Source organism: Mytilus galloprovincialis, chromosome 6, assembly GCF_965363235.1.
Source record: "Mytilus galloprovincialis chromosome 6, xbMytGall1.hap1.1, whole genome shotgun sequence".
In the NCBI taxonomy this organism is placed as follows: Eukaryota; Metazoa; Mollusca; class Bivalvia; order Mytilida; family Mytilidae; genus Mytilus; species Mytilus galloprovincialis.
The window spans coordinates 24145450-24217538 of record NC_134843.1 but is presented as its reverse complement, the minus strand read 5'-3'; the positions used below and the strand labels follow the sequence as shown (position 1 = coordinate 24217538).

At 32.3% G+C, this 72089-nt stretch overlaps 1 protein-coding gene across 1 annotated transcript; it reads right to left on the bottom strand.

Annotated features, from left to right (window-relative positions):
• Positions 1 to 27460: 27460 nt before the first annotated feature.
• On the bottom strand, positions 27461 to 53387 carry LOC143078547 (uncharacterized). The gene is made up of 5 exons (XM_076253408.1): positions 53315 to 53387; positions 51425 to 51442; positions 48840 to 49106; positions 35123 to 35138; positions 27461 to 29043 (listed from the first exon to the last, which is right to left on the bottom strand). The coding sequence occupies exons 1-5, from the start codon at positions 53385 to 53387 to the stop codon at positions 29019 to 29021; spliced, it is 399 nt and encodes a 132-aa protein (XP_076109523.1). The 3' UTR covers positions 27461 to 29018.
• Positions 53388 to 72089: the final 18702 nt, after the last annotated feature.

Here is a 72089-nt window from a genome sequence, read left to right as displayed (position 1 = left end):
TTCAAACAAGTGTAATTTTCTTATTTCTGGCTTCAAAGATCTGGTTGAAACTTTTACCACCACTTGAAATATATTTCATTTAGTAAATTAAGTCAGGTTTTTACGTTAATTTGTACACTTAGAGGGTAAAAAAATTGTTTTTAGGTTCGCCGACTGATTTTTCTTAGTGATGCACTTGAAAATCTCTTGATTAAGGTAAAGATACGAATAATGAATGTGCGGAATTTAATTCTAAACCATTTGAGAATATCGATGTCGGCTGAATTAATCATTAAGCAATGTACAGATGATCAACTTACCGTTTAATTCAGTATACCCATCAAATTTAAAATGTAATCCAAAAAGTTCTCGCTTCGAAAATCGCGACTTCCGGATAGCGTACAGAATAGTATCTACACTGTGAAATGACATAGTTACAAACCTAATCATGATAAGTATCAAATGTTTTAGAAATTTACCTGTGTCGTTACTTTTGTGGTGTGGATCCAGTCGTGTGAAAGACAGCTCGTGGTTTTGTCGGCTGTTTTGTGCGCTGTGTTATGTTGTTTACGTGCTCGTTTTATTTCGGTTAGCATGTCGAAATGTACTATCATGTTGTTTAATTGTGTATTTCTCTGTCCTGAATGTTTTAGCATTTTTTAATACTATATTCCTGTCATGTAATGGTGTCATTTTAGTGTTATATTTAACATTGCCATAAATGTGCGAGGTTTGGCTAGCCAAAAAACCAAGTTGAACCAAACGTTTTTGAAAATGGCAGTTGTTAACTTGTAGTTAGTTTCTATGCATGTTGCATTGTCTTTTTCTGTTGTTTCATCATTAAGTCGGTCTTAAAGTATTTTGAACTATTGTCATTGTTATATTTTTATCCTACCAGGTCCATGCATTAAACGATATTTTTTTTACATGATGTCTCATACAATTATACCAAACAAGGTATTAAATCTGTTTGGCTACGGTTGTATATTCAAACGCACAAAATTTATAAAGGGTTAATTTCATTTACTAGTGATCAGCGCTTATTTCTTTGTCATTGCCAGCGACCCCATGTGAACTTAAGCAAGATCCCAATCACGATTAAATGTCATCTACCTTTATCTGAAAATTGGTTTAATGGTTTCAGCAAATTATTTTATAACGTTATAATTTAAATAAAACACAAGGATAACCTCGCCAGCTGTTTCAAAAAAATAAACCATAAAAAAAAAGATAAAGCTAGCCCTCCAGTCTATTTATAAGTCTTTTGTCTTGTACATGAAAACAGATCGGGGCATGCAATTGTAGTTAATCATTTTGTTTTTGTTGAGCTATGATAGAAAATACATGTGTATCGGGTAAATTGACAAAATATATATGGTTATGGATGTTTTATTTTGGTCTTTTGGTATCGATACTGAAGCAAACATTATTATATATGTTTGATTTCTGATTATATTAGTCGCAAGCGTTTCTAGAATTGGTCTTACATTACATATGTGCGAGGTGAACTTCAAAACGACATTACTTATTTATTTTTGCAAAATCATTTAAATAGAACTTATTTTGGAAATTGCGACTTTTTCAACCAACGATGTGGAATAACACCTCCAAAAATACGTGCATGGGACAACAAAACGAAATTTATAATCACAAGTTACAGACTCACTTGGTACCTCTATTTTAAATGTTCTTTGGAATAAGTCCGCGTTATTCCCCGTTGAACATTTAAACATATTTAACATGTTTAATCTAATTGATTATACGGAGAAAGGGATCTTATCATCATAATCGTTAATTCATATTATTTCAACCTTACATGATTATTGATCAGGCAGTCTGAAATAATAAAAGTATTTTATAACATAGATTTTTATTCATAGTGTACAATGACACATCAAACTCATTTCAAGCTATTTGCAATATGGTGTAATAATGTGACATAAGAAACTGGAATGTAGAAAAATTATACAGCTGTTGTGTTTTATGTAACACAGTTATATCTTTAAAACTGCTGATCAAACATTTTTTCATCAAACACTAATGATTTTAATTCTTATTTATAATCCTGGTACTTTTGATTACTATTATCAAACAGCAAATCTGGGTACCAATTCAATTTTCACATTGGTATATCATCGCAACAAAATGACTTGGATACCTGATTAATTGTTGTTAACCGGGCAAATTTTATGAATTGATAAAATGTATATTCTAAACAACTGATGGATATTACGACTTGCATGATAAAGTATGTCTATCGTCAAATGTTTGAATAGATTCAATCGCACACTTTTCTTCAAAAAGGGAGAAATGTAACAGAATAAGGTTAAACAGTCGAACAAACAATCAATTCTTCAAGCTGAGTAAACTGATACTCATATGTAAAAAAAACACTAAAATAAAGTCAAGTTAAAAGTATTCATATTTGACAAAAATGACAGCTGTGCAATTTTCTGATAATAATTTTATCTATCAATCTTAAAACTCATGACAAGTACCAAGCTTATAATTTGGTTCGCCAGACTTGCGTTTCGTACTAATCAGACAATCGAATAAAAACATTAAACACTAAATAATTTTAAAAAGCTGTGTCAAATACAACTTAGAAAATCTATGCTTGAGGTAAATCAATATATACTTTGGTACTCCATAGTTATAACTAAGGAGGCCATACGCATGATTCATCTTCTGCAGATTACACAGTGGTAATAAAATCAAAATTAATTGAATGTAAATTAAAAGACGAAGTTGAGGTCATTACAAAGTAAAATTCAGAAAATGCTTAATACTTTGGTAGAAAAAACAGTTAATCATGTTTATAAGATGCCGTTATTATATAGAATGGTTGAGATCTCACAAAACATGTTTAACCCCGTTCCATAATATGGCCTGACCGAGTCATGAGCCTCTGGCCTTTGCTAGTCTATTTTTTGCTATTTTTTTCAATTTTGTTAATGCATATTTTTTTAGGTTAGTGTGACTTCCATGTTCACAGAACTAGTACAATTTGTGGTTTAGGGGCTAGCCGTGAAACCCACATCGAGGTTCGGGAGAATGTCGCTGTGTTGAAGACCAATTGGTGGCCTTGTGCTGTTTTTTGTCCTTCTAACGGGCTGTTGTATAGTTGACACATTCTTCATTTCCATTCTTAATGTTATCATATCTTTAATAATACGTATGCAACCATTGAGATACCGAGGCATTTATGATAACTTAAAATAAAAAAATCATAAAATGACGCATTTGTTTTTGATTTTCAGAGATAAAACAGTTGTTCATGGACCTACTGCTTCTGGTTGTATCTGTAAAATCAAGTTACAAACTATCACCATGATCACATATTGACCACCACTGAACGACGACTTATAATTCAATACGGATGAAGATGGAATTTCGAGGCTATCTAAAATTATGTATAAATTGTTCATTTTTCATATTCTAAATCGATATCATTTACACATTATATCTATCCCATAGATATTCTGTAAGAAACCAATATGCACTGATGTCAACATTGTCATTTTTCTATTCAGATGTATGCTAATAATGTTTATTACACAAAATCGTTATGTATTGAGTAACGACGAACAACAAAGAAATATAAAAATACATACACAGCATTACTTATAAATCAATTGATTGCGTATCAGTGTTTGTGGGTTATAGTATACTATGATTTCAAACCACGGAATATTGGTTAAACTATATTTATCTTCTGCCAGATAAAAAACAACTGAAACTCGATAATTATCTAGACAATGTTACAAAAAGTCAATAAAAGTACAGAATTGAAAAACATATTTCATGTATTTTTTATTGTTTTAATTTTCAGTAGTATTTCTAAGATGAATAATTGCCTTTTTATGTTATGCTAGCAACAAAGCAACATCGTCCGAATCTGTTAACTTCTGTAATTGCATTCAATGCAGATGGGGTTTCTTCCAAATGCCGGGTGAATGATCAGCTATATGAACCACACGAAATAAGATTGAGTTATTCCCCGTTTAACGTTGAAAAATTAATCCTAAAAAGAAAACAATGCCTAATTATGTATATGACATTTTCAAAAACCTTCACAAAATATATTTTGGAAATCTTAAATTATCATTTTTCAGACAATCAGACAAATTTTTACTATGAATCATCGTTTGCTTTATATTGTCCAGTCTCCAGTTTTCTATGTGTTATTTTGTGTTTTACTTTTCGTCTCTTTAGATTTAAATATATGTTGAACGTATTACTTCGACTGATGAATTTTCTATCGTCTAAAACTACAACTTTTCTTCTGAAAAACAAAATAATACTATGCACATAGCTTGTTGAGATCGCATACAACGTATGCTTCACACTAACTGGTGATGTTTCTATGTCTGACATTCGAATACAGCCAATAAAAAAACCTTAATCAATAAAATTGATAACATATACGCTTTTCATTTAACTCTTATTTGAATAGACGTTCAAGCATTATATTTCATAAAAAAACAATAGCATCCCGATAAGTTGATATTAAAATTAAAAGGGCAACAAGGATGATGTACACAGTGTAAAACGGTCAGTAGATATCGAGAGGCAAATTCTCTTGGACTGTTGCACTAGATATGTTACAAGGAAACTTGACAAACTGGCAAAACTATCACCTTTATTGTGTATGAATTGTCTAAAATTACTACCAGATGTATGTATTTTAATTGTCATGAAACCATAATTTTTTGACTTAAGCATTTTTTTTCATCTACATATAATTTTATATTTGTACCAACCCAAATTTATGTTAAAAGATACCAATATTACTTATTTCATATATATAAGAGCGATGCTAGCTTTTGTATCTTAAAGTCCAAAACAGTTAGAAAAAACTGAGTAACATGTCAAGAATTGATAGCATGAAAATCACATGTAATATTCGAGACGTTTATTAATCTTTTAACTGTTCCTGTTATAAATGCTAAAATATAAGTCGCGAAACTCTAGTTTTATGAGCTACACAAAATTTTGAGAAATGTTTTGATATATTTCTGCTGGCCAATTGTACCCCCCCCCCCCCCAAAAAAAAAGAGAAATGAAAATGAAAAGAAGATGATAAATACCTTCCCCCCCCAAAAAAAAAAAATAATATGAATAATTAAAAGACAAAGAAGATCACAAAGGGAATAGATATCAGTGAAAGGTACCGACGGACACACAACAGGTAAAATACCTAAAATTAATAAGTAATGGGAAAGAGCACACAGTCATAAAAAGGCCATACGCAGAAAGACTGTATTTCTCATTAATTGAACACTTAATCGGAACAAGGACTGTTGTGGTACTAACGGTGTTTCATACTTTAGGAAACTATTTTTAATTTTTTTTAAGATAGCCATATATGGCAATCATTTTAATAGGGTGTTTTAAAATTTTTCCACAAGGAAGTTCCTTGACAGAAAATTGGCACAGAACAGAAGGTTAATGCGTTATCTTTAATCACACACTTGAAAGGACATGTTAAAGTCATACGATACTTGAATGCGTTGTAAATTACAATTATCTTTTTTCGTCAAGGTCAAGAGAACTAAATTATACGCAAAGTGGGTACAAAAGGATAAAATACCCATTTATATTCATGAGAAACTTGAGGAAGAAACTTCCTGAGCTAAAAATATGTCTATGTGAAGTGAAGAAACGCCGAACTGAAACTGAAAGACATTTGATATTAAAAAGACGATTTAGAACTTGGAAAATAATATGTAAAACCTTGTCTTTGGGAAGCCAGAGTTGGAACATTTCTTCTGGAACCTTTCTAGCATGTACTTTTTTTTTATTTTTCAAAAATATACGAAGTTCAAACTAAAAGTCCCGTTGCCCTTATCTTCTCATGGATGTGGAAACCCTTACGCACTGTTATCATTCTTTATTTATTTCATTAAAATCCGTTGATAAAGTTGACTAGTGGGTTATTTCGCGCTCATTCTCATTGACTTATTATGATCAATCATATAAATTTTAAGGCTAAATTCAAAAGTTTTTTTAACTTCATTTACAGAGACAAAATCTTTTAAACACACGTACGCATCCAAACCAAACGTATTTATTGAGGAATAATATCCACATTCATCAATAATATTTTTAATAGATCAATTGATACTATAAAACTGTCATTGTCATCTTAATATAGAATTTGTTATATTTCATCAGGAAATTTATTAAGTTGTAGCTATTTTTAACCACAGTAAACCGAAACAAGAAACCATTCTAGTTCGGCAAAATAATTGATATTGACCTTCCTAGTCTAAATTCTATGTTTTTTCAACAAACAGGCTACACAATATTGCATTGATTTGTAGGAATAATTCATCTTTACTATTAAAACAATTCTGTATTCCATTTCCCCCGGGAAACGTATCCTCGAGGCAAAATATCACAAAATAGGTTTTTGGCGGGGAAAAAGTCACTAGTTCGGCATGATGCATTTTCTCTATATTTCATTTACAGTTCGGTATATTCTTATTGAATAAAATTTACACAAAATATTCTAAAACACAAAATGAATCAGGAAGACAGCTGTTAACTTCCTAGATTAATTTGATTGGCTTAAAATAATCTATGCAGTTTTATTCACCTAGTAACAATCAATGTATTGTTTGTTTAGATTATGAGGTATGCAAATCAATAGATGCTCCGTAATCAGATACGTGACTAAACATTAGGTACAAAAACCTGACCGAAAACAGCTATGTCGGTCAAGTATAAAAAGATTTAATTTATGAATAAGCATGTTCATTTACTTCATATTAGGCAGCAACCATTTGATTTTGAAAAAGAAAGTTCGTTTCCAGGTTTTGGTGAAAAAAATAATTTGTTTTGGACCCTGAGAAAAAAAAATGTTTGTTTCACCCTCAGCTGCCACTATATGTAATGCTAAAATTGAAAGAAAAAATTGTTTTCGGTTTGTCGCTAAAAAATAGATTGTTCTTCGCCAAAGGCGAAAAAAAAAGTTTGTACAGAAAAAAAAACCATAGCCCCCCCCCCAGAAAATCAAATGGTTGCTGCCTTATGATTCCTATTTAAGGTCAACAACAATAAAAGGAACAGGGTAAACGTATTTTCATTTTACTAACGTCTCTTTGGTGTAATTTATAACAAATGCAATGATGTGAAAATAGTTAAAAAAAAAGTCTATTACAAGAGATGATTTAAAATATTTATCATCTGCTGTACCAAATGAAAGATTATGGAAATGATGAAAAATTCGGATAAGTGGTCGTCATAGGCGTTGTAAACTTAATTAATCTCAACATTTCCAAAAACTAGCTATTATGATAGCAGGGGCGGATCCAGCCATTTAAAAAAAGGGGGGGGGGGTTCCTAACCCAGGACAAAGGGGGGGTTCCAATTACATGTCCCAATTCAAATGCATTGATCGTCCAAAAAAAAGGGGGGGTTCCAACCCCCGGAACCCCCCCTCTGGATCCGCGCCTGGTATCAAGACTACATAAATGTTCATAAACTATTCTCCTGTTTAACAAAAATGATCTTATAAAAATGTTTATCTTTTCATTGATTTGCATTTATTTAATTTCTATATAAATATACCATGATTGATATTAGTCATAGAATTGATTTTGTTTACACCATTCGATGAAACAAATGGTTGTTATTTATAATTTCTTTTATCATATGTTCTGGTCTTCTGTTGCAACTTACATTGCGCTTCACAGTTTAAGATCGAATAATTTATTTTGTTTCACTTCAAAATGTACTTTATAAACCAATTGGTATCTTATTGCAGTGCTAGCCCTTTAATACATTTCACCACAATTTTAACATTTAACATTTTTTCAAACATTACACAATTATTGTATTAAACAGTTGTCAAGGGTTTCTGCTATCTTAATCAAACAATACTGTTTCTATTTGACGAACCGACATTGTTGTCATGAGTGTAGCCCTTTATGTAGATAATGTATATCTACACAATATACAATGGGGGTTTAACAAACGCAAGATGACTATGCATGATTTGATATATAATATCTACATATTTACAATATCTATATATAATATATATTTTATCTAGTATCGTAAGAAAGGCATAACTGTGTTACTTGTGAAAGTGCATTATAAACAGGAAGATGTAATTCACCTCTCTGTAATTGCCTTTAGTATTAGGTAATTTCCCTAGGTGGAATTTTTGTAAAGTAATCGCTGCATATAATTATTCTTAACAAATGAGACTATTAACAACATAAAAGGGCGGCTCTATTTAAAACTTAATGTACTATTCAACACAAAACTGCATTGAAATTATTCAATATTTAACTGAAGAATGTTTAGGTAAAATATGTATGTTATTGGTAGTCACAATAAACACGCAACTAAACGTATTTTGTCATGTATAACGGATTATTGTTTTGTCAATGTTTACTGCACGGAACGTGTACATAAGTAGGAATTCTTAATTAGTAAACATGTTGTCAGACCTCAGTGTCAGGCTGAATTCATAATTCCTATGCATGTTTATTTTTATTCTGCGCACAAATTTTGACTTTTGAACACAATTGTTTGCTGCGTTTTGCGTTGAAGGATTTTCAATTCCAAAATGTCTTGTACAAGGTTATTTATTTTCAGCTATTAGTATGCCTGGATATTCATTAATCAAATCCAAATGTACCCCTCCACGAAAATCAAATGGTTGTCTAGCTCAGTTATATCGACTGTATACTCAACGGCAATTTGTACTGCTAAATAACATGTTGGTTCTATTATGTATGAAACATTGGTGAATGGCTTCTAATATGAAAATAAGAAGATGTGGCATGATTGACAATGATAAAAGAAATTAACAACTATAGATATATATATAGGGCCTTCATTAGTGAGTAAAGTCATTCCGCAGAATCAGCTACAAAAGACCCCGAAATGACAAATGTAAAACGATTCAAACATTAACTTTAAGAAGGTTTATATCATTTTTTTTTAAATCGTAACCTGTCTGTTGTATTATTATCACATGACTATAAATGATGAATTTTACCGTTAACCATTAATTTGATCATTGAAGTGCGGCAAGTTAGCGCCACAGGGGCGAAGCTAGACATTCAGTGCCATTTGGTCTCTTGTGGAGGGTTGTCACATTGGCAATCATACCACATCGTCTTTTTTTAAATGTAAAATGAACTGTAGGCACAAATTACTGCAGAGGGTGTTGGTCCAGGGAGGTGGTCCATTCGCCCCCTTAAAAAAAGGATTTTAGCATTTTCTAGATGTTATATTTTCGATTTTGTTGTACACAAAACGTAAATTTACTGGCAATCTTATCATGAAAGTAATACATGGAAAAAGGTTAAAGTATAATTAATAATTGCATCTTACTGATGAATGAATGTTAAAAAATGGTTTTTAACATTTACATGAATAGTTATCAAAGGTACCAGGATTATAATTCAGTACGCAAGACGCGAGTTTCGTCTACATAAGACTCATCAGTAACGCTCATATCAAAATATTTGTAAAGCCAAACAAGTACAAAGTTGAAGAGCATTGAGGATTCAAAATTCCAAAAAGTTGTGCCAAATACGGCTAAGGTAATCTATGCCTGGGATAAGAAAATTCTTAGTTTTTTTTCGAAAAATATGCAAGAAATGCAGATAAGACAATGTAAAATATTAACCATCAAAGTAAAACTAATAAAGTACTAAATTTTCAGAGTAAACCATGACAATATCAAATGTCTCAAAACTTTTAAACGAAATCAGGAGTCTGTTTTTTTTCTCACAGAAAATTTTTCAATAATGTCTTGGATGTTTACACTTCTTGATCTGTAAGTGTGCAAAATTGATAAGTTAGATAGTATATCATCTCTCATAGTAGCTCTTAAAATGTTCAAGCGAAATATGCTAAATGAGAGCTCTATAAATGCTGAAGAAACAAGCATTGTAGGCAATACTATTATAATGGAATAAATGTTCGGATATGAGTCCTTATTGGTTGTCCCTAATAGTTTCTGTGGACGCTGACCGTCTACCGCATTCCATCTTGCTTTCCTTTGAGCAACCTCCCCATTAAATGCTTATCTGTTCCCAAGAACTACATCTTAGGTTTCAAAGCTTAAATTGGTTGTCTGATCAGATAAGGTTTTGGCGCTTTAAGGATATAATGTAATCAGCGAAGGATCTTCTTCTATTCTTTATAATCACACGAATTGTCAATTCCATAACTTTGTGATCAAGACAAACCAAGAAAACAAAAACCACTCTCCAATATTCGGAAGGGTAATTAAATGGCCGATTCTGTCGGTGCATCTTACTGATGAATGAATGTTCAAAAATGGTTTTTAACATTTACATGAATAGTTATCAAAGGTACCAGGATTATAATTCAGTACGCAAGACGCGAGTTTCGTCTACATAAGACTCATCAGTAACGCTCATATCAAAATATTTGTAAAGCCAAACAAGTACAAAGTTGAAGAGCATTGAGGATTCAAAATTCCAAAAAGTTGTGCCAAATACGGCTAAGGTAATCTATGCCTGGGATAAGAAAATTCTTAGTTTTTTTTCGAAAAATATGCAAGAAATGCAGATAAGACAATGTAAAATATTAACCATCAAAGTAAAACTAATAAAGTACTAAATTTTCAGAGTAAACCATGACAATATCAAATGTCTCAAAACTTTTAAACGAAATCAGGAGTCTGTTTTTTTCTCACAGAAAATTTTTCAATAATGTCTTGGATGTTTACACTTCTTGATCTGTAAGTGTGCAAAATTGATAAGTTAGATAGTATATCATCTCTCATAGTAGCTCTTAAAATGCTCAAGCGAAATATGCTAAATGAGAGCTCAATAAATGCTGAAGAAACACTATGGTCGGGTTGTTGTCTCTTTGACACATTCCCAATTTCCATTTTCAATTTTATTGTAGGCAATACTATTATAATGGAATAAATGTTCGGATATGAGTCCTTATTGGTTGTCCTTAATAGTTTCTGTGGACGCTGACCGTCTACCGCGTTCCATCTTACTTTCCTTCGAGCAACCTCCTCATTAAATGCGTGTTTGTTCCCAAGAACAACATCTTAGGTTTTAAAGCTTAAATTGGCTGTCTGATCGGATAAGGTTTTGGCGCTTTAAAGGAATAATGTAATCAGCGGAGGATCTTCTTTCATTCTTTATAATCACACGAATTGTCAATTCCATAACTTTGTGATCAAGACAAACCAAGAAAAAAAAACACTCTCCAATAGTCGGAAGGGTAATTAAATGGCCGATTCTGTCGGTGCATCTGACGTCTAGCCTTGGAGGAATCCCGAATTCCTCTTAAATTATCTGCTTTCTCAAAAAGTGCCCGCCCATACATGTGGGTTCGTCCTTTCATTATCCAACCTTTAGACTACTATAATCGAGCTTCCTGTACAGCATCTTACAATTTGAAGAAAATGCTCTTTAAAGAACAATTTGTAGATGCACTAGAAGACTCTGAAATGAGACTTTCAATTCTAACGGGGCAGTCGGGTAGGCTAGATAAGAAAGTCTTCTAACTGACTTGCCTTACCACGGGAAAGAACCGCTTACTTTTTATGGACATTCCTTGAATTGAAGTCGGTATAGTTTAGATTGACTTGATGGAGAAAAGCATTCAGCTAGTGCATCTACTAGGTATGAAAATAGCTGTCTCTTTTCCTTTGGTAAATCACCAAGACTATTTGGGCCTGTCCAATCAATAATACAGCACAATATGAACCTGTTTGATGTTCATAGCACGTATTGACATGGGCACACATCTCAAAGTGTGATCAGTATCCACCGAAGGAATATTGTCATCATATTTTTAAAGGAATGACTTTAACATTATTTGAACCAGAGCAAACAATATGAGCAGTACTCTGATTTTGTTTAAGTTCTGCTTTGGATGGAAATATTGATTTTTATCTTGCCCTATGATTCTTTTATAACTCATGTGATATGTTGATCGAGACGGCTCTGTTGTCACCAAGCCTGAATAAGTTCTTTGTTTTCAACAACCTTTGGGCGTACAAAAATGTACACCCTGATCTCTAGGTGTAGAAGATATGAAAAACCTTGTTTATGTTGTATTGCGCGTTCACGTAGAGACTGTATTTGTCTACTTTTATCAACAACCTGATCGTCAATATTTGACATATGAATTACCGTATAGAGTAATTTGAATAAAACAATTATTATGTTGTAATATTGTATTATATAATACACACGTGTTACAACTCAGCCATGAAGTAAGAACTACACATATTTCTCATGTTGATTTACTTTGAAATAAAATATTCACTAGAACACACCGGCGAAATCGCTGGCATTAGAGCTTGTGAGATTTTAGGTCTGGAGAATTTCAGTAAAAGATTTCATGTCTGGAGAATTTCAAAAAAGGTATCAAAATTCATAGGAACTTGGAAACAATTTAAGTCCTCTCCCTTGTTTCCAAATTCCGTTATTTTTTTCTGTTGAATTCCATTATTTTCGCGTTTCTGTATACTATGAACATACGTATACTATGAATAAAGTGTATTTTCTTCTCCTAGACGATCACTGCTATATTATTTGGGAAGTCTCTATCAACGCAATAATTATTGTCCTGTCCTCGAGTACTCTAATGATTTATGTGCAAGTTTAAAACCGGAAGTCCTGTTTTATACAAATACTATGTACTATATATTGATTGATTGTTGGTTGCCTAGCGTCCAGTGGCATATATTACATGCATTTTCTGGACGAATGTCCTACATATGATATACTTTTTGTCTAAAACAAAATAATGAATTCAGATGGAAAATGCTTATTGAATGATTATTGCACTTCAAAACTTCGACAAAAGGCTGGTCCAGGAGGGGTATGGTATTTCTAGTTCAAACGTCTTGAAAGGCTATTATATATTTTTTTTTGACGAGTCACAGGACGGCGGGCCGCCAAAGCAAAAATTTGAAATACCATTCCTCAACGTCATAATTATTTGGACTACTAGTAGTTTTATCTTATTAACATATTCTGATTCCCAAATTGATGGACAAAAATATTCTGAATACAGATTTTACTGGTATATCCTTACCTTCTAGTGTTTTATTTTGACTAAATGAATTTGATTGACAGCCTTACAGCCGTTTGTGTGTAAAAAATGACTCAAGCAAAACACAATACCTCCCCCCTTGTTGAAGCTAAACGGTTGCTCCCTTATTGTTTTCTGCTGAGAATGAATTTATTGGTGAATTATATTTATAAATTACAATGCTTACATTCATTATCTTACAGTGCCATTTTCATATCCATTTTTCATTCTTTGCAAATTTTACAAAATTTAAAACAATAAGACATTTGTTTTAATTTTAAGACTATGAATACTGTAATGCATTTAGTCAAAAATTAGCTGGATGTTCATATTGTATTCCCATTTTCTTGCATCTCCTATATATATGTACATGCGATCAGCAAGAGGATCAATCTGATTGTCAAAAGAAAAGTGAAAGTTTGAATTTCCAGTGAGAATATTGTTTTGATCAGGTTTTTCATATTCAACTTAGCATAAGAGGAACCATAAATAGGATTGTTAAGTTGATATTCTAAAGATTTTGCTATTTTCTAGGATGCTATTTAAATTTGAGGGAAAACACTGCCATTGACTGCTCAGCAGTATTAATTTATTCCAGATCATCTTCTATTGGTGGGTTTTCTTTATCAATGTCATAGACTGATTCTGAGTCAGTTTTATGTCATACCTTGCGTTCTGTTTTATTAGCTTTTTAAAACGTTTTTATATGACAAAAAAAAAAAAGGAAAATGGAAATTGGGAATATGTCAAAAATTTGCTTTCGAGTAATGCTATCATGTCGCTGTTGTTGTTCACAAACACATTTGGTTTCCTGACAATAACTTAATAATTAAAGTGAATGAATCTATTCTTTATGACAATATATGAAATTGTACCAGAAGGTCCAATACACTAAAGAAAGGTTAAATTTGATTTTGGTGGTTATGGTACCAACAGTTTAGGAGTCAGTGGTCAAATACAACATTTTGGGGTGTTTTTCTCCAAAACTTTACCAATTTTACATTGATTATTTCTCATTTATATATAAATGCAACAAAAACTGATATGGACAGGAGATACACACAAAATCGGTAATTTGTGCATTTTTCCTTTGATGTGTACTCTTCGATAATGTCAACATCAGTATCAGTGAACTGGTCATGATAAAGAAAATATATTTGGTCGGCTCGCAATCGACATTCACGAGTGCACTGCTAGATGATCTTCCTTCCCTTTAATTCACAAAGTTGCACATGATTGTTTCGCAGAAAAGCACGAGTCAATTTGTGAATGAAACACTTGTCTTTGTGTTAAACTTTCATTTAATTGATTGTGTGAAAATTTGAACAGAAAATGTATGTTAAACTTGATAAAATTGTGTTATCCGCAGAATTATGGATAGCTTGTCTTGCTGTTCACAAGGACATATAACTAACATATCTTCCATGCTATTCCAATATGAGCTTTTAATCACACATAGTCTGGCATGGCTGTTTCTGTTCCAAGTTGCCTTTTTTTCTGCATGTTTCTTGAGAAGTATTTGCTTGACCTGGTCAGTCACTATAAAGTGTTACAATTTATATTTAGACGCATAACATAAATAGTGACCAAAAAGGTACCGCTTTCACATGCATGACATGAGAGAATATAAAAAACAATATATATGTGAATTGTACACATTTTCAACATTTTTATGGGACTATCATATACAATTAAGGAGATATGTAGTTGGAGACTGCTGCTGAATAGAAATGTTTGGGCTCATCTGAAACCTGTTTTCAATTAAGTATCTATTTAAGTTTGAAGGGTCCAAAATTAAAATATTTTTGATTTCGACTGACATAAAATATTTGGTGTTGTTTTTTTTAATGCTTAATCTACATCTGTAGTTGTATTAGGCTCTGCTTGCGAAGTATTTTATTGCTTTTTGGTTTGAACTTTTTTTGATTTTTGCCATGGAAACTAATTTATAGTTGTGAAGTTGCTATAACATGAGGGTACCAAAATTGCACCTTTTTTGACATGTTTTTTTTATTTTAACCAGACAATAGTTTCCCTTTTAATTCCACCTGCCTGTCTGTGAGCTACAGGAATAACCGTGATCACATTCAACAGTATAACCAACTTCATTATAACTGTAACTCGATATTGGGAATTTTGTAGCAGAATAAACTGATAATTAGTCATGAATGATTTTACACTAGTAATTTTGGGGCCCTTTATAGCTTGTTGTTCGGTGTGAGCAAAGGCTCCGTGTTGAAGGCCGTACATTGACTTATAATGGTCTACTTTTATAAATTGTTATTTTGATGAAGAGTTGTCTCATTGACACTCATACTACATCTTCCTATATCTATATATGGTCAACCAGAGCACTAGTCCAAATAATTATGACGTCTTAGAAGGCTATTTTAAATTTTTGCTTTGACGAACTCCTGTCGATGTAAGACGTCAAAGAAAAAACGTATTTTGTGCAAATCACTCATCCGGAGGCAGGGTTTAGCTTGTCTTCGGACGGCAATAATGTTAACAATATATTTGTAGGATGTTTTGTCTCATAAAAAATCTTTTATATTCATATATGCTACTGTTTGCTGGGACAACATTGAAATGATTGTAATATATATCTTCTTTTGTAGACAAACCGATGATGATTTCTGGACACAGAATTTATGTGAATGTCAAGTATTAAGAAAATATAATGTTCAGAATATTCGTTGTATCACAGCTTCAATTTTGTAAGAATAAAAATTAAAGAATTTGTTTTTAAACTGGCGTAGCAATCAGCAAATTTTTATTCGCAAAGTCATATGACAGAAAATCGTGATGTGCCTTGAATTAGGGTTCAGATCTTGCTAGTTTTGGTAATTTACTTTATATATGCTCTTTGGTCGGGTTGCTGTCCCTTTAATTTGCAGATTCCTCTTTCCATTCTTAATTCTATAAGAAACATGTTTTAAATATGTCTTTTTTGTAAAACAGATTATATTCAAATATCTGATAATAAAAAGATCCCGAACGGCTGACGTATTGTCTTGTATTTGTACTTTTTAACCATTTAATTGTGACTCTAGATTATCAATGCATCATTGGACACTATGACTATAACATGATTATTCTAACTTACTTACAATACCTTCTTATAAAGAAAGGGCTTTAATTTCGAAAAGAAATAAAAAAAAGTTTAAGTCATAGATAAAATGGATAAGCGTTGATTCATGAAAAAAACATACCATTCGCCCTCCTTATGGATAATCATTGATTCTTATGGATATCATATTTTGCTTTCTCGAACGCACAAGCAAGAACATTGAAAGCTCCATTTTATCGGCTAAGAGGGAGATAGGGATGCCCGTAACAACTTTTCGAAAGAATGCTGATACACTTCAAATTTACTCAGACTAATGAAAGACGATCTTAAGTTAATTATCGATGTTTGAGATAACAAGTCGTGAAGATTAAAACTGCGAGAAGGATAAAGAGTACTCTTATGGTTGCGACTGCAACATGAATTTTAAGGGCTGTAAATAATTCTAAGAATACTTAAAGATACCCTTTTAGCATATAAGATACTCTTTAAATGATCTCAAGCAATAAGATTGCTTCATGACACTGGCCACAGTCTTATGCACTGCACACATAACGCACGTCTAGGGCACTCAATTATAGGCCAATATCTATTTACGCTCAAATGAAATCATTTGCACCACATTTTATTAACATCATCACTACTTCTGCACAATTTCATTTTGGAGCGTTCAACTTTCAATTGCGTCAATAAATCGATCATACAATTTAGCCAATTTTATCAGTGTATCTAATTTATGCACATGTATCTAATGATTGACTTCCTTCCTCCTTTTCCATTTAATTTTTTATTAAACATTTAAATATTTAAATTTATCCGCCTTATATAATAATAGATAAGGTTACATGTACAAATGTATACTATAGGGACACTCGGCTAACCTAGAGATTGGTCGGATAATCTATATTGAGTACTATGCGGCTATATGGGCGGTTGGTCTGTTAATTGGGTTGGTTATACGTCTGTTAAGAGTAAAACGCATAATTTAATGTTAAACTCTGTTAAAAATGCAGATTTTTGGCATATCATAAGAACCAAATCAAAAAAAGAAATGTGTCTGACAAAATGATATCTATCATAGAACATTTTTCAGCTTTAAAAACATGTCATAGTCTGCGCAGTTTTCAGTAAAACTAAAAGGCATGTACATGTATGTAGTATTTATGCGTATATGCATAGCAATTTTTTTAATAAAAGAACAATTTAAGATATCAGTTTTGTGTTATTAAAATTTGCTGTTACAAAATGATAGAAATTATTATAAATTAAGGAATGTATCTCCCTCATGCAAAGCTCTGATTCCTTTCACGGATTTGGCTATACTTTTTGGACCTTTTGGATTATAGCTCTCCATCTTTTATATAAGCTTTGGATTTCAAATATTTTGGCCACGAGCATCACTGAAGAGACATGTATTGTCGAAATGCGCATCTGGTGCAAGAAAATTGATACCGTTGATTTTATTAAAGGATTCGAAATAGTACTGTGGTTCTAAAAAATAAATTGTAAATATTTTATAATTGTAATATAACGTGAATAATACCATGTTTTAGTAAAAATTAGGGGAATAAAGTCTGTTAATGAATTGGACAATTCAAATTGTGTCAGTTAAGAGTTATTTAGCCTGACAATAGTTTTGCTTTTGCATTTATATTTTCCCATTGAAAAAGTTAGGAATGAAATGTTCTTGAGTAAAACAAATGACAATACGATGCAACAGTAGGCTTCTAGTAAGAGCATTTTTATTTTGACTTTCTTTGCATTTTATGGAAGGGTGTGTCATCTCAATATAGCGTGATATGGATTGGCTGCTGGAACATGAATGACTTTATTATTAACATTTTCCATCAGCCTTAAATTGTGTGTCTGTTCAAAGTAGCAAGTTCTAAGATCCGACTGAAAGTGTCTGTCAAATACAACACAGGGTACATATAACGTGTTGTAATCTCATATGCACATGCTATTTGTCACTGGACGTTAAACACTAATTCGTCAGCATCATCCAATTGGTTCTTTTCTTCTATTACTTAATCATATGTTGTTTACAAATCATTCTAAAGAAGTAAATGGAAAAGAGCGAATGCAGCTACATTCGGTTCTCTTAAGTTTTCATTCATTGTATTCTGTTTAGTTCGTTTCTACATAAGTGCAGAGGAGAACTGCAGTTGTCCGCTTGTAAATTTCTAACTTCTAACTTCATTTGTCGCTAATTTGAGTACATCGCAATCCGTTCTCTCTTTCTAACAGTGAATAACTCTCTACTGTCTTTAACTGTCATTCTATATTCTGCATCTCCATCCAGATTCTCGTGTATAACATGAGAGTCCGGAATAGGGGTGTTGTTTATTTCTATATTCTTTAAATCGTTATGTCACTTTTCTCTACATTTTATTAATTTTACTCATAATTCTTTCTCTATTCTTTATATTTTAGTTTCCAAATACATTTGACTTACTGGTGTTAATGTTACATTACGTTTATCTCTAATTTATATACTGGTTACCAATTTAGATGACAAATTGGTTTCATTCATGACAATTAAACAGAATCCACTTGATATATATATGCGACCATTCTTGGATGATTTAATATTACTTTAATATTACACTTTACTAAACCATTTTTATCAATTTTCAATTTCCATTGTCTAAATTGTTCATTGTTCATGTGTTGTTTCCGTATATTTTAGCCACTCGTCTGGAGCCTACCCATTTGATCTGATAACCTCCAATATAGCAATACAAGAGAGCACACGCTGAAATGTTTCGCCTTCTTTATTATGTTGATAAGGACTATCAACATAGTATCAATATTAAGGACAAATTTAAAGCTTCATTTCAACTGTTACATTTACTCAATATAAACCAAGAAAACTAAACATTGACCAATGAACCATGAAAATGAGGTCAAGGTCAGATGAACCATACCAGGCAGACATGTACAGCTAAAAATTCTTCCATACAACAAATATAGTTGACCATTTGCTAATAGTTTAAGAAAAACAGACCAAAACACAAAAAACTTTATACTGCGTAATGAACCATGAAAATGAGGTGAAGGTCAGATGACACCTGCCAGTTGGACATGTACACCTTACAGTCTTTCCATACCCCGAATATATTAGACCTACTGCTCATAGTATCTGAGATATGAATTGACCACCAAAACTTAACCTTTTTCACTGATTCATGAAATGAGGTCGAGGTAAAGTGAAAACTGTTTGACAGTCATGAGGGCCTTGCAAGGTACGCACATAACAAACAAAGTTATCATATCTATACTATTAAACGAGAAGACCTCATTTTGTGTGTCGCTTCTCTTCTTTCCACAATAAATTAGTCAACACACTTCTATGTCCTATAGGTACAGTGAATAGTCGCATTTGTCATCCATTCATATGATTATTCAGATTGAGTTATTTTGGGATACAAACGAGAAAAAAGGCATCCGCATATTGTCCCGTCATTAGACGAAATTTTAAGTCAGATTAGACTTCCGGTTTGCGTTTTTCTGTATACTTTTAACATACATATACTACGAATAAAGTGTATTTTCAGAATTCTATCTGCTATCATTTTCAAGTTTACTATCCACGACGGTCACAGAGTTTATTAAATAGAGAGGGTCTGTATACTATATCAATGACCACCATGGATCGATTAGTAAACTTAGAATTGAAAGTAAATACACTTTATTTATATAGTAATGAATGTTCATAACATACAGATACGCCCTAAAACTATTCATGTGAATTTTTGATACCTTTTCTGAAATTCTCCAGTCATGAAATCTTTTACAAAATTCATTTGATTACAAAAAAAAAGAAGATATGGTATGATTGCCATGTTGAGACAACTCTTCACAAGAGACCAAAATGACACAGAACTTAACAACTATAGGTCACCATATGACCTTCAACAACGAGCAAAGCCCAAACCGCATAATCGGCTTTAAAAGGCCCCGAAATGACGATGTAAAACAATTCAGCAGTCTTATTTATGTACAAAAATGAACGAAAAACAAATATGTAACACATAAACAAACGACAACCACTGAATTACATGCTCCTTTCTTAAATGTTCATAACATACTAAATGTATGTTCATATTGAAATTGTTAGAAAACCAAAATTAGGAATTTTGGAAATAAAGGAGGAGGGATAAAAAAAAACCCCACATTTTCCTGTCCCTAATAAAATATGATACGTTTCTTGAAATTCTCCAGTCATTAAATATTTTACACAATTCCTCCAACAACACTTTACATACTTTAAACTACGCTCTGAATGCCCGCGAGTTCGCGGGTGTGTTCTAGTTACTTATAATAAGAGAAAATTTAACATTGCAAAAAATCTTAACTTCTTTTCAAGTAGTCTGTAAACCATAAAAATGAGGTCAAGGACATTGGATATGTGACTGACGGAAACTTCGTAACATGACACATCTATATACAAAGTATATATATGAAGCATCCATTTCTTCCACCTTCTAAAATATAAAGCTTTTAAGAAATTAGCTAACGCCGCCGGATCACTTCCCCTATGTCGAGCTTTCTGCGACAAAGTCACAGGCTCGACAAATTTACACTTTCATAACTCTTAACTGACCAATTAACAGACCGGGTTTTAAACATCCGACACATTAACAGACCAGGTTTTAAATACAAATTGATTAATGTCACAAAAATACAGATTTTCGTGTAGATTTTTCACACAATGATATTAATTAGGTAAACAAACATAATGCCTGTCTCTTCTCGATGTTCAATATATTGCATGCAAGTAAATTCAACCAACGTGTCATGTTGTGTACATTTTGTGTGTGTAAAATGTGTATAAATTTATTGACGAGTAACCCGCCTTTTCATTTTATTGATCGTTTATCGAAGCTAGAAAAAAAAATTAATCACACCACTGGATTCAGTACATTGAATTCTTTTGTCAGACATGAAATTTTTTTATGATAAAAATATATTTAAAAAGTTATACATTGAAACATGCTGAACTTGCAATGATTTTCTCGATAACACCTGATTAACAGACTTTGGCCAACCCGATTAACAGACCAACCGCCGATATAGCCGTAACTAAATGTGGCGCCAATTGATTCCTGGCGGAATTAATACCATCAGAAAAAATAGAGTGGCGCAATTGACACCTTTTTAAAACTGTAGTTGGCGCAATCTGGTTCAGGCCTTTTAATTGGATTTGATTTTGTAAAGGATATAAGCCGACAACAGTTCATTCTGTAAAATATTGGACAGGTCTGAGACCGCAGGCCGAAGACCAATTCAATATTTTACAGAATGGACTGTTAGAGGCTTATATCTTACTTAAAACACTATTTATCTTATCGACAAAGGTATATAAAAAAAAGAAAAAGCAAGCAAAGATTTATTTTCATCAAGTGTGAAATATTTTTTTGAATACACATTCTAAATTGAAATATATCCTACATGTTGGCCCCTTTTAACAGTAGCTCTAAGAAAACAATAGTCAAAAAGAAAGTACAGCTGAAGGCAAACAACATGTAATGATATACATGATTACATCCCGGATTCTTTGTTCAAACAGGGTTGATCTGAGCCGAATCACCCCTACCAGATCACCCCAGTTTGAGTGTCTTTGTGGTGCATGCTTTCCTTTGTTTTGTAACATTTTGGCGGGAATGTCAAATTCACTATGAAACTTATAATTAATTATACGGAAAAGACTATCTATCAAAATTCACGTAAATAAAAATCCAGTGTATGCTGGAATTCGAACTCAAGACCTTTAGCAAATCAAGCAACGACACATACCACTACACCAGGACGACTGTATACGAACTATCAGTAATTTAACTTACTTAAAGGAAGCAAGATCTTTTTATAAGTGGGGCGAGTTGGCAGACCTTTATTCAGTGGGGTTAAAACCTTTTTCGTTAATAAGTGAGTTGTCAGACTGATTGTTTAATTTGATTTTACCCTTTTTCAAAAGTGGGGCGAGTCGGTAAAAAAGATTGGGGCGATTTTTTTATAAAGTGGCGATTTTGTGTGGGCCGATTGGCAAGTGGGGCGAGTTGACATTGTTGGATATCTACTCATCGTGTTTGGGGGTCATAGAGGGTATATGTGAGCCAAAATTTGTTCCTGTGAAAAAAGTTCCAGTGGAACTAATTTCACAGGAAATATGTTCTGGGAGAACTTTTTTCACAGACAATTTTAATACAATTTGTTCCATCTCTATGAAATAAGTTCTACACTTTACTTAGTGAAATAAGTTCTGGGTTGGTGAAATTTGTTCCTTACCTAGTGAAATGAGTTCCATGTTTGTGAGATTTGTTCCTTACCTGGTGAAATAAGTTCTGGATTTGTGAAATTTGTTCCTCACCTGGTGAAATAAGTTCCTTGTCTGTGAAATATGTTCCACTGGTTAAACAAGTTATCTTATATACTGAGCACTTGTCATCAGTGAGTTTAAAGTGATTATAAAAAAACATGTATTATATTGATAATGTAATAAATAAAAAGTGTAAACATCCAATTGGATCATGTGGAGTAAAGCAAAAGTTTAATAACATGCTCAATTAATAATACTAAAAATGGCACTTATGAGCCAGAAAAGAGTAGAATAAGAAATAATAATAAAAGTCATTCCGAAAAAAAAGTATTATAGTTAAAGATGAACATTTGTACTTTTTTGAAAAGGACAAAGTGACTGGTCAATTATATTAAAAGACATAAAGAAACAAAAGACACACTCTTTTAAAACTGTGCAATGACCATAGCTAAGTACATGTATGATTAGAACACCCATGACAGATCATCAGGAAACAAGGAGGTCGAATATCATATAAACGATAAAACATAGATACATTATCATCGCTTTTATTTCTTATCTTCATCCTACAGTCATGCCTTCAATTGCAAATGTACCCCATGCAAGCACAGAACTTATTTTCTGTGAAATAGGTAAAGCAGAAAATTTTCATTGATTTCTATAAAATACCTTCGTTTAAAACTAGTATAGTATCACAAGAACTTATTTCACTATTTTTTAAATTTTAATATTGGAACAAAACTCATGGTGCTGTGATTTTTGTTCTGAAACTTTATTCACACTTGGTTAAAAAATTAGTTCCGGAACAAATTTTATAGTGCTGGAACATATTTTCTGTGACATAAGTTCCGATGGAACATATTTCCTATGAAATTTGTTCCGGTGGAACAAATGTCACACCGGAACAAATTTTTTGTTACATATACATCATATAGTAATATATAAATATAGATTCTACCACTGCATCGAGTGTGATACGATATTTATCCACTCGAGACAGTAAAATTTTCAAATTTAAAACCCGAGGCTCGCCGAGCGTTTTAAATATTTAAAATTTAACTGTCGAGAGTGGATAAATATCGTATTACACGAGATGTAGTGGTAGAATCTGTTTCTCTAAAGATTTTCAAACAATATGCAGGCAAACGTATTCCTTCTTTTCGAATGATCTGAAAAAAAGATGTGTTCTTTCTATGTGACGTCATCAGGCATGGTCGCCTTTTTTCATGCCGTCACTATAGAAAATTCAGAGGAAAGCAAGAAAATTTGACGTCATAATCGGATCTTAACCAATGAAGAACTGAGATCAAACGAACCACACGTTGATTAAAATTTTGTTATACAATGGGTGCAGAAAGGGATAAATTGACGAAGAATTAGAGAAAGTATATTAATTTTTATAATGGTTGTGATTGATTGATTGATTGTTGGTTGCTTTACGCCGCATTAGCACAAAAAGGCTATCTCGCGGCGATAATGGTTGTGTGGCGTTCTAAACTAGATTTTATGAATTGTAAATGGTTTTTTCTTTAATCTAAAACAGCTGGGATGTCAAATAGTTATCCAACTTGGACTTGGTGTGTCAGTGTTAGATCACCCTCTGGCCTCCTTTTTTGACACTTTTTTTTAAATTCCCGCATTTGCGCAGAAATCTTTTTCCTTTTTCCGGTTTTGTTTGCATGAGACTTTGAATAAATTATATATGTATCAGTCTAGTAAAATATAGGATTGGAACTCAATACCAATTCATTTTTAATAATTGTTTTATATGAAAAAAAACGTTACCAGGTCTGATGAAAGCGTTTCTTTGTTTATATTGTATATGACGTCACAACCAAATCCCTAACAACAGAATCCAAAATCGGAAACGTTACGGTATTTCCATTTCTTTTATTAACATGTTTGAATTAAGAAAGATATTTCATACAGACTTCGTCCCCATTCACAGTGATGCCTGCCTCATATTATGGGGACGAAGTCCCCAATTACAGCAGAAAAATCAATAAAAGAATAAAAAAAAAAAAACATCTGGAAAATTTCCCGAAATTTTTATTGTACCAAAGAACTCAAAATCGTTAACTTTTTTTAGTCACTTTTTTAAATCCCGCATCTGCGCAGAAATCTACTTTTTTTCCGGTCTCGTTTGCATGAAACTTTGAGTAAAATATATATTTATCAGTTTAGTATAATATAGGAAGGAACGCAATACCAATTTCATTTTTAATAATTCCTTGATATGAAAAAACGTTACCTGATAATAGCGTTTCTTTGTTTACATTGAATATGACGTCATAACATTACATAAATTGTCCCCTTTCACAGGTAATGCCTGCATAATATTAAACAACCAGATGCTCCGCAGGGCGTAGCTTTATACGACCGCAGAGGTTGAACCCTGAACGGTTGGGGCAAGTATGGACACAACATTCAAGCTGGATTCAGCTCTAAATTTGGATTGTGATTAAATAGTTGACACAGCATAGGTTTCTGACACAGAATGAGTGTGTTCTATTGAACTTAAAAATTTTGTTTTCTCTTAGAGCAATTCACTATGCTGTTGAATATTAATCCTCTCAAAAAAATGTTTGAAGAAATTTTCTTTTTTATTTATGAAATTTCAAATGAGAAAAATTGAACCCAATTTTTTTTAATCACATCCCCCTTTCCCTTATTCCAAAACTAATCTCAATTAAAATTTCTAATGGAGTTTGCAACAATAACTACTCATTTAAATACATCATAAAATATTAAGATGTAAAAAAAACTGCTTGTTATCACTGAATGGTAAAGATTATTTTAATTTATCAGTTGGTAGTAAAAAGTGAATATACATTGTATATTGTATATAACAAAGATTTAAGTTGATTCTGGACAAAGAAAGATAACTCCAATTAAAAAAAAATCTTGCTATTGCACAATATTTTGCAATTAGATATTTCTTGCTTACTATTCTGGACAAAGAAAGATAACTCTAATTAAAAAAAAATTTGCAATTTCACAATATTGTGCAATTAGATATTTCTTGCCATTGCGCAATACTGTGCAATTGAAAAGACTTGCTATTGCACAATACTTAATATAATAATTTTAGATCCTGATTTGGACCAACTTGAAAACTGGGCCCATAATAAAAAATCTAAGTACATTTTTGGATTCAGCATATCAAAGAACCCCAAGATTTCAATTTTTGTTAAAATCAAACTAAGTTTAATTTTGGACCCTTTGGACTTTAGTGTAGACCAATTTGAAAACAGGACCAAAAATGAAGAATCTACATACACAGTTAGATTTGGTATATCAAGAACCCCATTTATTCAATTTTTGATGAAATCAAACAAAGTTTAATTTTGGACCCCGATTTGGACCAACTTGAAAACTGGGCCAATAATCAAGAATCTAAGTACATTTTTAGATTCAGCATATCAAAGAACCTAACTGATTAATTTTTTGTCAAAATCAAACTAAGTTTAATTTTGGACCCTTTGGACCTTAATGTAGACCAATTTGAAAACGGGACCAAAAGTTAAGAATCTACATACACAGTCATGACAGTTAGATTCGGCATATCAAAGAACCCCAATTATTCAATTTGGATGAAATCAAACAAAGTTTAATTTTGGACCCTTTGGGCCCCTTATTCTGTTGGGACCAAAACTCCCAAAATCAATACCAACCTTCCTTTTATGGTCATAAACCTTGTGTTTAAATTTCATAGATTTCTATTTACTTATACTAACGTTATGGTGCGAAAACCAAGAAAAATGCTTATTTGGGTCCCTTTTTGGCCCCTAATTCCTAAACTGTTGGGACCTAAACTCCCAAAATCAATACCAACCTTCCTTTTGTAGTCATTAACATTGTGTTTAAATTTCATTGATTTCTATTTACTTAAACTAAAGTTATTGTGCGAAAACCAAGAATAATGCTTATTTGGGCCCTTTTTTGGCCCCCTTATTCCTAAACTGTTGAAACCAAAACTCCCAAAATCAATCCCAACCGTTCTTTTGTGGTCATAAACCTTGTGTCAAAATTTCATAGATTTCTATTAACTTCAACTAAAGTTATAGTGCGAAAACCAAGAAAATGCTTATTTGGGCCCTTTTTGGCCCCTAATTCCTAAAATGTTGGAACCAAAACTCCCAAAATCAATACCAACCTTCCTTTTGTGGTCATAAACCTTGTGTTAAAATTTCATAGATTTCCATTCACTTTTACTAAAGTTAGAGTGCGAAAACTAAAAGTATTCGGACGACGACGACGCCGACGCCAACGTGTTAGCAATATACGACGAAAATTTTTTCAAATTTTGCGGTCGTATAAAAACTGTAATTGTAGTCCCCTAGTTTATGAAGCAAGTTCTAAATTCGCACTGTGTACACAGTATAAGGTTTAGGTTGTTTATGGTCCTTGTATTGCGGCATGATCTATCATACTTTAGAATCATAACGTTGTGCTTTTTCTATTTTAATTGTAGTTGAAAATGATGATAGGAAGAATAAGAGCAACCGCAGAGGTCAATTTTAATAACCAAAGAAGGACGAGGATATATCTTTTGAAAAGAGAAATTCATAAAAGCAACAAAATGAAGACATACAACGAGTATAATAAACCAATTGAATAAGTGATTACACAGACAACTCAAAAACATGAGAAAAATGACTGTGATATCAGTATGGGTAGTGTTAAAATCAATATGACAGTGATTGTATTTCTCAAGTTTGATGAGTGACAAAATTATTGTATTCGAAGGTGATTTGTTCTTTGGTTGTATTTTTGTTCACATGATGAACAAAATAAGGGGAATTTAATAGTATTTATTTCAGTGATTGAACTATCATTTACCTGTAAGAATCAGTTGTGCTATCTTTAGCTGTCCAATATTTTTAAGAAAGAGAAGGGCTATTCTTAAAAATATTGGACAGTTAAAGGTAAAATAATGATTTCTTACAGGTGAACGATAGTTCAATCACTGAAAATAAAGAACGGATAAAACAATAGAATAACGCCACAACAATGTTTTAAACAAAGTTCAAGACTTTATATATGACTTGAAAAACATGATTTATTTGGATGGAGCAATCATAAATACAAACAATTCAACATAACAACATAATAACGAAAAAACAAACCCCAAAACAATCCTGAATAATATAATTTTTTTATCATCTTTTTTACAATAACATTTTTTTATAAGTTTACAAAAGTACATGCCATTGTTATATCGATCTGGTTATCAAACACATCAAATTATTATGAATTACATATTCTCACTCGAAACAGATAGCCAATTATCAATTCAAAATAAACAATTCTGGAACCAGAATCAATTAAAAAAACATACCGTCATCATTTTACAATTAATGTTTGTGTTTGATGGTTATCAACACTTACTTTTTGAGAACTTATCTTGATTTTTTTAATCAATGAATATAGAAAAAAAAAGCGACAATTAAAATAAAATATCATTAATAGACCTGAATTCAAGTAGACTTTGTTACATTTCTGTTGGAATGTTGCGTTCGTTCACATGGTATAGATCAATTTTAACACCAGAAGATGCCATCTATTTATAATCCTAACTTCAGGATATAATTAGCTTTTGCTGCATTTTAAGACTAACTGGTGTGAAAAAAATCACATTGTTGCCTTAACGTTTTGAAATGACTTAAAACTAAATGCTGTTTTTGTATGAAAGCGACCCGGATTAGGTACTTGCTTTATTTTTAAATCACATTCAAGAATCGCACAAATCCAGGATCAGAATCATTTATAAACACATTTATAAAACGGAAAAGACACAATCACTGCAATCAAAATTAAATTAAATTCATTGCCTTATAGTTATAATTGTTCACGCTATACAATGATTTCTATGTTTCATTTTAACGTTTTAGTGTTTACATATATACATTTTGATGTGCTTTTTGAGAACACTCTCTTTGTTTTGTAAATAATTTATACAGATAGAAAAAAAAAATCTTTGATCTGCAAATATTCAGCCATATATACAGGAACATGTACACACATACAACAAATGCGAACACTTTTAGCGTATAATAAGTATACAGCTGTCGATATGACTATGGACTTCAACAACATCCAATGAGACTATATCACGTGTTATCTTACCTCCTATACATTTGTAGGAATATGATTTATTTAAAGCAACTACATGGATACAGTGTATACTAGTATTTCATATTAGGTTAGTAGACGAGTTTATTTTCAATACAAGGTTAGAAGAATTTGCTATTACCGAAACCAATAGCAAATATTTTTTAATACAAATAACTATATGTTATTTAGTTAGTGCAAATGATGAAGTTTTAGCAATGCTTATTCTCGTTCCAATAAGTTAAGAAGTTTGAATGATCTGCATATTAACAAATTACATACGACAAACGCAGAGAAATACAGTCTAAACTTTAAGGCATACTAGTTTAAACTAAAAGACCAAATGTACATTTTCAGGTTGCTTAATTATTTGTTACACTCTCAATATACATTTTTTTATATACATAAAATTTTTAGATTTATGAAACACACCAAATGATAAATAAACAATGTCCAATATTCTCTAAGAAGCTCTATGGTTCAGATTGGTGGTAAATTATACAATCTGAAATAGAAATAGCAGTGATTCTTGTAGTCTCGTTAGTTAAAGAAATTAGTAAGATGTGTTATAATGCGAAATATGAAGAACCGCATACTTGAGTTTCCACTGTTTGCAAATTATACTCTTATATAAATAATGATACAAATAAATAAGAAATCTGTGAATTGACAATTATAAATCTGTTCTGTTATTGGACTTACATTTGTTATTGGAAGAAAATTGCCTATGCAATATAAAAGTATCAGCTCGGCCAAATACAATACAGATTAACTCGGCCAATATTGATTTTTTTCCGTAATGGCCCATCAAGTCAATACAGACCGATCGTCTCTAGTTTTAAGATCGAAAGTTAAGATAAACACAAATTGTAGTAAAGAAACGGAATTGTGCAAACTAACAATAGAAATTGTAACAAGCAATATCGAAGGACACAAATATTGCATTTCTACATTAAATATATATTTCAAAATTAATAGAATGTCTACAGGAATACTTTGTATGGGACTTTCAAACTGAAGAAATTAAAATCTTGTACCTTCAAATGAAAATCACACTAGATGTTCAGATACAAATGATCCATGAGATTGTTTTTTCAAAAAGGAAAAAGGGCGTTTCAATTTTATGGTCATATTCATGGAATAATAGTGATAACAAATTAAAGGATTGCAACGAAAGAGTAATTGCAATAATGATATCAGCTTTGCATGATATTTTATTTTTATAAATGAATACATGCCAACATGAAACACAGACTCCCAGTTTGAATATAGAGAATTTCTAGACATATTATGCGATATTATAAAGTATGAAAAACCCATAAAATTATACTTTGTGGAGATTTCAATGGAACACTTTTAGCTACAAGGAATAATAAACATGATAAGTTACCTAAAAGCTTTGTAACTGAAATTAGACTATCTACAGGTCACGAGTTAGATGAAAACACCCTTTTTCATGCGCGGTCATCTATCACAGATTGACTAGACATTGGCTAATGACAACAAAATTGTCTTAAAATAAAATATAGAAGAAAATCAACTAATGATCTCTCTTAAACATACTTCTGTGACAGAATAATAACAATTGAGATACCAGCAAGAAAAAGAATGATAACTGCAAATTGGAACAGGAACCAAAGTACAAACTACAACGGAATCATATAGACAAAAAGCAATACAACAACCGTTCAACAGGACGCTACAACATTATGGAAAATAATAACACAGATGGATATGCTTACAAATAGGCTCATAATTTTGTACCAGAAGAGTAAAGAAGCTCTGTCTCATATTGTGAAGATTTAAGTGTACCAAAGAAGGATATATTTGATAATAATCTTAACTGATGCAACTTCAGTCAACAACTATATGAACAAGCCATTGACAAAGAAATTAAAGACCCAGAACATTTTACAGAGACTAAAGTCATGAAAACTTTTGAAACAATTGACAAACTCAATATACTAAAAGAAGTGAAGATGAATCTGGAATAACAGCTAAACATTTAAAAAACTGAAAATCAACCGTCGCTTATGAGTTAACATCAATATTTAACAACATGATATTGAAAAGAACAGTACCAACAACATTTAGATTTGGCTTTCTTACTCTAGTACTAAAAAACACCCAAAAAGATCCAACTATTTTGGGTAATTACCGGGGTATAATAGTTACACATACTACTGGAAAAACTTTTGAATATGCCTTCGCCGAAAATCTTAATCTAATATCAAAGAAATTACTACAGTTTGGATTTACAGAAGGACTGTTACCAATTAAGTCAAGTCTGCTCATATCAGAAGCCCAATATGAAATTAAAAAAATCTGCAGAACATCAATATTATTTGTTCTTGATGTACAATCAGCAATTGATCTTGTACATCATGTTATATTAATGGATAAGGCACTAGATCAAAATAAACATCCAACTTATTGGAAAATTCTAACAGAGTTATATGAAGGGCTTTGTTCCAAAGTAACATGGATAAATGCATTAAGTTAACAATTCATTTTAAACAAGGAGTATGTCTCGACTTATCTATAAAAATATGTGTACAAGATCTATTGGTTGAACTAGAGAAGAACTCATTATGATATAATTTGGAAGACATATATGTAGAAACACCTACTAGTGCAGATTATATAAACTTTATCTCAAACAACGAGTATGAATTACAAATAATGCTCAATGAGATGAGCAGATATGTTAAGTAGCATCACTATAAAATTCATCTTACCAAAACAGAAACAATGCATTGCTAAAAACAGAAAACAGACTACAATAGGACAATGTAAAGTAAAATAGTAAAAAGCACTGATTGTATTGCGCATATAGGAATAATAAAAAGAAGGATGAAAAAACATAACTTCAACATAATATAACAAGAGTGCACACACTGAAATGTCTCGCCTTCTTTACTAATCATTGATATTATGTTGATAGTCCTAAGTATAAAGCTTTATTACAACTGTCACATAAACATAACATTAACCAAGATAGCTAAACAAAGACCAATGAACCATGAAAATGAGGTCAAGGTCAGATGAACCATGCCAGCCAGACATGTACAGCTAACAAAGCTTCCATACAACAAATATAGTTGACCTACTACTTATAGTTTAAGAAAAATATACCAAAACACAAAAACTTAACACTGTGCAATGAACCGTGCAATTGAGGTCATGGTCAAATAAAACCTGCTGGACTGACATATAGATCATAATATATTTCCATACACCAAATATAGTTGACCTTTGGCATATAATATTAGATAAAAAGACCAAAACTTAAAAACTTAACTTTGACCGCTGAACCATGAAAATGAGGTCAAGGTCAGATGACATCTGCCCGCTAGACATGTACACCTTACAATCATTCCATACAACAAATATAGTAGACCTATTGCACAAAGTATGAGAAAAACAGACCAAAACACAAAAACTTAACTATAACCACTGAACCATGAAAATGAGGTCAAGGTCAGATGACAACTGCCAGTTGGACTTGTACACCTTCCAGTCCTTCCATACACCAAATATACTAGCCCTATTGCTTATAGTATCTGAGATATGGACTTGACCACCAAAACTTAACCTTGTTCACTGATCCATGAAATGAGGTCGAGGTCAAGTGAAAACTGTCTGACGGGCATGAGGACGTTGCAAGGTGCGCACATACCAAATATAGTTATCCTATTACTTATAATAAGAGAGAATTCAACATTACAAAAATTCTGAACTTTTTTTTCAAGTGGTCACTGAACCATGAAAATGAGGTCAAGGACATGGACATGTGACTGACGGAAACTTCGTAACATGAGGCATCTATATACAAAGTATGAAGCATTCAGGTTTTTCACCTTCTAAAATATAAACCTTTTAAGTTAGCTAACGCCGCCGCCGCCGCCGGATCACTATCCCTATGTCGAGCTTTCTGCAACAAAAGTTGCAGGCTCGACAAAAAGTAAAAATAGCTAGAGGATAAAAAGTATGCACTTATGGCCTCTTGTGTACACGGTACAAACGGTCTTAACCCGGCAATCGCACACCAAATATACAAGACATATGTAATATGAAGGCTGTCATATATATTATAAGTTTTACCATTGACAAAATCAAACATTGAGGAACAAGAGATATTCCACAGGAAAAACTTGTGGCATCACCAGTCTCTACCAGAAAGAACATCAAATATTGTTGTTTTATTATTATTAGGAGCCTTTCCTATATAAGATTAAAATGCATGAGACAATTATTTCGTTTATACTCCAAAATCATGTAGCAGTAGCAAAACTAAAGACAAATTGCCACTTATTATGACAAAAAGGACATTTTTTCATCAGAATATTGAACATACTCGAGTTATATGATCTTACCTTCCATCAATTATCTACATAAAAAACAAACCAAAAAGAGATGACTGGCAAGAAGAAATTAAGAATAAAGTAAATCAATTTTGAAACGCTAAATTAAAATCTGAAGCCATTATAAAACCAGTCTAAAATATATGAACATGGAAAGCTTAGAAATTGGACAAACTGCAGATGTCTGAAAAATCAACAACGACTTGACCTCAGTAAAGCTGTGTCAAAGCCAAAATGATGACTGGCTCATATATCTTACAGTTAGACAAACACAAGTTAACACACTTTGAAGCAGAGCCATTGTGTCAATTATGCCATACAGAAAATGAATACATAATGCACTTGGTTACATAATGTCCAGTGCTAAGTACCATAAGAGAGAAATACTATGGAAAGATAAGAAAAGGAAAAATTGGAAAATACTGACCCAACTAACTGGAATACGTCTTTTTGTAACAAGATCAAAACCCGTTGTCTCTGGATTATAACAATTTCAAAGTTTTAGATATAAGCAGTGAACTCGCAGCCAAGATCGAGGAAAAAGGTTGATACCTATTATTCCAACTTCATGACACGGCAATAGAATATTTAGATCAACAAATAATATGTGAAAGTGAATATATACATACTGACATATATACTAGTGTACAGTTTTGAATTGAAAGTTAATATTTAATATTCAATACTTCATGAAAAATTGAAGAATGTAAGAATAATGAGTATTCTATATTTCGAATATTAACATGATGAATCACAAATCACCTGTATATAAGCACGATTATATCAATTACTATTATGATGATAACATTATAAGTAATAAAAGTATCCTTAATTCCTTAGTTCAACTGAAGCTGAGAAATTTTAAACCAATAATATTCTCTATTTTAAAGATAAAGGATGTTTTTATTTAATTTAATTTTGCTTTTATTTTTCCTGTTTTTTTTTTTTAACAAGCAATTAATAACTGGGTCTTATCATTCATATCCTGTATATTTAAATATCAATAATAAAAATTATAGATGACTAATATACGACACCAAATGATTTTAATAATCAATACATATTTTAGTATATTTTATCATATTGAGTATAATCATATTCTTAAACAGTATATGATGAAAGATATATTTTAGATTGTAATCATTAAATACTATTTTAAGAAGTCAAGATAAATTCTAAATTATATATTGTCAGCCCAAGGTGCTTTTGAAGTTATTAACACATATACACATAAAAAACATAAACTCCTTATGTAAATTAAACTCTTATGGCTTTCTCTTATTTTTATACTGCTACTGTTGTTGACATACATAACACACACACACTACTAAATAAGCTAAGTTTGTAATATTATAAAACAAATAAAAGTCAAAACTGTATCAATAACTTTTAAAGCCATATTCATAATTTGCTTACGAACCTGTCTACATAGTTTGCTGTATATAGTTTGTCTTAAACAAAACAACAAAAATGTCTACACAAAATAACCCTTATACTCTAATATCACCAGAGGTGTTCCTGTCTATAAGAAGTTAATACAAAGAAGAAGAAGTAAAAGTCGTTTGGAAGACGCAGTTATATTTACTCACCATAAGTATGCCGTAACGTTCAGCGTGGCATATATTTCAGGCTAAAGACGGATTATTTGAATTATTTCAGGTTTGGGTTGCATGTTTTGTGAGAAAATACGGAGACTTAGTGGGATTTATTTTTCAACCCGAACCAGGCATATGAACTGTTGAAGGGTGAACTGTAATTGTTCAAGTGTTTGTTTTTTATTTGCAGTCATATTCGAATCCGAATTTTATTTTATCTGAATCATCCTTTTGTTTTTGCATTACTCATGCAATGGTAGTGCCTTTCCAATTATTATTTATGTGTTGCGTCTACAAATGAATTGTAACTTTATAATGACTGGAAAGGGTAAATAAAATCATTAGAAAACGTGGAAGACCTCTGGAAACAGCACCTGATCATGTGATATGGCAGGTTATAAAGAGGAATTCGGATTTTGATAGTTCCACTTCAAAGTAAAAAATTTTAATCTCTTGTGGAATGAAACAAAAACAAACATGTTAACACTGCAATTAATTAAGCAAGATATCATTACGTGAGTATTTCTGTATTAGCCTTGTTATTACACTTGGCTAGTTAAAATGAAGCGTAAACTATTTTAGTTTGACTAAAGAAAATATCATAAACTAAAGTCCATGTACTCACGTTGAATGTATAGAACCTAAAATAAAAACAATACACACAGACTGAATCTTACATAAAGTTTTTGATGAATTCTGACTTTAAATTAAGCTAATACTTACAATGAACACTACCCTTTCCCGGAACTAGATATTATATCTTTAACGGGAAGCTTAATACGAAAAAAAATGAATAAAAGAAATGATTTTTCATATTTCTGCAATTATCCATTTTAAGATGGTGACGTTCTTTTGTCACAATCATATGGTGTTCATATATCTCTACTCGTGTATGTAACAACGTATTCGACTTATGGTGGAATACAGCTGCCATCGAAATGACCAGTTGCCCAGATAATTATTTCGGCAAATTGATATATTATCCCGATAAGTCGACATATTATCTCGATATGTCGACTTTATTATCTCAACAAGTCGACATTATGGAAGCATTAAATCGAATTGTCTAGATAGTGAACACATGTCGACTTATCGCGACAAGTCGACAAAAGATATCTCGACAACTCGAGGTCTAGACGAATGCCCGTATCTGCCCTTGTCTTGTTGACTTGTCGAATTAATTATCTCAACAAGTCAGCTTTATTTTCTTGACAAGTCGACATGGAACGGGTCGATCGAGACGAGAAAGGTTAAATTGTAGAATTCTTATTTTGCATCCAATTTCGAGGGAATTTTTATCATTGAGTACCTCTTGGCTAGATTTTTCGGTAGTATTCAACGGATTTCACAAAGCTCTTTTGGTTTTCAAGATAAAAGGGGCCCATTTGGGGTCAAACCCCTAAAAAATAACTTTTTTTACTTTAAGTCCTATTTTGATTTTTTCCATTGAATTCTATTATATACCAAGAGTGGGCACACCGAATGTCTCGCCTGTTCTAGTGTTCATAATATAATTTATATTGAAGTTTAAAAAAAGTTTATACCACAAGTATTACATCTTTAGCTAAAAATATAACATTTAAATGACCAATGTACATGATATCAAGGTGAGATAATCCTAGTAGGCCATACAATCATTCCATTCAACAAATCTAGTTGCTAAAAGCATCTACGAAATTAACCTGATAAAAAAAAATGACCTTGACCAATGAACCATGAATATTAGGTCAAGGTCAACTGACACCTGCTAAACAGACATTAACATCACCTTACACTTATTCCCTACACCAAATATAGTTCTATACCTATAGTATCTCGGAAAAAATCTGAGAAATTTATCTTTGACTAATGAACCATGAAAATGAGGTCAAGGTCAGATGTTTATCGTGAGACAGACACATACCCCTTACACACATTGGATGCTTATAGTATCTGAGAAAATGACCAAAAAAACAAAAGATAACTTTGACCAATGAACCATGAAAATGAGATCAAGGTCAGATGATTATTGCAAGACAGACATGTACACCTTACAAACACTCCATATAACAAATATGATTGACTGGATGCTTATAGCATCTGAGAAAAGAGCAAAACTCAAAAAAATATGTTTGACCACTGAACCATGAAAATGAGGTCAAGGTCAGATGACACCTGCCAGTTGGACATGTTCACCTTAATCATGTCATACACCAAATATGGAAGACCTATTGATTATAGTTTCTGAGGTATGGATCTATTCTTGTTCACTGATCTATGAAATCAGGTCGAGGTCAAGTGAAAACTGTCTGACAGACATAAGGACCTTGCAAGGTCCACACAAAATAAATACATTTATCTTATTGATTATAATAAGTGAGAAACTAACATTGCAAAAAAAAACCCCAACTTTTTTTTCAAGTGATCACTGAACCATGAAAATGAGGTGAAGGACAATCAACATATGGCAGTTCGTGGGGTTCGTGTTGCTTAATCTTTAGTTTTCTATGTTGTGTCATGTGTACTATTGTTTGTCTGTTTGCCTTTTTCATTTTAAGCCATGGCGTTGTCAGTTTATTTTCGATTTTTGAGTTTGACTGTCCCTCTGGTGTCTTTCGTTCCTCTTCTATCAAAGGTCCTCAGTTTAAAGCAGGGCGCAGCTTTATACGTCCGCATACTAAATAGTTCGAACCCTGAACAGTTGGGGCAAGTATGGACACAACATTCAAGCTTGAAACTGATCTGAATTTAGATTGTAATTAAATAGTTGACACAAAATAGGTTTCTGCCACAGAATGAATGTGGTCCAATTTGATAACCGGGGCCAAATATAAAAAAATTCTAAAGGGTTCCGTGGAACCCAGTGTCTCGCCTACTTTTGCTGTAAATCGCAGGCTCAACAAAAATGAGGAAGAAATCAATAAAAATATTCCTCTTGATACTATCTTTTGATTGTATGAAGCATCTGTCCAAGTTTGGTAAAAATCCAGGATAGTTTATGAATCTAACAAATGTTTAAAAATTTAACTGCAGACTGTCTGTAATGTTTACTGGAAGAAAAACTAACTCCATTTTTATATAAGTAAAATACTAACTTTTGATTATAAACAAGCTTCTGTCCAAGTTTGGAACAAGTTAAAATAGTATAAGAAAGTCATTAAAATTTTAAAAATTTAACCACAGAGAGAATGTGTTGTTTCCTTGCAGAAAATCTAAGTCCATTTAAAAGTAAAATACAGAAATATTGGATTTTATTTTTACAAAATTTTCTTCTGGATACTATCTTATGATCATAAACAACCTTCCGTCCAAATTTGGAACTAATTCAGGACAATTTGAAAAAGTTATTAAAATTTTAAAAATTTAACCACAGAGTGAATGTGTTGTTTCCTGGCAGAAAATCTAAGTCCATTTAAAAGTAAAATACAGAAATATTGGATTTTATTTTTACAAAATTTTCTTCTGGATACTATTTTATGATCATAAATAAAGGCAACAGTAGTATACCGCTGATCAAACTCATAAATCCATGGACAAAAAACAAAATCGGGGTAACAAACTAAAACTGACAGAAACGCATAAATATAAGAGGAGAACAACGACACAACACTACAATGTAACTAACACACACAGAAACGGACCAAGCATCAGACAAAATCCCACGAGAATAACAAATATAACATCAAAACCAAATACATGAATTTGGGATAGACAAGTACCGTGACACGTCTTATCGCAATGTCAATTTACACTCAGAAATAAGAGAAAACAAACGACGCAACGTTAAATTGTAACACACACAGAAACGAACTATAATATAACAATGGCCATATTCCTGACTTGGTACAGGACATTTTTAAACAACAGTCTGTCCAAATTTGGTACAAACTCGGGACAATTTAAGAAAGTTATTAAAATTTTAAAACTTTAACCACAGAGTGAATGTAACGTTTCCTCGCAGAAAAACTAATTCCTTTTATAAGTAAAATACGGAAAAAAATGAATTCTATTTTTACAAAATTTCGGATACTATCTTATGATCATAAATAAGCTTCTGTCCAAGTTTGGTAGAAATCTGGTATAGTTTCAGAAAGTCATTAAAATTTCAAAAACTTTAACCACATAGTGATTATTTGTGGACGCCGCCGACGACGACGACACCGACGACGGCGAAACCTACGCCGACGACGCGACACCGACGCCGACGACACAGACGACGACGAAACCGACGCCGACGACGCGACACCGACGCCGACGGAATATAGGATCGCTTAGTATCGCCTTTTTGACTAAAGTCGAAGGCTCGACAAATATCTTAATACATGGTTAGATTCAGCATATCAAAGAACCACAAGGATTCATTTTTTGTTGATATCAAACAAAGTTTAATTTTGGACCACGATTTGGACCAACTTGAAAACTGGGCCCATAATCAAAAATCTAAGTACATGTTTAGATTCAGCATATCAAAGAACCCCAATAATTCAATTTTTTTAAAATCAAACTAAATTTAATTTTGACACTTTGGACCTTAATGTAGACCAATTTGAAAACGGGACGAAAATTAAGAATCTACATACACAGTTATATTTGGCATATCAAAGAACACTACTAAAATCAATCCCAACCTTCCTTTTATGGTGATAAACCTTGTATTTAAATTTCAAAGATTTCTATTTACTCATAGTAAATTTATGGTGCGAAAACCAAGAAAAATGCTTATTTGGGCCCCTTTATGGCCCTTAATTCCTAAACTGTTTGGACTAAAACTCCCCAAATCAATCCCAACCTTCCTTTTGTGTTCATGAACATTGTGTTTAAAATTCATACATTTCTATTAACTTATACTTAAGTTATTGTGCGAAAATCAGGTAAAATGCTTATTTGGGCCCTTTTTTGGCCCCTAATTCCTAAACTGTTGGGACCAAAACTCCCTTTATTTTTTATTTTTTTTTATTATTTTAAAAAGATATACTTTCAAGTATCAAAATAATTGTTTTGTACACTACTTTGTAATGTTTTTGACTGAAAACGTAGCATCGAGGTGTATTTTCCGGAATTAGCCGAGTATCACCGGAATGACATGCGATAACGTTACGGAAAGGCATGTGATAACAATCGAAGCATGTGATAAACTTTTCATATCAGCCCGCTAAGCACCAATTCGAAATCAAAGAGCTGATAGCTCTGGGGTGGAAGAAGGTGAATAAAAGATAACTTGAATTACCATAAAAGCAGCCGAACTAACCCAGCCTGCTTTGTTCCATTATCGTTATGACATATTTTTTTTCTTCAAACAAGAATGTGTCATAAGTACATGGATTTCCCATCCTTACAATCATTTTCTATGTTCAGTGGACTGTGAAAATTAGGTAAAATCTTGTATTCGGCAGTAAAATCAGAAAGATGATATCATAAGGTACACATGTGTACTAAGTTTCAAGTTGATTTGATTTCAACTTCATCAAAAACTAGCTCGACCATAAACTTTAACCTGAAGCAGGACAGACTGACAGATCAGAAAACATAATGCCCATAAATGGGGCATAAAAATAATAAGACTTGTTACATACCTGCCAACTTTTGAAAGTTCCAATGGGGGTTTTTAGTGCGCGAAAACAATTTTAAAGGTTACAATTTTAGCGAAGTATTTTGCACGATCTGAATTGTCTGGAAAAAAGAGTCATATTTGTATGATAAGCTTACATGCCTTTTTCTTAAGTCTGTTTGCATGAATTTAGTTATTAAATCAGTAGAAAAGATGAACAAGTAGCTAGCAAACCCGGGTTTATTTTCTGATGTAAGAATATTAGAAGCTTGTTGAAATTTCCAATTTTGAATTATGCACAAAGATGGACCTTTAACAGGTTTGGAACAACACTCCAAATGAGGGGTAAGCCTCATTGGAAGAACATTACAACCCATTGTAAAAAATGAGCACCTTTATATTCATATTATTTGATTAAACTTTTCCCCAAGAACTATGCATCTATCAAGTATTAAATGGTCAAAACATGTCAAAAGAATTTTGCGATGTTTCTAAACTTATATCTTCTTTATTAATTTGACCCCTTATTAAGGAAAGTTGTTCCAAATATAATGAATTTTCCCACTTTTTTAAGAAATCTTAAAAATGTTCTTTCTTTCTTTTTTCAACAGTCCCTCATTTAAGGGACACCACTCATAATGGCTGGGGGGGGGGGGGGGGTCCCAACCTGTTTGTTGGTCTTTGTGAAAAAAGAATAGTACAATGTGCTTTAAATTATTTAATTGAATGCAAAAATAATATATGTTACAACTAGTATTATGTGAATAAATTAGTGAACAAAAATACTATTTATTATCTTTATGGTAGTACTGTATCATTGAATTTTTTCAATCAGCAATGTGTTTATGCTTAAGCTGTGTAAGAACCTAGCTCCTTGCAGATGAAAATTCAGATGCCGGTTAAAAGCTTATTAGAGCTTTTGCTTGTCTATGTTCGTATGTTAAAAGCTCATTAGAGCTTATGTTTGTCTATGTTTGTATACCTTGCCGACTCTAAATAAAGATTATTTATTTATTAATATGCCATGTTCACGATTTTACAACTAGATGAAAACAACACAAGTTCATTATCTAGCATGTTAGAATAATCTTCAGAGAAAACGTTTTTGATTGGCTTATTAATTTGATCATGAAAAACACAGAATTTGATTGGCTGAACACGATTGCCTAACCTTGGTATCAAAATAAGGAACAGATGATTTTCACTAAATCGTGTTTTAGAGGTTTTTTAACGATACCCTTAATATCAATATTTTTTAATAAATGCAAGGACGTATTGTAAAACGTCCTTTATAAGAGTAAAGAGAATGAACATAAGGCGAACGTACTATACGGGCGAAAGAACTCAGGACGAACAGACCAAAGGCGAACATGTAAACAGGGCGAGTTGTCCCGATACCAAATTCACGCATTTGTACTACACATTTCTACTTTAAAAACATCCGGTTTCAAGTAAACGAATAACGTTCATGTAGATGAGATGGAATCTAATAATTTACATAAAGAAAAGGGTACATATTTACGATAGTGATTGTTTTTCAATCCTAATTTACAAATTAAGTGATTCAGATGTTTAATCATGTGTAAAAATCGATGTCAAGAATCGGAAGTTGTTATGAAATTGTAATACACAGAAACGGATGCGGCATACGGAGGTGGTGGAATGATTTTAAAGTCGGCCCCATAGGCCTTCAGAAGACTTGAAGTCTTCTTCCACCAAAAAAATGGAGTTTACGTTAATTTAATGTTATTATCACACAGTACAAATCATATGTTATTTAGTCTAAGTATATGATAAATAGAGATTAATACATGACCTTTTCCATATCGGTCCGGGTATCATCCCGAGACGTAGTCGAGGTGCTGATATGGGGATATGGAAAAGGCCATGAATCAATCTCTATATCATATACTTCCGACAATTGCTTTATGTAATGCAAATAAACAAATGCAATAATTTAAAAAGTCAAAAACTTTACAAAAGAAGTCAAATTATGTATCAAACATAATATACACTATAACTGTCCAACAATAACATCACTACCTCCATATTTATTTGTGGTAACATGGATCATGTAGATCCTGTAAATCCATAATAAACTAGCACCATTTTAAAAATCTATATCATTAGACTTAGACATGTTTACATATTTTTTTTCAATAACAGCTGGTTCTGTACAAACAGATTCATCACTGGATCCAATACACGGCTTATCGTTATTTTTCCGCCGTCAATGGACAAAAGTTCCCGTAAAACGTGACGTCATAATATAAAAAATCTGACGCTACAATGGAAAGTAAACAAACGATACCGGAAATACCGGAAGAAACGTGCACGAGAGGCACTGATAAGAGTTTTGTGCACGAGATGCCCCTGATATGGGTTATTAGCCCCGGTGGGAAATTATGGCGTGTGTACTTCCGCTCATTACACATATGCAAAAGCTATCGTATAAATGCCAAGTATATGATAACCACGTAAAAGGATCAATATGCGAATCTGTTATTTTTCTCTATTGTTGAAGCATATGATAATTTCCTTTATCATATACTTAGACTAAATATAACATATGATTTTTACTGTATGATAATAGATTTAAATTAACGTAAATTACATATTTTTCGAATTGAGGCTTATAATATATAGCGGGCTGATATGAAAAGATAATCACATACTTCGACTGTTATCACATGCCTTTCCGTAACGTTATCATATGGCATTCCGGTGATACTCGGCTATTTCCGGAAAATACACCTCAATGCTACGTTTTCAGTGAAAAAACATTGCAAAGTAGTGCACAAAACAATTATTTGGATACTGGAAAGTATATTGTGTACAATAAGGACATAAAAATAAATAAATTATTAAATAAATGCATTTTTTAACGGTTTCAAACGTATTAATTTAGGAATTTACTTTGAAAAAAACTGACTTTTCGAAACAGTGTTCATTATGTATACTGTTGAATTATTATTTTTGTTGATTCGTGCATATTAAAAATGTTTTTCTTGTATGTTGAGGCATATGATAGAAAGATGTCATATCGAATTTGGGGTCCAACGTCCGTGAACTTCTTACTCTTTGAACTTCTATTTGGGAACCACGTAAAAGGATCAATATAAGAATCTGTTTATTTTTCTCCATTGTTGAAGCGTATGATAAAAAGATCATAACATGTCATTTTTCATATCGCATGTATTATCAGCCCTAGGTTCAATATTGACCGAGGGCTGATAATACATGCGATATGAAAAATGCCATGTAATAATCTTATAATATTGCCCAGTTACAAACACTACCAGGGGACAATTCATAATGAGTTTTTTTAAAGTTATATGTTTCAGCACATGTATAACTAACCCCAACTTTAGCCTGATAAAATTGTTGTCTCCTTGTGAAATATAAAACATATTAAAAATGATTTCCTGCTAAAGTCTTTTTTTTGTTATAAAGTTAAAACCTTCTTGTTTCTCACTAGACATTACTCCAGTCCTGTCAAGTTTAATTTTATATATGTGGATGAAAAAATAAAAGTCCCCAAACATTAACATGGCAGTAATTGCTTTTACAGCATTTAAGACTGAATTGTTTTTTACAGAAGAGTGTCCACCATGCTCTATAATAATAGTAGAATAGAATGATATGATATAAATAGATGAAAATTATGGATACATGCAACCTTAATATTAATATGATATATAAAAACAAACTAGTGTATTCTCTGAGACTATTGTTATTTAGTATAATAGTCCAATTAAGGTATACTGATTTGTATTACTACAATATAATAGTTATTATGGTGAGGTTGAATTTCCTGTCAGTTATTCATCACCAAAGCACGAACTTGTATCAGAAAAGAATATATGTGTAAATTAACCTCAGTTTCAGGTATAGAAATGATAGAGATGTAATCTGTTTCTGTGACATGTGCTTTTGACCATCCACAAGAACCTGCGGTCATCCGATGTTCAGTACTCCAGTTCTTTGATTATAATCAAGTTATTCAAAGAGTATTCAATGTATCGGAAGCCTTGTTTCTATTTTTAAATTAGTTTCTGTTATGTATCAAACACACGCGGGCATTTAGAGCATGGTTGAAAGTATATATGTAAACTGTTGTCACATAAGGATTATGTAAAAGATTATGAATGGAGAATTTCAGGAAAGGTATCAAAAGTCATAGGTTCTTGGGGACAGGACAATTTTTGTTTAGCCCTCCAACCTTTTTTCCAAAATCCATTATTTTTTGTTTTCTACTAATTTCAATTATTTTAGCGTTTTTCTGTAGACTGCATGTATACTACGAGCATACAAATACTATAAATAAAGTTTTTTTGCTATAGTACATATGTATGTGCATAGTTTACAGAAAATGCAAAAAGAATTCTCCAATATCCATATCCCAATATCCATATCGGTTAAAAGCTTATTAGAGCGTATGTTATGGATGTCCTTGTTTCTACACTATGCCGACTCTTAAAAAAGCCTATTTATCTATCTATATGTTAGCGGCAATAAGTGAAATTAGGAGCTTAAAAAAGCTTAAATCAAAGGCAACAGGTATACGCCTAGGCAGTAAGTATATTGCCTAAATAATGTTAGATATTAGTCTAAAATCATGAAAAATGTGTGCAGGCATTAAGCTTAATGCCTAAAGTAAAAATTTCAGTAAATAAAAGAAATTGATTCATTTAAATGAAAAAACATAATGTCATTTACCGAAAATAAAATCACTAATAAAACATGTTAGTTATATTAAAACTCATCAAAAAACAAGTTCTTGCCACATTAATTTTAACTTGGATATGACCAACCACAGTCCCTTTGCAGTGTATGGGGCGCACCAAGACAACAATTGTGAAAATATCAATAAGATTAAAAGCCAGCTCTGATGCACATTTTGACGTAAGAGTTTTACTGTTGCAAAATTGTGTAAGTTGATCTTGGGACACCCTAAGAAATTTATAGTTTCCAACTGGATTTGATTGAAAATCCATTAAATCAACTTGTCCTCTACTGTTAAAGTCTTAAGATAAAATGGACTTCACCACTACTCCGTTCCCTATATGTTTTGGTTTTCTTATTTTAATTTTCACAAAGTGAAAGAAATAGTTCAATACCATCACGGGAAATATTAGCATATCAATTATTCAGTTGTTTAATGATGCGGTCTCCGTCGCCATGACCTGTTTCTGTATGTGCCTTTTCCAAAATACCATAGAGTTCATCTAGGAAATCAATTTTTAAATTCCCCCCCCCCCCCCCCCCCATTCGCGTTAACTTTAGTTATCAATCTCTCAAAACCTCCAATAGTAAAAATGGCATACCGTTTTAAATTGTAGTAATCTTGTGTTGCCTTCTTTTCTGATGATTCCAAAAAGTTTAGTCTTTGCTAAAAGATTATTGTACTTTTCTCTAAGGTATATGTTCCTTGTATTCCCTGATTTGAATTTAGACAGCAAAGATTCAAGAGGTTTTTCCTCAATAATAATAATAATCTTTATTCTCATAAACCAATACGGCATAAAATTATGTTCGGCAATAGGTTGAATAATCATCAGGTCCGGGAAAACAGTTATCGTCCTTACATTTTCGTTGTCCTTATCGTCTTTTATTTTGATTTTCGTAGTCCTTATCGTCCTTTGATTTTTGTTGTCCGAATATAGTCCCTAGTGTGCATAATGTGTTACTTGCTAATATAACTTATACCTCTTTCAAATGTCTTTCTTCATGTTTTATGCCTAAAAATATGCCGATGAAGTTTTTTTTATAATTTTGATATAATTTGTTCCAAAAGTTTAAAAAATATGATTGGGAAAAGTGTCTAAATGAAATGCACTACGAAATAACTGTATTCTCGGACCATCATCAGATTTCGTAAAATTGCTTAATGCCTGAAAATTTCAGGCAACAACATAATGCCTATGCATTAGCTTATTGCCTAGAATTCAAGCTTAATGTATAATTTCACTTATTGCCATATATAATGTCTTGTCTCGGACTTAAAAGTCCGTCCGGTGACGGAAACAATATCCGAACGCCTTAATTTTCGTTTTTCTCCCAAAATATCCCAAACGGAATAAGCATAGGCGAGGATAACAAATGAGCATATGAGGACGGAAGAGAAGCGACACACAGAACGAGGTCTTCTCATTTAATTGTATAGTTGACGTTCAATATAAAGAATCTTGCAAAATAGAATGTAAAATACACAGAAAAAAAATGAAGTCCATTTCCACTGAATATGGACCTGTTATATGATATTATTAAGGTTTATGATCCCTTCTGTAGCCATTTTTGTATGAATTTTTCAAACTTCAATTGTATCAAAACTACAGATATAATGAATAAAAGAGATAGGCCATTTAGTACATATACCAAGGGGAAACTTGATGGAAAGCATAATTATTTACTGTTTCATTGCATTTACTATAAAAAGAGTACTTTGTTGCAAATAAACCAAGATTTTTATAGAAAATCCACAGCCTTCAATACATGAAATTTAAAACATGATAGATTATAAACTTGCTTTTCTATGATGTGCTAGTGTTCATTTTCTACAGAATGTTCTAACCAACCTGTAAATTCCAAAATACCTCGTGCTGAGTCACTAAAGTCGAGCTAAAAGGTGTACTTGATTTGGTCCATTTTTTTTTATTTGTTTCAACAAATAACTACATTAATAAACTTGTTTTTAGGAAATCAATGCTAGCACTGCATGCAATAATCCTATATGGTTACAAGAGCGGAATTATTCGTAATGCAGTTTCCAAAGGGTACCACTTGTGTTCCGTATTTTATTTCTCGAAGACTACACAAACTAGGGAAAAACGAGTAGCAGTTCCTGTAACTAGAAATGCCAGTGTTGCATTTCTACCAAAAAAATATATAGGGTCATGAGGCTCAAATTGACTTATTAATAAAATGAAGTTGAAAAAGATCGTCTATTTTTTTTTCGCATAATGAAAAGGGCATATTGTCAATGGCTCCAACGTGCAGAAATGGAAGATATTTTCTATACTTCGTAAAATGTGAATATGAGTTTCAGCAATTTTTACACCTAATTGGATAAGCTTTCGATTAAATGTAATTCCAATCCTGTATCATCCAATCAGAAGCCGTATAGGACTCTATTCTGAGTACCATCTTGGGGTAAAAAAACTTGCCGGTAAAATGTAAACCAATAATTGCGCTCTTGTAACCATATCTATCAGTCATCAAATTGCCAAATATGAGAGTACAAGGATAAAGGCTGTGGACTTTCTTTAAAATTTCCATATGTTTAGCACTGAATCAACAAAAGGGTACATAATCCTTAAAGTAATATGGGGGTCTTTCGCCATCTTTGATTGTAAAAAACAGAGAATCTAAGGTCCGAATTTTCTATCATGTTAGCAAAATTTGATGCAATAATGCAGATATTAAATGTGAATTTTCATTTTTTAAAGAACCAATTTATAAGAATATAACTTATAAATATTAATATTTTTGCAAGTGAAGATTATTTTTGGTTATTTTTAAAATGTTTTCAAATTGGCTTTTAAGGGGAGGTACCTCTAAAGGAGTGCATTTTCTGAAGGAATCTACATTGAATTTTCCCATTTTGTATTTTAGCCAGAAAAAACGTACGGTGACCCTGTCTTTTCTTTTGATATTCACAAATAAAATTGAGAATGGAAATGGGGAATGTGCCAAAGAGACAACAACCCGACCATAGAAAAAAAAAACAACAGCAGAAGGTCACCAACAGGTCTTCAATGTAGCACTGTCTGAAAGCTATCTTTTCCTAATTTATTTACAATTCTATCATTTTGTTTAGTTTCTAATCACGAAATGGTGTTTTTTTCCTGTATAATCCATACACAATGTGTCATTTTGTCAAAACCTGCAGTTTGAGAAAATGCGCGGTGACCTATTATTTTTATAATATTTTTGAACATATATCAATAGATGCTACATTTTGGAAAAGTATGAACAATTTCTATCATTTCTATTTTAGACTCCCATACCGGCCACCTTAACACTAGGAATTCGTCCGTGGTCCGTGGTCATTGTAATTTGAACAGTTCCCTATATATCATATTAACTTCGTTTATTCGCAAATTGGAAGTTAAATATATTTTTAAAACTAATTGTATCAACATTGTTTATTTTACACCCAACTAAATCTCCTACATACTATTAAACGTTTCTGTTATAAATAGTGCAGTAAAAACTATGTTTGGCAATCACCAATTGAATGCAACATACAGAAACGATAAATAAATGAATAAGTTAATATTTTATATGGATGCATGTGGTTTTACTTTAAGTGTACACGTGACATAAATCGTCGTGGATCTAGTTGAAGAAGTATTATTACTGTTTAACCACTTTATATATGATATTTAATATGTTAATTTTTCCATTGTGTATATATTTGTATTGTATTGTTTGTATATGCCTTCAACCCCTATGGTGTACATGTACATGTGCATTTCATAAATAAATAAATAAATAAATAATTCTCCGAGCATCATTTAGAATCTTGTATTTGTAATGCTTTTCACAATCAGGTATAGCTACACATATATATATATATATATATATATACAAGGATAACTAATACAAAATATTTCCCCCAACAGCTTATTATGATAAAGTAAGAGAAATGAATACCAATACGTGACTGTACTAGTTTTATGATGTGAGTTACATGATTTTTAAAAAAATAATAATATGGTTGAGGTTGTTAATTACAGACTTGTTATAAAAAGCTATACACATTTCATCTTACTTCTGTTCTTTCTTTCTTTTACATTTTAAGTTAACTCACCTTTTGTAAGTTGGACAACAAAGACTTGTTTGGAATTTTCAGATTCCAAAATGCATTTCCACAGTCCAAAGTCTTCTTCGGAAACACTACTTATTTCCAAAGATGGACTAGATTTCTTCCCTCCTTTGTACGCGTTGTCCTTATCAGTTGAAACCGGCTTATCATTATGAGTCCATTGGACTGATTTATATTGAACGGAATGGTATGATTTACTTAAGTTTGGTAAAAGTACAACCGGTTTACCAATTACTGCTTCCTGCGTGGAACCTAAAAGGAAATAGTGGGATTGTTTTCTTATATCATCAAATAATCTCTATATCAAATATTTTTTGGAATGGAACCTTGTGCTAAAATTTCATAGAGATCAATTATACATTTCTACTCTAGTTATTCTACTTATTGTCTGCGAACTAAAATGTCTTCGGACGCCAACATCGCCATTTTCGTCGTTAGCGACGCATGTAAAACAGAAGTTTGTATTCAATTAATGAAATATTTTGATATTACTAATTCCTTTATGACCTCGTAATAAGAATAGTTTCCACAATTTATTAAGAGAATGTTAATTTGAAAAACACTATTAAATACTGCTGTTGTGCTTATACACATGTACTTATGCTCTTGTAATTTACAAGGCAAGTTTGAGCTTGACATATTGTTGACATCTGCATTCTTTTTTAAAGTCCTAAAGATGACATACAGTTGTCTGTCATTTTGTTATGTTACTGAGTTACTGTTAAACAAATTTGATGAATGAGTTTTCTAAAAAAAATCAAATATTTTCCGTAAATGTACCTTGCATCATTCGAATCCGTTTTTTTTTCCCCCCGCAAATGCCACACATGTTACATGACACCGTATCATTGCACTAATCTAGCAATCGTTGTAGATTATAAAAAAAATTAAAAAAAATCGTCAAAAATCTACGCCATTTGTATTTCATATCTAAATGAAACCACTGAAAAGACATCGTTATCTTTCAGAACTTGAATTTCAGCAACCGGAAACATCCAAAAAATTCAATACATTTTTTTTTAAATCAAGACGACGTGATCAGTAACTATCAACTAGAGTCTAAAGTATCAAAATAAAAGTCATTATATACTGACTGACTTTAAAAACGCAACACTCATTTTGTAGATTAATTTTACCAAATCATGTTTGATTCTAATACAACTACTATTTATGCTTATCATACTTCTTTCTCTTTCGAAAAAATCAACATCTGACTTACTAGTGGTTATTGAACATATCGGATTATTAAGATCTCAAGAATTTAAGAAAGCGAAATTACGAACCAAAAAAGATTTTTTGTTTTTGTTTTTGTGAAACAGTTCTTTCAATTCTTGGCCACATTTACATCAGTTAAAACATGTTGCATCTCCATATAGTCAAGACTGAGGAATAAACAAGAATGTGTCCAAAGTACACGGATGCCCCACTCGCACTATCATTTTCCATGTTCAAAGGACCACGAAATTGGATAAAAAATATAATTAGGCATTAAAATTAGAAAGATAATATCATAGGGAACATGTGTACTAAGTTTCAAGTTGATTGGACTTCAACTTCATCAAAAACTACCTTGACCAAAAACTTTAACCTGAAACATGCACTTTCATTTTCTATGTTCAGTGGACCGTGAAATTGGGATCAAAAGTTTAATTTGACTTTAAAATTAGAAAGATCATATCATAAGGAACATGTGTACTAAGTTTCAAGTTGATTGGACTTCAACTTCATCAAAAACTACCTTGACCAAAAACTTCAACATGAAGCGGGACAGACGGACGAACGAACGGACAGACGGACGAACGGACGCACAGACCAGAAAACATAATGCCCCTCTACTATCGTAGGTGGGGCATAAAAACTGAATCGACCCATTAGAATACTGCAAACAGGAAAACTTGAACGTGTTGAAACCAGACAATTTGACGTCAGAAACTCGTCTTACTGTCCTTCCGACAATGATACCAGAAGACGGGATTTGTTGAAGACCATCAATGACAAGATCAACATGTAGTAACAATGAACTGTCAATATAATTTGATTACGCAACGTCATTTGCGAGACAGGTCTTACGACCCAACGTCAACTGCTTATCAAATTGCTGAATGACATCTTGCACAGATTTGTGCCATACATGTTTCCCATTAACTGAAATGCCGAAGAATCGACTGCAGAAAACATAATTTCCAAAAACCATTGTAATGCTTGAAACAACGGCAAAATCAGAAGGTGCAAAACAGAACCCAATAGGCGCTAAACAGAATTGGTTGACCTTTCTGACATTCATTTTGGCGATTGTTACAGGCAGTAGTTACTTTTAACGGTAACATGTTCATTGGTAAGGGGAAAACCAGTGTTTCAGTGTATACCACCACAATATTTGAACATTGAAAATGACGATATCAATTCAAGTTTCGAACTAGCATGTTTTTTAAACATTGAAGAAATAAAAGAAGTTTCTGTTCATAAGTTTGTTTACGAAAAAAGTGCATACCAGTATTTGAAAATGGGAATTGAAAAGAATAATCGAGTGTTGCGTTTCTAAAGTCGGTCAGTATACATTATATACTTACGTTCGTGAGTCGGTTGAGCTGAAATAACACAGACAAGAACAAATGTATTCATGTGATCACCGTTTCAATTTCAAATGCAATGTTTGTATGTACGCGACAAATGCTTTTTAGGCCACACCAATTCAATTCGAATTCAATTTCAAAAAATTGGAGCGAGCGAGCGATATGAAAATTTTAATAAAAAAATATTTAATTTGCAAAATTTCGAGGCGAAGCTTGAAAAATAAAGGCAATCGATTATAATTTATTTTTGTAATCATAAAATATTTTTTTTGACAAAATTGACCAACACAAGATGGTATACAAGTTATTTTTCCATTTGTAATTTCTTTAATTTATCAAGTGCTGAAGTGGTTTCTTTCCTGTTCACCGAGAAATAATTGAATAATTATTTCAACTACTTCAAATTATCTCCATTTAATTGTCATAGATGATTTTCCTCCTTCACAGCATTTGACTTATAAATAGCAACATGGTGGATGTCTTGCAAGGTCCAGGAACTGCTCATCCTTTCCAGAACACATGTGTTCACCTCCAGCTTTTTGGGATTCCAGCTGTTCATTGATGTGTTTACATTTTTTTTTTGTGTTATATGTTGGTTGTCTGTCATGTCCGTGTCTCTGTCATTTTAGTGGTCTCGTTTTTGTTCTTTGTCTTTTTGGTACTTTGTATATAAATAAGATGTGAGATGAGTGTCAATGAGACAATTTTCCATCTAAGTCATAATCAGGTTGGGAACAACTCTTCAATGTAATAACTATCCCTTTTATGAGAGGTACATTTCAAGTGATATAAAGTATTTTTTTGTAAAAGCTAGCTTCTAGTACAATAGGGCACATATTATATAATTTGAAGAACCTTTTACCAAAAGAACTATACATCTATCTGGAATAATAAGGCCAAGACATGTCCAAAACAATTTGTAAAATAAGGGGACCCATCTTTTTTTTTTTAGAAAAGTTTTTTTTATTTAGTATGATGAATTCCCCCACCATTTTTGAAGTTAAACAATCTAAGTTTTTCTTATTCTTAAATGAACCACACCAACACACGACTACTACGTCTGAACAACAGGCTTTTGTCTGAGGACATGTGCATACACATGCAGCGGTTATGGATAGTTTTGTTTAGCCGGCAAACACTATTTGAGCAGAAGGAAACACTTCTCATTCTGCTTACTTTTTTCTAACTACGAAAATCAGCATAATTTTGCAGGGGAATGTACTAAGTAAGGGGGAAAGAAACTAAAACAACGGCGCGACAAAATAAAAAAAACATCCGTTTAGAAAAAAATATGTCCGTCGAACAAGGAATTAAATTAATGTGGCCTAGCGGAAGAAAACTCGTCCTTTTTGTCGTAAATATTTTGTGTCAGGTTTTATATAAAGAGTATATACTAGTAAACAGCTGGCTTATGAATTTACTATTCAAAACATGTTTTATTCTATTCCATTGCAATGCCCAGTTTCTGAAAACCGGGTATTTAAAGCAATTGTAATTTGGATATGTGTTTTAGTATGTCATAAATCAAATATTAGAATTTGAGTCAAAGCTATCAAAATTGTTTTGACAAATAGTGCCCGTTTAATGTCCCGACCATAAACAAAAAATCTTGGACGTTTAAAATAGTATACAAGTTTTGAGAGGATAGCATGGACATAGTTCGCGTTATTCGTCGTCAAAACAATAATAATAACAATAAGACGAACAATCATTCATAAAACTAGTTTGCTGGCAAATAAGAAGTCAATAAAAAAGGTCTTTCCACAATTAAAAACTAGATCGATTCACTCGAAAAACACGACCTCAATCGGACAGTCACTCACCTCACCTTTTTGGCTAGAAATCAATGCATTAACAAAATAAAAGCCAGTTTAATGACATACTTACTTGGAGGATCTCCTGAAATCAGAAAGATAACATTTATGTTTACATTTGTTGATTTTGGCAATCTGCAGTTCATATGCGCCAAATTTACAGTAGAAATAAGCAACTTTTCAATTTTAAACTAATGAAATGATGTATAATTAGCACGAGACATCTCTTGGCGTAAAGTCTTGACAAAATGATTGTTAACGACTTGTCTTCAAACCAGAGAAAAACCAATACCAAATAGAAAGCAAAATAAATCCATATAATAACATGCAGAACAATATAAAAAAAAAAAAAACACAAGTTACTAGACCTAATATAGGTTAACAAATCTTCTACAAAAATAATTAGGAGACGTCAACGCATAGCAATCACTTAGAAAGCATTCACCTCTCGGCTTTTGTTGAGAATAACTATACAGACAAGTTGGGTCCTTTAAAAAAAAAAACGTACGTGAACCCGAGACCTCTAACTGGTCACCAAACAATAACCTTTTTTTTTCTTCGTTGCTTTTGATTTGAAATTATGGACTATGAGTAGAGTAAGGTAAAGTTAATGTTAATATACCTTTCTTGACAATAAAAAGCGCACGCAGTTGTACTTTAGATATAAAAAGTGAAAATATACAACTGCCATATGAATGTACCTTTTAAAGAATTTATTTTTATTTTATCCCATTGCAATGCCAAGTTGTTTCTTGGATGCCTTCATATTCTTATAATTATTATTAAAGCTGTCTGGACTCAATGTAGAGGTGATACAGACATTGAGATTCCAATTTCTTTTTGATGTGTAAATATGTGTCATGCACATTATGCGAAAGTTCCGTATTTTATTCTTGATCATTACATATTAGCCTCATGAGGTACTCGTATTGACTGACACTTATTTGGTGTCCAAAAATTATCTAATTGTAAGGGTTTTTTGAAGTTCCTGAAATGAACCCAAATATCTTATCATGGAACCAAGATAACAATTATGAACGCCAGATGCTAAAGGTGCGGTTTGTATACAAAAAACTCATCAATGACTCGGGCCAAAAAAAATTAAAAAGACCAATAAAGTACGAAATTGCGGACTCAGAATCTGAAAGCCAGGACACCAGATAAGTTTGGTAGAAAAATCAGAAAAAAACAATACACTTACACACAAGTTATTGTCTTGAAACTAGAAAAAATACTTATTTTGACCCCTTTTGGACCCCATGTTCCTAAACTGTTCAGACCACAACCCCAAAATCAATCTCAACCTTCCTTTTGTGGTTTCAAACCTTGTGTTTAAATTTTATAGAGATAAATTCACTTAAACTTAAGTTATTGTCCGGAAACTAAGTGTCTTTTGATGACGTTGACGACGACGACGTGATACCAATGTACGAACATATTTTTTTTTGGCGGTCGTATAAAAATTAAAATAGCCTTTCATAATCATTATCAGAGACTGTCTCTCAACCCTGTGGTATAGGCTTTGCTTATTGTTGAAGACCGAACGGTGATATATAGTTGTTAATTTCTGTGTCAGTTGGTCTCTTGTGGAGAGTTTTCTCATTGGCACATCTTTTTTTTATATACTAAAAAAATAGAAAGAAAGAAAAGAGAAACAACTGGAAGTCAGAATAACTGATATTATGACCGGCATTTGTCGAAGTCACATGTCATGCTCTTACTTCCGTGTTCTGAAAAACCTGCAATTCCGACAAAATCAACAGAGCGGAACGAAATTTGAATTCGGTCTATAACACATCATGGTTAACTCACATACCAAAAAAATCAGTTCAATATCTGAAGGCATTTATAGATATAGGAAGATCTGGTATCGGTGCCAATGAGACATCTCTCCATCCAAGTCACAATTTATAAAAGTAAACCATTATAGGTCAAGGTACGGTCTTCAACACGGAGCCTTGGCTCATTCCGAAAAGTTAGCTATAAAGGGTCCCAAAAAATTACTAGTGTAAAACATTCAAACAGGAAAACCAACGGTCTAATCTATATAAAAAACGCGAACGAGAAACACATATGAACCACATAAACAAACGACAACATCAAATTCCTGACATAGGACAGGTGCAAACAATTGCAGAGGGATTAAACGTTTTAATGATATCAAACCGTCTCTCTTACATGAAACAATAGTATAACATCACAGCATAGAACGACACTAGCACAAATGTAACTGTGATTTCAACAATTTATCAAAGTCAAAAATCCTTAATTTCGGCAAAAATCAGTAGACCCGAACAAAACTTTACCTCGGTATGTAACACATCATGGTTAACTCACATACCAATTTATCAAAGTCCAAACCCGTTCTTTCGGAGAAAAAAAATAAGCAGAGCGGAATTAACCTTAAACCTGATACGCAACCTGTCATTGTTTACTTGCATACACTCAATCTGCGTAATATCTAAAGACGTTTAGAAAAAATATATGTATAACTGTGATTTTCAACAAATTTATTAAAGCCTGTAATGTCGGCAAGAACCTTAAACTAGGTCTGTAACTCATCAATGTTTACTTGCATACCAAAAGTCTGCCTAAAACCTGAAGACTTTAAAAAAAAATTCCGTGTAACTGTGATTTTCAACAATTTATAAAAGCTCAAAGCCCGTATTTTCGGCAAAAACTAGCAGATCGGAACAACACTTGAACACGATCTGTAACACATCATGGTTAACTCAAATACCAAAATTCAGCTCAATATCTAAAAGCGTTTAGAACAAATGTACGGATAACTGTGATTTATATCAATTTATCATAGTCCGAAACCCTTAATTTCGGCTAAAACCAGCAGAGCGGAAGAAATGTTACCACGGTCTATAACACATCATTGTTAACTCGCATAACAACAATCAGCCCAATGTCTAAAGGCGTGTAGAAAAAAGTCCATAAAACTTTGATTTCCAACAATTTGTCGAAGTCAAAACCCTTAATTTCGGCTAAAATCAGCAGAGCGGAACGAAACTTTATCTCCATCTATAACACAACGTGGTTAATCCTCATATAAATAAATCATCCAAATAACTGCTGACGGGTAGAGAAAAACTTATATAACTGTAAGAACCAACAATTCAACAGAGCGGAACTAAACTTACACCTGATCTGTAATTTATCACTATTGACATACAAAAAACCTGCCAAATATCTGAAGACGTTTGGAAAAAAATCCTGTAATTATGACAAAAGTAAGCAGCCAAGCCCAATATCGGATTTTTCAAATATGAAACTTATTGTGTAATAAAATTAATTTTTAGACAGCTGAGTACTAATTTAGCCTTCAAAGATGGTTTATAGGAACATCAAGATTATTTTTTACATGTTTTATGGGCTATTTTCTGTTTGACTCTCCGTCTTTCATAGCTAGACCGGTCATAAGTCCAGAAATTAATGAAATGTTTACAAACGCTTTTTTTCTACACGAAGTTTTTGACGCAATTTTACCAAAAAAAAAGACGAAAGTCATATAAATTTCATTGGATTTATTGAAAAATATATTACGTAAACAGTTTCGGAAAAGACATAATGATTACTTGAAGTGATTGAAATTCTACTTTTGGACAATTTTTTGGAAAATATGTGACATCTTTTCTCCCCTTTGTACAATATTTTATAACAAAAATATACCGATTGTTGCCATGGATACACACAATTCCTTTTATATTTTTCCAATTTATTTACTGGATGTTAAATCGATGGAAGATTCTGATTACATACATATGCACATATATGACACAACCAGTAAGCTTAATGTTGCAAGGAAGCAATGAAAAGGGGATGGTAAAATCAAGGATTAGTATAGTAAGAGTCAGAAGACGTTAAAAGGGGGTTATCCGTTTGAATGGAGGCTGCACATAGTACTAATTCTTTTGCGTATAACGATCAACCATGATGCCAACAATCATCTTGAGATGAATTTTGAAATGTCTGACATTGTAAAGTTCGACTACAGTAACTACTATACAAATCCTTGGTAAAATTTATGAAGGAAAATTTAAATATTTTTTCCTTACTGTTTATTGCTACCTTATGGCATTCTTACCAAGCTAACAATTTTAAAATTTAAAACTTTTCATACCACAACTCTATTGATTTTTAGATTCTAAATCAACTTCTGAGAAGATTAAGTGTTAAGAATGGTAATACATGTCAATTTTATTGTGTACAGTCCTAAACATTTTGATACAAGGCTTATATTTGTACTCTATTGGCTTGACACTTGCTTCTGAAGGATGGCGCTGTATGTATTAGCCTAAGTATTGAATGCTTCGTATTTGTTCTTGCAAATATATCAAAGTATTATAATTATCAAGATTTCATGTTACATTTTGTCATATATTAAATGTATAACTAATGCAGCTGAAAGAAATTGATTCCTTTTACTAAGTTTTTTAAGGTCTTTCCCCTACGTGAGGAAAGACTTTATTGTTTTTCTAATGTTTTTTAAGGTCTTTCCTCTATGCGAGGAAAGACCTTATTGTTTTTCTAATGTTTTAAGGTCCTTCCCCTACGTGAGGAAAGACCTTATTCTTAAGGTCTTTCCTCTACAAAGGAAAGACCTTATTGTCTTTCTTCCGTTCTTTCTTCCAACATTTTTTTTTGCATGGCCTCCCCCCATTTCTGTTGAAGTTATATAGACCAAATATGGACCATAGATAGACCTCATCATGAAGTATGACCAGATGACCCTGATAAGGAGTTCATCATCCCCTTTAGAAGTTATCTCCCTTTAATTGGATATTTTTGACATGGCCCCCCTCGTTGTTTTTTAAGATAACATGACCTTATTTAGACAATAGGTACATCTAATCATAATGTATCACCATATGAGGCTGCTAAGGATTTAATCATCCCCTTTAAGAGTTATATTCCCTTGAAGCTATTTCTTAAAAAGTATTAGAGATAGAATCGAATTAAAAACGGCAACATGTATAAGAACAGATAACAATGTTAATAAACATACACAATTATTTTGTTATCAACCTTTATAAGGAGTAATTTCTCTTGAAAGATTATACACAATTTTTGAAAAATTCTTATTCGAGAACCGGAAGTCGTAGAGAATTGGACCCTTCGACAATAATCTTAAGTTAATTTAACCTTTAATTTGCACCCAATGTCAAAGGTCACTGAGTGCCAAAAAAAATTACGCTGCAATTTCATTCAGAAAACGATAAGAGTTTGCTGCATACATACTGTGTATAAAATGTTCCTCTCGACGAGCTCTACATTTTATACATTAAGCCCAAAAATGTCCGACCGTCTGTTCAAAAGTTACGAGATAATTCATAAAAATACAGTATTGTGTGTATATCTTTGAAAAGGGAACATATATCAACCTACTGTGAATCGCAAAAATGATCAGTTCTTTAAGACCTTCAATTTTAGGTCAATGTCAGGTCATGATGAAATTTAACCTTGACCTTTAAAGTGAACTATGACCTTGACCTTGTGATACTTGAAAGGTCAAAAGGTCCTGAGTTGAATGGTGGTAGTCCCATGTCTCTATGACTTCCGGTTCTCAAGTTTGGTATGGCGTCATATATTTGATTATTCATTGTGAACTTGACAAACTTTGAAATTGGCCATTTTTTTTCTAAAATGTTGTCCTTCAGCTGCAGATCATTCTTCTTTGAACAGATTTGAGATATCTATTGTTTTTTTAAGAGATAATGCAGTTTGAAATTTTGCGATCGAAGGCATGTATTTTTGAATCAACAACAGGTTGCCACCTGAAATTTTCAGAAATTGAAGAGTTTAACATGGTTATATGTTTGACCAAATACCGAAAACTTTCAATGAAAATCAACCCAAAAAAATCACATTCATATTTTCATGTTTTGCATTGACTTTGTACGTTTCATTAGTTCTATTTATATTATTAATATTGCATCATTTTTGGCATTTTGCCAAATGGGGTCATTTGATATATCAAATTGAAGGTCTTTATGAGCTTTACTAAAAAAATTTCAACCCCTTTTTCATCCCAGTTAGAAAGGTGGGGTCATTCAGTGCAAAAATTGAAACTTATCAGATGGTTAGGTTGTTGCATATCAAATGAAAGTCCATTAAGCGTACATTTCAAATATCAAAGTGTCTTCCCTCAAAAATGAGTTGGGTTGGGTCATTGAGTGCAATAAATAAATTGCCTTCTAAGGTAAGGTTGTTGTATATTAAATGAAAGGTCATGATGTGTACATTTGAAATATCAAATTCCTGTCCTCCAAAAATGAGTTGGATGGGGTTATTAAGTGCAAAAATCAAACTTTCTAGAACACGGCATTGTCGCATATCATGGGAAAGACCATCAAGTCTATGTTACATATATCATACTTCCGATCTCAAAAATGTAGGAGGATAATGTCATTTAGTGTAAAAAGCGAACAGTTTCAAAATGTATGCTTGTCGTATATCAAACGAAAGGTCGTACAAAGTACTTTATAAAAACATCACTTTTACAGGAAAGACCTTTCAATAGTTTTACAAACAACTGAGATACTAGTTTGGTTTTTTTTTCATCATTTATTTGTTTGACAAGTCCTCCCCTCGTTTCTATTGGAGTTATCAAGACCAAATATGGACCATCGGTAGACCTCATCATGAAGTATGAACAGATGAGGCTGTGTAAGATTTCATCATCGCCTTAAGAAGTTATCTCCCTTTTATTGTTTTTTTTTCGACATGGCCCCCCTCGTTGTTTTGAAAGATATCATGACCTTATCTGGACAATAGGTAGACGTCATCATAATGTATTACCATATGAGGCTGGCTTAGATTTCAATATCCCCTTTGAGAGTTATGTCCCCTTGAATCAATTTCTTTTATATGCATTTTTCTTTAAAAGTTATAGAAATAGAATCGATTTGAATTCTATTTCGAGAACCAGAAGTCATAGAGACTTGGAACCTTCACCAATAATCTTTAATTCATGTGACCTTTATATGCACCAAATGTCAAAGGTCACTGAGTGCAACAAAAAATTACGCTGCAATTTACACAAGCTTACATATTAGAACCAGATGCTCCGCATGGCGTAGCTTTATACGACCGCAGAGGTTGAACCCTGAACGGTTGGGGCAAGTATGGACACAACATTCAAGCTGGATTCAGCTCTAAATTTGGATTGTGATTAAATAGTTGACACAGCATAGGTTTCTGACACAGAATGAATGTGTTCTAATGAACTTAAAATTTTTGTTTTCTCTTAGAGCAATTCACTATGCTGTTGAATATTAATCCTCTCAAAAAAATGTTTGAAGAAATTTTCTTTTTTATTTATGAAATTTCAAATGAGAAAAATTGAACCCAATTTTTTTAATCACATCCCCCTTTCCCTTATTCCAAAACTAATCTCAATTAAAATTTCTAATGGAGTTTGCAACAATAACTACTCATTTAAATACATCATAAAATATTAAGATGTAAAAAAACTGCTTGTTATCACTGAATGGTAAAGATTATTTTAATTTATCAGTTGGTAGTAAAAAGTGAATATACATTGTATATTGTATATAACAAAGATTTAAGTTGATTCTGGACAAAGAAAGATAACTCCAATTAAAAAAAAATCTTGCTATTGCACAATATTTTGCAATTAGATATTTCTTGCTTACTATTCTGGACAAAGAAAGATAACTCTAATTAAAAAAAAATTTGCTATTTCACAATATTGTGCAATTAGATATTTCTTGCCATTGCGCAATACTGTGCAATTGAAAAGACTTGCTATTGCACAATACTTAATATAATAATTTTAGATCCTGATTTGGACCAACTTGAAAACTGGGCCCATAATAAAAAATCTAAGTACATTTTTGGATTCAGCATATCAAAGAACCCCAAGATTTCAATTTTTGTTAAAATCAGACTAAGTTTAATTTTGGACCCTTTGGACTTGAGTGTAGACCAATTTGAAAACAGGACCAAAAATGAAGAATCTACATACACAGTTAGATTTGGTATATCAAAGAACCCCATTTATTCAATTTTTGATGAAATCAAACAAAGTTTAATTTTGGACCCCGATTTGGACCAACTTGAAAACTGGGCCAATAATCAAGAATCTAAGTACATTTTTAGATTCAGCATATCAAAGAACCTAACTGATTCATATTTTGTCAAAATCAAACTAAGTTTAATTTTGGACCCTTTGGACCTTAATGTAGACCAATTTGAAAACGGGATCAAAAGTTAAGAATCTACATACACAGTCATGACAGTTAGATTCGGCATATCAAAGAACCCCAATTATTCAATTTTGATGAAATCAAACAAAGTTTAATTTTGGACCCTTTGGGCCCCTTATTCTGTTGGGACCAAAACTCCCAAAATCAATACCAACCTTCCTTTTATGGTCATAAACCTTGTGTTTAAATTTCACTGATTTCTATTTACTTAAACTAAAGTTATTGTGCGAAAACCAAGAATAATGCTTATTTGGGCCCTTTTTGGCCCCTAATTCCTAAACTGTTGAAACCAAAACTCCCAAAATCAATCCCAACCGTTCTTTTGTGGTCATAAACCTTGTGTCAAAATTTCATAGATTTCTATTAACTTAAACTAAAAATATAGTGCGAAAACCAAGAAAATGCTTATTTGGGCCCTTTTTGGCCCCTAATTCCTAAAATGTTGGAACCAAAACTCCCAAAATCAATACCAACCTTCCTTTTGTGGTCATAAACCTTGTGTTAAAATTTCATAGATTTCCATTCACTTTTACTAAAGTTAGAGTGCGAAAACTAAAAGTATTCGGACGACGACGACAACGACGACGACGACGACGCCAACGTGATAGCAATATACGACGAAAAAGTTTTCAAATTTTGCGGTCGTATAAAAACGATAAGACTTTTCTGCATACATACAGCGTATAAATTGTTCCTCTTGACGAGTTCTACATTTTATTCAATAAGCCCAAAAATATCCGACCGTCTGTGCAAAAGTTACAACGGGATGATTCTTAAAAGTATAGTATTTTGTGTATATCTTTTTAAAGGTAAAAAATATCAACGTACTATAAACTGCAAAGATGATCTGTAAGTCAAGACCTTCAATTTGAGGTCAATGAAAGTCATGATGAAATTTCACCTTGACCTTCACAGTATACTATGACCTTGACCTTGTGATATTTGAAAGGTCGAGTGGTCCTGAGTTAAATGGCGGAAGTCCCATGTCTCTACGACTTCCAGTTCTCAAGTTTGGTATTGTATCATATATTTGATGATTCATTGTGACCTTGATGAACTTTCTACATTGTTGTCCTTCAACTGTAGGTCATTTATCATTTAACAGATTTGAGATATCTATTGTCGTTTTAGAGATAATGCAATTTGAAATTTTGCGAGCGGAGGCATGTATTTCTGAATCAACAACAGCTTACCACTTAAAATGTTTAAGAAATTGAAGAGGTCAACATAGTTATATGTTTGACCAAATACCAAAAGCATTCCATGGAAAAAAAACACCCAAAAAATCAGTTTGAAATTTTCATGTTGTGCATTGACTTTGTAAGTTTCATAACTTTTATTTATATAGTTGATATTGCTTCATTTTTGGCATTTTGTCAAATTGGGTCATCTGATATATCAAATTGAAGGTCTCAATAAACTCTACTTAAAACTGAAAATGTTTAAACCTCCTTTTCATCCCAGGGGGAAGGGTGGGGTCATTTAGTGCAAAAATTCAAATTTTTCAAAGGGTAAGGTTGTCGCATATCAAATGAAAGAACATAAAGCGTACATTTCAAATTTCAAATTGACGTCCCCAAAAAAATCGTTGGATGGGGTCATTGAGTGCAAAAATAAAAAAATTTAAGATAGGGTTGTTGTATATCAAATGAAAGGTCATGATGTGTACATTTGAAATATCAAATTACTGACCTTCAAAAATTAGTTGGATGGGGTTATCAAGTGCAAAAATCAAAATTTCTTGAACATGGCGTTGTCGCATATCAAATGAAAGACTACCAAGTCTATGTTACATATAACATACTTCCGATCTCGAAAATGTAGGCGGATGAGGTCATTAAGTGTAAAAAGCGAAAAGTTTCAGAAGGTATGCTTGTCGTATATCAAACGAAAGGTCGTAAAAAGTACATAACAAAAACATCACTTTTACAGGAAAGACATTTCAATTGTTTTACAAACAATTGAGATACTAGTTTTCTTCTTTTTTTCTTCTAGCAATTTTTTGACATGGCATCTCCCCGTTTTATTGGAGTTATCAAGACCAAATACGGACCATCGGTAGACCTCATCATGAAGTATAACCAGATGAGGCTGTGTACGATTTCATCATCCCCTCTAGAAGTTATTTCCCTTTTATTGTTTTTTTCGACATGCCCCCCCCCCCCCCCTCGTTGTTTTTGAAGATATCATGACCTTATTTGGACAATAGTTAGATCTCATCATGATGTGTTAACATATGCGGCTGCTAATGATTTATCATTCCCTATGAGAGTTATGTCCCCTTGAAGCAATTTCTTTCCTTTGCATCTTTCTCAAAAAGTATTCAAGATAGAATCGATTTGAAAACGGAAACATATACAGGACCAGATGGCAATGTTAATAAACATATACAATCATGTTGTTGTTGACCCTTATAAGGAGTTATTTCCCTTGAAAAAATATACACAATTTTTGAAAAAATGTATCTCGAGAACTGGAAGTCGTAAAGACTTGGGACCTACACAAATAATCGTAAGTTCATGTGACCTTCAATTTGCACCCAAGGTCAAAGGTCACCGAGTGCAAAAAAAAATTACGCTGCAATTTCAAGCTTGCATATTAGGACAAGAGTGCACATACTGAAATGTCTCGCCTTATTTACTAATCATTGATACTATGTTGATGGTCCTAAGTATAAAGCTTTATTACAACGGTCACATACACTTAACATTAAACAAGATAGCTAAACAAAGACCAATGAACCATGAAAATGAGGTCAAGGTCAGATGAACCGTGCCAGGCAGACATGTACAGCTAACAAAGCTTCCATACAACAAATATAGTTCACCTATTACTTATAGTTTAAGAAAAATAGACCAAAACACAAAAACTTAACACTGTGCAATGAACCGTGCAATTGAGGTCATGGTAAAAAAAAACCCTGCGGGACTGACATATAGATCATAATATATTTCTATACACCAAATATAGCTGACCTTTGGCATATAATATTAGATAAAAAGACCAAAACTTAAAAACTTAACTTTGACCACTGAACCATGAAAATGAGGTCAAGGTCAGATGATATCTGCCCGCTAGACATGTACACCTTACAATCATTCCATACAACAAATATAGTAGACCTAATGCATAAAGTATGAGAAAAACAGACCAAAACACAAAAACTTAACTATAACCACTGAACCATGAAATATGGTCAAGGTCAGATAACAACTGCCAGTTGGACATGTACACCTTCCAGTCCCTCCATACACCAAATATACTAGCCCTATTGCTTATAGTATCGAAGATATGGACTTGACCACCAAAACTTAACCTTGTTCACTGATCCATGAAATGAGGTCGAGGTCAAGTGAAAACTGTCTGACGGGCATGAGGACCTTGCAAGGTACGCACATACCAAATATAGTTATCCTATTACTTATAATAAGAGAGAATTCAACATTACAAAAATTTTGAACTTTTTTTTCAAGTGGTCACTGAACCATGAAAATGAGGTCAAGGACATTGGACATGTGACTGACGGAAACTTCATAACACGAGGCATCTATATACAAAGTATGAAGCATCCAGGTCTTTCACATTCTAAAGTATAAACCTTTTGAGAAGTTAGCTAACGCCGCCGCCGCCGGATCACTTTCACTATGTCGAGCTTTCTGCAACAAAACTTGCAGGCTCGACAAAAACGTTTGCTAGAGTTTGCTGCATATTCACAGCGTATAAATTGTTCCTCTCGAAGAGCTTTACATTTTATAAACTGAGCTCAAAAGTGTCCGACTGTCTGTTCAAAAGTTACGACGGGGTGATTCTTAAAAGTATAAAATCGTTTGTATATCTTTTAAATGGTAACAGATATCAACCTACTATAAACTGCAAAAATAATCAGTAGTTTAAGACCTTCAATTTGAGGTCAATGTCAGGTCATGATGAAACTTAACCTTGACCTTCAAAGTGTATTATGACCTTAACGTTGTGACATTTGAAAGGTCAAGTGGTCCTTAATTGAATGGTGGTAGTCTCATGTCTCTACGACTTCTGGTTCTCAAGTTTTGTATTGCATCATATATGTGATGATTCATTTTGACCTTGATGAACTTTGGAATTGTTCCAAATTTTTTTCTACAAAGTTGTCATTCAACTGCAGATCATTTATCATTTAACAGTGTTGAGATATCTATTGTCGTTTAAGAGATAATGCAGTTTGAAATTTTGCGAGCGGAGGCATGTATTTCTGAATCAACAACAGCTTACCACTTAAAATTAAAATAATTCCTTCATGTCATGCTCTATGCTCATTTTAACATGAGTAGGCATTCTATTTGTCATTATTTTATACTAAGCGTTAGCAAGGTGTAAAATGTAGTCAAATATAATGCCTACCCATGTTAAAATGAGCATAGAGCATCACATGAAGGAATTATTTCGATTCTAAAAGGACAAATACAGTACTTTTATAGGTTGAAGCGTACGAAATTACCGTAAAAATGTTTGGCTGTTGCCGTTTCCTCCTCGAATAGTCTGTGCATTGCATTTCAAATTTGATAAGTTTAAAAACTACGAGCAGGGTAAATATATGTTGTTTCATAAAAAAATATAATAAAAGTTTATGTTAGCTGCTTAAATGTATATATTTTAAAGGATAGCGATGGAAATAACGTTAATATAAACATTAAGTTCGTGCGCATGTGTCAAACATATCCTGTGCTCATTAGAACACGGCTTTGTTTACAAAGCGTAATAAGGACGTCATATTAGAATGTTTAAGAAATTGAAGAGGTTAACATAGTTATATGTTTGACCAAATACCAAAAACATTCCATGGAAAAAAACACCAAAAAATCAATTTGAAATTTTCATGTTTTGCATTGACTTTGTAAGTTTCATAACTTCTATTTATATATTTGATATTGCATCATTTTTGGCACTTTGTCAAATGGGGTCATTTGATACATCAAATTGAAGGTCTTAATAAATTCTACTAAAAAAGAAAATGTTAAACCCCCTTTTCATTCCAGGGGGACGGGTGGGGTCATTTAGTGCAAACATTCAAATTTCTCAGATGGTAAGGTTGTCGCATATCAAATGAAAGAACATAAAGCGTACATTTCAAATTTCAAATTGACGTCTCCCAAAAATGGGTTGGATAGGGTTATTGAGTGCAAAAAAAATTCTTTTAAGATAGGGTTGTTGTATATCAAATGAAGGGACATGATGTGTACATTTGAAATATCAAATTCCCGACCTCCAAAAATTAGTTGGATAGGGTTATTAAGTGCAAAAATCAAACTTTCTAGAACATGGCGTTGTCTCATATCAAATAAAAGTTCATGTACTCTATGTTACATATATCGTACTTCCGATACTTCTTTGTATCTAGGGAAGAATTTAGTAAAAAAAAAAAAATAATTTGTGGTAACGAAGTCCCTGACTTAATAATTCACCAGTAATAAAAAGATCACGTTTAAAAAAATGTAAAACGTCACAACAGACACGGGCATATCCAACGCGTTGTGAAATAGAAACAACGTAAGCTGGTGCCAAAGGAAAATCAGCATAAAAAAGGAGAATTAACAATAGAGAACGCAAATTCGTCACTTTTGTCGTAAATGTTTGTGTGGAGTTTCCCATGAAAAACTGAAATATATAAATCTAGGAAAGGACAGTTATTCGCGTTCATGTTTGATTTAGTGAAAGTGGTTTCCTTTTTGTAAATTTCGGCAGTATATTTAGAAAATTCTGATTACTTAACGAAAAAAATATTATCGAAATAAATGTTGTTGAATTTATTAATTAAACGCAATTAAGATGGGTCTGTACTGAGTTTGGTCATTAACTGTGATTCATAGCAGTGCAACAAAAAGTCCGCTATTTAAGGGGCGCAATATGTGCCAATTGGAATACATACAATCTGCACATAACTTTGTTCCCGAAACCAACATTATTATCATTAAGGAGACAATTAATAGTTTCTATGATCTCATCATACCCCCAGTAAGTATATAAAGCATATTCAGTAACAGGCGACCGTAGTCAGTTTTCGAAGGTCATCTCGATAGTTAATTAGATGACGTGTAGACTAAAATTCACACAAAATTCGGATATATTATTAAGTGTATGCATTGTAACTGTTTTTCCGACGTAGTTGGTATATTTTCGGTTTGTGCCCCTTGAACTTTAGGACGCTTAACTATGGCAACAGAATACGCATGCTCGAAAATTCCTTCTGTGATTGGACAAAATGCTGTGATGGTGGGTGATTTGGTTGTGTTTGAAAAAACGTCTCGTTAATTATATCGTGATGGAAAGCAAGTGAAAAACTATAAATATTTGACTAAATCTTACAAAGATTTATATTTTTATTAAAATAATTGTTTCTCCAATAGCTCTTTGCATCCGTGACAGCTGTTTATTCGAGACAATTATATAACTTTTAATGTAAACTTTGTTGTACGAACGTACATGACTTTTATAACGCACCTACGCATGTGAGATTTCCGCGGGGTTTTGGTGAATGTAAACAGAAAGATACAAGGACCGAGAATACTGAACACAAACAGAGAAAACGTTATTTAAATGGTATCTTTGTGCTTCTGAAGGTTATCGAAATGATAGTTTTAAACATATACTCAAATTTAAATACGTCAGATATCTTTTTTAAAGATAGTTCTTGTTTTTTTATATCTTGGGTATGTGTTTAAGTATGTTATAAATCAAATACGAGAATTTGAGTCAAATCGGTAAAAATGATTTTGACAGCTAGTGACCCTTCAATGTCCCGACCACAAACACAAATCTAAGATTAAAATATTTTACAAGTTTAAAGTGGATATAAAGGACATAACGCATTGTTCGTGATCACAACATGCCTAATAATAACAATAAGATGAACAGTTATGCATACAAATGGACACCTCAGCTTTTTGACTAGGAAATCATGCATTAGAAGAATAAAAGCTATTATAAATGTAATACTTACTTGGAGGACCTGAAATAATAAAGATAATAATTATGTATATATTTGTTTTTAAAAACCGGTTTAACTTCTTCTGTACGCAGAAAAGGTTTTACAAACTCAACATGACTTTTTCTATTTTTGTATTTTTGACAATCATCATCATCATATGCAACAAATGTCATTTCCCCAAATTTACAGTAGAAATAAGTATCATTTTAATATTTTACTAACGAAAGGTTGTATGATTAGCATGAGACATCTTTTGGCGTAAAGTTTTAAGAAAATGTATGTTAACGAATTGTCCTAAAACCAGAGAAAAATCCATAGCAGATAGTAAGCAAAGGAAATCCCTAAAATAACATGTTGGAAAATATAAAAGAAAAAACAGGTATTCCGCAGGGCGCAGCTTTATACGACCGCAGAGGTTTAACCCGGAACAGTTTGGGCAAGTAAAGACACAACATTCACGGTTGATACAGCTCTGAGTTTGGATTGTGATCAGATTTTTTTTTACATAATATAAGTTTCTGACACAAAACCAATATCTGCAAGATCTTACAAATCTATTGCGCAATACTGTGCAATTAAAGATTTCATCTTGAAACTTTTCAAAAATTTGATAATTGAGAATTTTTTTTATTTTTTTTAAACCTTTAACAAAATTAGACCCCAAACTTTTTGATCCCCCCTAGGAGCAATGACCCCAAATCTCCATCACAGACTTTCAATTGTATATTATTATATATGGAACCTTTTGTACGATTTCAGAGAGTTCCATACACCTAAACACAAGTTATTGTCTGGAAACTAGAAAAATGTTTGTTTTTAGCCTTTTTGTGGCCCCTTATTCCTATATTTTCCGGTATAACGATCAACCATGATGTCAACAATCATCTTAAAATAAATTTTGACATGTCTGACATTGTAAAGTTCGATTACAGTAACTACTATACAAATCCTTGGTAAAATTATGACGGAAAATCTTAATATTTTTCCTTACTGTTTATTGCTACCTTATGGCATACTTACCTAGCTCAGAATTATAAAATTTAAAACTATTCATACCACAAATCTATTGATATTTAGATTCTTAATCAACTTATAATGGGATTAAGTATTTAAGAATGGTAATACATGGCAATTTTATTGTGTACAGTCCTTAGCAACCGAAACTAAACATTTTGACACAAGGCTTATATTTGTACTCTATTGGCTTGACACTTGCTTCTGAAGGATGGCGCTGTATGTAGTAGCCTAAGTATTGAACGCTCTGTATTTTTTCTTGCGAATATTTCAAATTATTATTTTTATCAAGATTTCATGTTACTTTTTGTCATATATTAAATGTATAACTGATTGAGCTGAAAGAAATTGATTCCCTATTACTAAGTTTTTTAATCAAGTCTTTGGTATAAAATAAACATAAAGATTACCACTTTTTTGCCTAAAGTTTCTAAATTTGCTACAATTTTGCATCATCAGAGATCTTATTAAGATTTTTAACATTTAAAAATTGTAAAAGAGGTAAAGTTTTTAAGATTTTGCCAAAAATTTGGGTAGAAACTAGATTTTACACTTTGAATGGCACCTTTCTTTGAAACAGTTTATGTCACGTTTCATTGTCAACTTCTAACCTCCATGAAATATTTATTTCTCAACCAATTTTCAACCAGGTGCTCCGCAGGGCGCAGCTTTATACGACCGCAGAGGTCGAACCCTGAACAGTTGGGGCAAGTATGGACAAAACATTCAAGCGTGATACAGCTCTGAATTTGGATTGTGATCAAATTTTTGACATTACATGGTTTTTTTTACACAAAACAAATGTCAAGATTTTACAAATCAATTAAAGATTTCTTCTTCAAACTTTTTAAATCTAAAATTAAATAGTTGACACAGCATAGGTTTCCGACACAGAATGAATGTGGTCTAATGAACTTAAAAGGTTTTTTTTGCCTTTGAGCAATTCACTATGCTGTTGAATATTAATCCTCTCAAAACAAGGTTTGAAGAAATTTTCTTTTTATTTATGAAATCTGAATAAGAAAAATTTAACCCCCCCTTTTTTCACATCCCCGTTTCCCTTTTTCCAAAACTGATATCAATTCAAATTTCTAATGGAGTTTGCAACAATAACTACTCTTTTAAATACATCATAAAATATTAAAATGTAAAATAAAGTGCTTGTTATCACTGAATGGTAAAGATTGGTTGGTAGTAAAAGTGAATATACATTGTTTATTGTATAAAACAATAAAAAAAACTTCATCAGCAACATTTTATATTGGCAAATTTCCAATGAAGTTATTTACATAAAGTTATTGGCAAATAAAAATAGAAAATGACATCATAGTCATGTCTGGCAAATGTCCAACATACATTATCTAAAAACATTTTAGATAAGATAAGGAAAAAAAGCTTCATCAGCAACATTTTATATTGGCAAATTTCCAATGAAGTTATTTACATAAAGTTATTGGCAAATAAAAATAGAAAATGACATCATAGTCATGTCTGGCAAATTTCCAACATATATTCTATACAAAGAAAGATAACTCCAATTGAAAATTAATTGCTATTGCACAATATTGTGCAATTAGATATTTCTTGCTATTGTGCAATACTGTGCAATTGAAAATTTCTTGCTATTGCACAATACTTGATATGGAATCCAGATTTGGACCAACTTGAAAACTGGGCCCATAATCAAAAATCAAAGTACATATTTAGATAAAGCATATCAAATAAGCCAAAGAATTTAATTTTTGTTAAAATCAAACTTAGTTTAATTTTGGACCCTTTGGACCTTAATGTAGACCAATTTGAAAACTGGACCAAAAATTAAGAATCTACATACACAGTTTGATATGGCATATCAAAGAACCCATTTATTCAATTTTTGAGGAAATCAAACCAAGTTTAATTTTGGACCCCCATTTGGACCAACTTGAAAACTAGGCCAATAATTAAAAATCTTAGTACATTTTTAAATTCAGCATATCAAAGAACCCCAAGGATTCAATTTTTGTTAAAATCAAACTAAGTTTAATTTTGGACCCTTTGGACCTTAATGTAGACCAATTTGAAAATGGGACCAAAAATTAAGAATCTACATACCTAGTTAGATTCAGCATATCAAAGAACCCTAATTATTCAATTTTTGATGAAATCACACAAAGTTCAATTTTGAACCCTTTGGGCCCCTTATTCCCAAACTGTTAGGACCAAAACTCCCAAAATCAAACCCAATCTTCCTTTTATGGTCATAAACTTTGTGTTTAAATTTCATAGATTTCTATTTACTTATACTAAAGTTATGGTGCAAAAACCAAGACTAATGCTTATTTTGGGCCCCTTTTTGGCCCCTAGTTCATAAACTGTTGTGACCTCAACTCCAAAAATCAATCCCAACCTTCCTTTTGTGGTCATAAACCTTGTGTTAAAATTTCATTGATATCTATTTACTTATACTAAAGTTATTGTGCGAAAACCAAGAATAATGCTTATTTGGGCCCTTTTTTGGCCCTTAATTCCTAAACTGTTTAAACCAAAACTCCCAAAATCAATCCCAACCTTCCTTTTGTGGTCCTTAACCTTGTGTTAAAATTTCATTGATTTCTATTCACTTTTACTAAAGTTAGAGTGCGAAAACTAAA

Excerpts from the sequence above, each read along its gene's own strand:
- LOC143078547 (XM_076253408.1), bottom strand. The coding sequence starts at position 53,387 with ATGAACTGCAGATTGCCAAAATCAACAAATGTAAACATAAATGTTATC.